This window comes from Papaver somniferum, chromosome 6, assembly GCF_003573695.1.
Source record: "Papaver somniferum cultivar HN1 chromosome 6, ASM357369v1, whole genome shotgun sequence".
In the NCBI taxonomy this organism is placed as follows: domain Eukaryota; kingdom Viridiplantae; phylum Streptophyta; class Magnoliopsida; order Ranunculales; family Papaveraceae; genus Papaver; species Papaver somniferum.
In genome coordinates this window covers 79,866,739-79,938,827 of record NC_039363.1, presented here as the reverse complement: position 1 = coordinate 79,938,827, position 72,089 = coordinate 79,866,739, and the positions used below count along the sequence as shown (strand labels likewise).

General features: G+C 37.9%; 2 protein-coding genes across 3 annotated transcripts; one reads left to right on the top strand and one right to left on the bottom strand.

The window, feature by feature from the left end:
- The first annotated feature begins 38,661 nt into the window (after nt 1-38,661).
- LOC113288112 (heterogeneous nuclear ribonucleoprotein 1-like) lies at nt 38,662-42,730 on the top strand. Of its 2 annotated transcripts, XR_003330472.1 has the most exons (6): nt 38,662-38,928; nt 39,065-39,164; nt 39,412-39,638; nt 40,047-41,262; nt 41,679-41,832; nt 42,074-42,730. XR_003330472.1 is itself a non-coding variant. In XM_026537064.1 (5 exons), exons 3-5 carry the CDS (start codon nt 39,417-39,419, stop codon nt 42,085-42,087), a joined length of 1,452 nt encoding a protein of 483 aa, XP_026392849.1. In that variant the 5' UTR covers nt 38,663-38,928; nt 39,065-39,164; nt 39,412-39,416; the 3' UTR covers nt 42,088-42,724. The 2 variants fall into 2 exon arrangements, 1 of the variants encoding a protein (XP_026392849.1); XM_026537064.1 differs by lacking the exon at nt 41,679-41,832 and having other exon boundaries at nt 38,663-38,928; nt 42,074-42,724.
- Nucleotides 42,731-54,334: 11,604 nt separating this feature from the next.
- LOC113288111 lies at nt 54,335-56,674 on the bottom strand. Its single transcript, XM_026537063.1, has one exon. It carries the CDS (start codon nt 56,020-56,022, stop codon nt 54,733-54,735), a length of 1,290 nt encoding a protein of 429 aa, XP_026392848.1. The 5' UTR covers nt 56,023-56,674; the 3' UTR covers nt 54,335-54,732.
- Nucleotides 56,675-72,089: the final 15,415 nt, after the last annotated feature.

The window sequence follows — 72,089 nt, the reverse complement described above, 5'->3', positions numbered from 1 at the left end:
ATCATAATCCCAAGGGCTGAATTCATCCCGAAGTTCAATATACTAAATGATAACAAGTTACCGATTATTGTAATGTTGATCCACGAAGTCCATAGATAAACTATATTTCGTAGCTTCATATACTCAAGTTGTAAGAAACAACTAATATATCATTCCTTGATACTTAGATCATAGTATTATGATCAAGTCACCACTACTAGATAAAAATAAATAAACTTTACTTTGTATGTTATGTTTCCAACAAATACTGACTTGAAATAACAAAGATAGGAACTGAACAAGTCAAGTCTGTTGTTACTAACCTCAAATTGAAGGATGATTTGTTCATTGATGCCATAGTCTTCATGTTCTTCATGAGTAACAAGAGATAGTCCCAACATTTCAATGTTCCTAGTCTAACCTAACAAAATTGACTTTAGTAATTAAATCAAGCAGCTTCGAGTTTTGGAACTAAAATATGACAACCAAACTTGACATATAAACGCGTGGTGGGTTGAATCGAGCAATGCTCTAGAAGTTATTAATGCCATAAAGGTATTTCACCCCTTTTAGGATCAATGGAGAAAATTAATTCTAATTTGCTTGTATGTTTCTATATTCTCATTACTATTTTTAAGAAAATTCACTTTTGGGGTTGATGAATGGTTTCTTTGAACGCATCGAAAGAAGTGTTTTATTATTTGATAAAACATATTTGATGATAACAAAGTGAATAATTAAAACAAATATTGGTCATATTTCTTAGAAAGCGAATCTAAACATCTCATTTTTCAAAGGCCAATCGAGAAAATGAATCAATATCGGTTGCATGTTTATCTTAAATCCTAGGAACTAAAGGTGTTATCTTTCTTAACACACCGAAAGAAAACCAATTTTGTTGTCGTAGGATTCTCAAAACCATATGATTCATTAGATATCGCCACTTATCCTTATTTTATAAACAATAAGTAGAAAATAATAACCTTTAATTTTATAGGATTTCTTGTACAAGATGGAAAATCATTGTCAACAACTTTTTTCCAAAACTAGATGAATAATCCAATACCGATAACATGTAACTAATAAAATCCGTGCTTATAAAAATTTACAATACTTTGAAGTACATTTAAAAAAAACGGTTAAACAATAAGTATCATGTAAGTTTTCAAAGATTTTTTTTTCTGAGAGATGCATGAAGGAACTAAAGGAACCAGATTAACCAGTCTTACTATTGACAGAAAATTAGCCAACAAATAAGGGTTTCTCTTTAAGTGATACCATATGTTCGGTATATAATTTCAATTGTCAACATTTGATAATGATGTTGATGTAAAATTAGTGGTACATCGATACAAGTTCTCATGATTAATTACATAATCATATTATGATGTGTCCTTCGTATAGTTTCTCATATAGTTTGTACTAACAAAAGGAAAAACTGAAACTTACATTTTTTTTATCAACAAAGTTTAAAGCTTTATTCAAAAGAAAAAGAAGAAAATAAACAACATAAAGTGAAGTTTTAAGCCCACAAAAATGCCAACACAATAAGCTACATCTACTATTACTTCCCAATTCAAAATTAGGTCCCTGAATGCATGATACTTGAACCAATTACAAATGCTTATCCGTTTGAATATCCATAGTTTGATCTCAATGATTATCTTATGATGCTCTATGCTTCTCATTTCCCCCCCATGACCCTTCTATTTTTTTCATACCATAAAGCCCAAACCACTTCAAATGGTAGTAATGGCCATACCTTCTTGTCTAGAGATCTCCCTTTACTCACCTCCCATAAATAAAAATACTCACCCAGGATAAGCCCATCTTACTTGTAAAGTACTCCAATATCTTCTTTGAGGAAGAACATTCTATCAGGAGATTCTTAGCATCTTTTATACCTCTATTACAAAAGTTACAGTTGACTTTTGTGATGACATATCCTCTTTTGAAGAGGTTATTTACTTTTGATACAACGTTTTGTACAACTAACGAAAAGTTGAGCCTTAGGTGGCACCTTACTCCGCCATACATATGCGTGGTTCAAATGGTAGTTTCTTTGGATTCACTATCGCAACTTGGAGCAGAAATCTTACTCATAGGTTGAGCGATCTTCAAGGCATTATCTTCACGAGACAACCTTGTCTTGGGATCATATTTTGAAATAATAACAATGAGACTATTGACTTTGTAACGCAACCGAAGTAACTTAGATTTTTGAAATTCTATACGCTTGAAAATTCCAGAGCTTTCCTTTGCTGCTTCCCGTTCTACTTGGGTCAAACTCATCTGTACAACAGTGGGAACGACACTTATCAATATTCGATTGTTTTATGGAATCACAGTGTTCGTCTTTAGAAGAGTTTGACATATCAAACTCATTTACAGGATCCATAGAAATAGTTTCGTTTAAAATGGTGCAATGTTTATTAGAGATTTTGTCTCTGTCCATATAATCAGACTGCTTCAGACACAGGCTTATTAGGTCTTAATGTGTTTGCCTGATCTGATACCAACTAAAAACGCCGGGGGTACCAAAATACACCACCAACTTTTTCTTAGGAAATATTTATGGACAAACTCAATCAAGGAAAGTTCCTAGAGTTATATATCTCTCTCTCTTGTTGTTAGAACGTTTACAGAATTGAATCCGTGAACCTAACTACAAGAGGGTTCTTGGACGGTACCAAAGACCAATGTCCAAGGATCAATCAAGTCTTATCCAACTAACAAGGTTGGACCTAACTATTGTGATTGATCAACGCACAACCTGTGATATTTTAATTATAAAGATATAATATATAATGCGGAAAAAGAAATAACACATACACCAGAAATTTTGTTAACGAGAAAATCGGAAATGCAGAAAACCCCGGGACCTAGTCCAGATGGAACACCAAACTGTATTAATCCGCTACAGACACTAGCCTACTACCAATTAACTTCGGTCTGGAATGTAGTTGACCCTGAACTCAGCATCCCACTGATTCAGGTACAGTCGCACTCCTTACGCCTCTTAAATCTGAGTAGGACTCCACGCAATTGATTCCTTTAGACGACCTCACACCAACTAAGAGTTGCTTCAACTCAATTGAAGACTTTAAACCAAATCTTCCTCCCATAGATTAAGCATATTATTAATTTCCTGATTTACGATCTAAACGGATGATCAGATCAAACGATAGATCCAGGTGATGGAAATCGATAGTAACTTAGACAAGAGTCTGGCTATCCTGAAAATCCGGACTTATGCAACCGAAGTGCATCCTAGATTATTATTCACCTCACAAGTATAAAACTTGTGAAATCAACAATGTATGGGACGAAGAGACTTTGTTGATTACTATCTATCTTGATTGATAGAGAAAGGCTCTACAAAAAATCAAGATCATGATACTCAAGTTATCAAGATAAAAGATAATTGAACCTGGTTTCATGAATCCCAATGAAGTCTTTGTAGTCGCTAAACCCTAAAGGGTTTCTAGAGAGGACGACTCTAGATACAACTATGACACACCAAAAAGTAGTGTCAGGATTCAAAGATCCCAGCTGCCAAGAGTTCCCCTTGTATATACTTCAAAGCCTAGGTTGCTTTAGGTTTAAGCTAAGATAGCTTTGGAACCGAACAATCAATATTCACCGACAGATGAGAGCTTTGAATCTTATATAATATATACATTATGGTTAGGTAAACCGTAACCGAACCGTTTATAAAGACTATGTTCAACATGGTTAGCCGAAACTAGCCGATTTGAACTTAAAAGCTTAACCCTCATTTTCATGTTCACAAGACATTAATATTGAGTCACAATTATGTGATCAAATGAGTCTAGTGTAAATTAATTGTAAATTACTTCGAGGAAATAATTTAATTGCAGTTGAATCACAATCGACATAGTTTGTAAATGTACAAAGTACAAGTACTTGAACTGTTCGGGAATCGGATAAGTCATAATACATGGACCAGTTTGCAAACTTATATGCAATGACCGAGTTCCAGAGTAAACAGAACTTCTCAGTTCATAAACCATTTTGCACACTTATGCAATTACCGAGTTCCGGACTCTTACATAACTTTTCACTTCACATACCGGTTTGTAAACTTTAAACTAACTCAAAATTCTGGAATCTAAAAAACTTTTTAGTTCACGTACCGGTTTGCAAACTTTTGACCTTTGGCGGTTCCGGAGTGCACAAAATATTCAGTTTGCGTACCGGTTTGGATACTAAACTGGTTCTAGAACATAGAACTATTTTGGCTCGCATATCGGTTGATTATTTTAGTCTGGTTCCCTTACGACAGTTACACAATGGTGTGTATACGAATATACATACTATTAGAGCATAGCTCGGTTGAACCCACCAAGCGTTGGTATGTCAAGTTTGGTTGTCATATTTTAGTGAATCAAAACTCATTTTAAGAGTCGCTTGATTATGTACTAGAGTCAACTTTGTATAAGTTAGCTTGAAAGTATTAGGATATATGATACATTACAAGTATTGCGAATACTTGAAAAAGTGAAGAAGTAAGAAGCTACAACGATAACATCATACTTCCACTTGAGGTTAGTGATACTTGACTTGAACTGTTTCATTCCCTAACGTATCTTTCAAGTCGTGCATATTGAAAACAAAACTGCGAAGCATGAACACTCTAGATAGACATAGTATTAAGGAATACAAAATGAAGTTTATTGCTTAACCACTAAACTTTGTAGATAAAACATCGACATAATCGTTTAAATTCTATCGTGATTATGTATGGGTATGAGGTGAGGATTTCATCCTAGGAAACAATGTTTTTACATGTGTTTTAAGGAAGTAAGTTCATAAACTTGTTTATGAATCGAAAAAGAAATCTCCAGAAGGTATTGGGATTGTTATTCATTGCATATCTTGTGAACATCTAATATGTGTGATTTAGTATAACCGCTCACGACTTGTTTGTGTTCTTGGTAAAACAATTCACAAAGGCCTGACTTAGGTATTGGTATGACTTTTAGTAGTGAAACCGATCTTAAATAATCATCTGAGATGGTACGATCGAGTTTGTGATTTGTTGAACCGAATCTGGGTAAAGGGGAACCGATCCTATAAAGATGTGCAACACATCACAAAGAGGAATCGATCCTTGTATGAGGTGCAGCAAGTTTGTAGCAGAAAGGGGAACCGATCCTATGGACATGTGCAACACGTTTTTAGGAAAAGGGGAACAGATCCTATGGACATGTGCAACACATATAAGTTAGATACCATATATATGTGGGGAACCGATCCTAGTACCTAGTCAACTGAATTTTGGAAATATAGTGTGACTATGCACAATACTCACATGGAGGTAGAACCGAAACCTGTTTTGGTAGAACCGTTAAACCCATGATTTGTGATTGACTGTTTTTTGATCAATCACATAGTTCTTGAAAGTCAGATGAACCAATTCTAAACTTGTTTTGAAGTGTGGCAAATCGGTTTCAAGGTTGTAAGTATGAAAGAGGATTTACAAAGTAAGGATGTCGACATACTTTGAACACGTACAATAATGTTTATCTTTTATTGTTCAGAGTTATTCCTTAATTGCTACAAGAAGAAAATCCCAGGATCGAAATATAAATAAGTTAAGAATCTTTTAATTAAGGTTGTTAATTTTATTTTAGGAAAATGAGAATTAGTAATGTGCATTTACTAGTTGAGATTTTCCAAAGAGATTTTCGGTCATTATTTTGGACAGAGAATTTTCAGGAATTATGGAAACCGAATTTGGAATATATTGAATATCTTTGAGAATATTTTCGGTTTTGGAAATTCCTTGGTGTCCAAACTTCCTTGTCTATAAATACTTGAAGTTTGCATTTCTAGCAAACTAATCCTTCGTGACAGCAAACTTCCTCGGTTGTTTTATTACTGGTGTAGCCGCCTATTCGGAGAGGAGAGTAACCTAATTAGGCGAAATCTCTTACGGACGCTCAGTTTAAAGTCTTCTTTGGGATTGAGAATCTTTACGAGTACCGTTGTTGGGAAACTAGATAATTGCGGTTTATCTTGTGTTTTAGATTGATTTGATTGACTAACGGTTGTTGAACTTTGATTGCACCTAGATTGTTTATGCTTGAGAATCTTCTCTTCTGATATAAGATTCACTCAAACTAGATCGAAGTTTCGACAGGGATCTTTAGACTGTTGTTAGTGCTAAAGACGATCTTGTGATAATCCATTGTTAACAGACTCCGTTCTGTACGTGATTGATCACAAGAGATTCAAGTTGTTGTGTGCAGGTGTTTATTGAAGATCTAAGAAGATTTGAAGACAAAGAAGATATTAAAGATTTCTGATTTGGGGTTTATAATCTTTGGTGTGCACAGTACTTGTTTCGGTATAAGAGGATCCAACTATAATCGGTTTATCCTCGTGGTAGATTGGATTGATTAGTTGTGTAGATCGGCACCAATACAATTCTTTGTGATTAAAAGTATTGATTGCAAAATCTTAACAATTACTTCGGTGATTGAACATAAGATAGATCCAAGAACCCGACGAAGGAGTTTATGTTAAGATAAACAGAAGAGTCTTTGTCCGACTCATAGCACTTGGTTGAATAGAATTGATACCAAACAGATTGTTGTTCATTTACTGTTTGGAATACGAACCAAAGGAATTGTTCCAAGTAGTGACTATTCATAAGTTGGAGGCGTGGGAATACAGACGGAACTAGGTGAACTATTGGTTTAGTTGCTTGGTCTCAACTATACGAAGTTGGTTTAATTTTGTGTAGCGGCTTAATCCTGAGAGTATTCAATTCTGGACAGGGTCCCGGGGTTTTTATGCATTTGCGGTTTCCTCGTTAACAAAATTTTGTTGTGCCATTTACTTTATATTTCCGCATTATAATTGTTTTATTATAATTAAAGTAAATTACACAAACGTTAATTCATATTTACTTGATAAGCAATCCTATTGTGTTTGGTTAAGTCCGAACCTTTTTATCGAGTAAACATACTTCGTTGTTGTATTGTCTCGATCTTCGTGTGAACCGATTAGTTATTACATTGTCTCGACTCAGTCCATAGACAATCACTTTCGGAGAAAGTACTTATAGGTAGGAAAAGTTTTAGCTTGAGGTATATTTGGGTACCCTCGCCTTTTCAATTGGTATCAGAGCAGGAAAACACGAAAAGATCAAAAAATATGTGTTTGGTGCGATTGAACCTATAAAAATGAACTCGATTTCTCATGAATCGACTTCAATTGACGTACCACCAAGATTTGACGGAACAAACTATCTATGGTGGAAATCTAATATGAGATCTTTTCTTCAAACTGATTTGCAAACTGAAGTCCCTGGATTTTAATTTTAAATGATGGTATGCATACCTGGTATGTGCACCATGAAGGCCAAATATCCCAAACTACTTTTTTTCGTCTACAGACACTAGCCTAGTCCAGCTTTGAACACCATATTTTATTAAGCCGCTACAGACACTAGCCTACTACCAATGAACTTCGGACTGGGATGTAGTTGAGCCCTAATCAATCTCACACTGATTAAGGTACAGTTGCGCTCCTTACGTCTCGGAACCCCAGCAGGATTCTACGCACTTGATTCTCTTCACTGATCTCACCCACAAATAAGATTTGCTACGACCCAAAGTCAAAGACTTGATAAACAAATATGTCTCACACAGAATAGTCTATCAGAATAGTTAAATCTATCTCCCACGGAAATATATATGATTTTTTTCCTCTTTTGATAAATCAAGTTGCACAGGAACCAACTGATAAACCAGACTTATATTCCCGAAGAAAAACCTAGTATTATTAATCACCTAATAATAATATTAATCGTATGGAAGCGAAACAATATATTGTAGAATCACAAACGATGAGACGAAGATGTTTGTGACTACTTTTTATCTTGCCTATCGGAGAATAAATCTCTAGCAAATCTTAGAGAAGATAGTACTCAAACGATAGAATCAAGCAAGATCAGAACACGCAACTACAAAGAAAATAGTTGGGTCTGTCTTCACAATCCCAATGAAGTTTTCAAGTCGTTAACCTACAGGGTTTCGTGAAAAACCTAAGGTTAAAGGAGAATCGACTCTAGCTTATGCAACTAGTATCACACAGGAGGTGTGGGGATTAGGTTTCCCAGTTTCTAGAGTTCTCCTTTATATAGTTTTCAAGTCAGGGTTTGCAATCTAAGTTACCTTGGTAACAAAGCATTCAATATTCACCGTTAGATGAAAACCTGATTAAACCCAAGCTACTATCTTTCAACCGTTAGATCGAACTTAGCTTTTTACATATAAATGAAATGTAACTTCATTTAGGTTTTAGTAATCGTACCTAAACATGTACACCATGTTGGCTCAACAATAGTTAAACGAAGTTACCCATATGAACACTCTCATATCAACCTTGTTCATCTTAACCATAACTAGTTTAAATGACTCAAATGAAACTAGTTAAAGATTTGTTCAGTTGTTATATTCTCATAGAAGTATACAAGAACACAATTGAAGCAAAATCAGTTTGATTCACTCGAATCAATTCATGAAAATTATAGCCACGGTTTGCAAAGATTGCATTCCTTATTATATAAATGTATTATTTCATGTACACAACCGATTTTAGAACTTTAACCTTCAAGTATGCAAACGGGTACGCATACTTGAAATACCCGTAATGCGTTTGGATTTATCCAGTACGCGAATGGGTACGCATACCTCCAATCCCAGCAGAAAATCTCGGATATGAACCTCACGCCAACACGCATATGGGTACGCATACTTAGGTTCCCGGACTTCTCAAACCAACAGGTTTGCATACGGGTATGCATACTATGGTTCCCGGACATGGATTACACATATGCAAGAATGCACAACATGTCACAATCCAATAATGGTTAAGTGTTCTAAACTCTTATTTCAATCGTTGAAACTTTCTTAGAGGATGACAATAGCCGTTTTCACACACTATTAGCATCAAAGCAATTTTCAAGTTATTGAAATAGTCATAACGAAACATTCCAAGTCTACACCAAATGATTGTATCAAACAAACCATGTAAGATGTTACTCGGAAATTTTCACATGATCATCTTTTGAATTTCTTCAAGAATATAAGATGAACTTGGTCGAAGCGAAAGCTTACCAACACATATTTCGAGAAATATGTAAGCGAGTTAAACTCAGCTCGAAATATCAAATGTGCACAGTAGAAAACTATATAACACTACGAATTATGTCTTAATATAGGAGATAAAGTAGAAATAGACTTTCTAAGTGATGGATGAGTTTCTGTCTCCACATACCTTTTGTTGATGAAGTTCCACAAGCTCTCCTTAGTAGTTCCTCTTCTTCAAATGATGAACGCCGTGAAGTCTAATGCTCAACTACAAAATCTATCCTAGTCAGAGACATCTATAAGTAGACTAGAAATCAAGACATATAGTTTTGATTACTAACATTGAAAAACAAGCTTGAGATAGCAACGCCTGCGAGTTCGACCGAGCAATGCTCTAACAATCTCCCCATTTGTCAATTTTAGTGACAAAACTATCAATACACATGGATTACAAAATAAATAACTTTGTAGATTCTCATCCAAATGCTTGATCTCCTTGGCTCTTCAACATAACTCGAAATTTTCGTCACTTCCAAGTACTCCAGTGATTCTGAACATGTTCAACTCAGCATCATTGTTGTTGAAGATCCGCAGCAATAACAATGAGAAAACAATTGCTCCCAGTCATTGTTATATAATGTCATAGTATTATTACACATCATCAAAGTTCAATTGTACCACAACTTTGACAACAATACTATGGTGATATGTATCACTCCCCCTTAGTCAATACTTCATCTCACAATGAAAATCATTCCCCCTTATACAATGATCCGTAAACCATATGTATTTGTAGTATGAAACTATACATTAATTCTCCCGCTTTTTATCAATATAAATTGGAAAAGGTACAAAAACTAGTGGGATCCTAATGAAATTTTCATAGAGATACTTCATGACCAAAAGAGAACAACATATCAACTTTTTATATACAATATAGCCGAAGCTAAATGCATCCATCAAGGAGTTTATAAAGATACAATAAAACTCCTACAATATTCCACAGCCGCACTCCCCACAAAGATACGCACAAGTTCAAATAAGAACTCTCCCCCATAAAATTTCATTCCCGAAAGAACAACAAGAGCGACCTTACTATTACGAGAAAAGAAGGATTTCTTTGAACATCATCAAATCACATGAGAACATGAATTTGTATCCAAGAACCTCAATTGAATTAATCATAAAGTAAAATGATTAATTAAATTGGCCATGCTCGACATAAGAAAACTTACGGAGCAACACAGTATATACACAAGGATGTGGATCTGGGAAGGACCAATACTGCGGAATAAACAAAGATTCATTCTATTTTTCATCACTATTTTCACAATGACATATAATAGACTTAATCTTTGCAATCAAAAGTTCATCCTATTTTCCATCAATATTTGCATAAAGACATAATAGGCTTAACTTTTGTTGTCAAACGTTCATTTTATCTGTTATCAATACTTGCATATCAACATATAATAGAGATAACTATTGAACATGTATGGGACAGTCAAGGTTCACGAACGTAAAAAACATTATCCCATAACAAATTGCAATATATGAAACCATAAAGATTAATACTGCAAAAATCATCTTCCAAATAACTTAGAATTTAAACAAATAAATCTAAAAACTTTGCAAGATGAAAATCGTCGGCAATAGCTATGTGTACTCACAATAATGGCTATTCCAAACCCTAGTTATCCTTCTTAAAACACAAGAATAAATTCTCATAAGAAGTTTCCTAGACATTGAGACCTATGAAAAATTCTTTATCGTCCCCGAACTCTTTGTCGTCAACGGCCATGGGAACATATGGTTCATGAAGAAATGAGTTAATTCCAACAAACCTTCTAGGCTGATGATGTCGAACCAGGGCCTTCTGAATTTCAAGATTTTCTCAAAACAATAGCCTTTATGTTGAATCTCCTTCCTTGTTTCCTTCAACTCTTCAAGAACACCAGAAAACTTCTGAGAATTTGAAGGAACAGCTCTTGGCTTCCTCACATTCCTTCTTTTTCTTTTCAAAGTTGGAGGTATCGGAGATCTATCTTTTTCCTTCATGATTTGATGGCTTAACAACATATTACCATCTTTTCCATCAAAAGACATGATACTTGGAGTATCCATATGCGTAAGGGTTTGTGAGAGGAAATCATAATTTAAACTCAACAAGCAGCCTTAAGATAAAAAGAGTTTCATAGAAGGAAAATGAATGTAGGGTTACAGAACCTTTAAACTCAAAAGTTCACGCACGCACAACTCAAAACCCTAAAGAGAGTAGAATTGTAGAGAATAACCCTCTTTTGTTGACTAAACAAGGAAGTCCATTCCAATATCAATTAGATATGAAAGGATGAAAGAATTCCAAACTTGAAAAACACAGCAAAGCTAAGAAGAGAAAAACAAGACAAATTAAAAACATTTCTCTTTTCCTAATGCCTGAGGTGTGCACAATCTTGTCTCTTTTGATCAGGCACATGAGACAAGATGACCAATCAACACAATCAAGTTGTGCTGGGGTGAAAAATAATTTGTCCACCATAACCTTTTTGAAAGGAATTCATAGAACCCTGTTTTACAGAATGTTTAGACCATAATTTTTTCTCCAGTGGTCTTGTCTTTTCTTTGAAACTAACTTCTTCGAAGAAGAGAAGGGTTTACATACCTCTGAGGATTTTTGAACAAGTTTGAGCTTGTTTGCTAATCGATTCGCTCTTCGTTGAAGTATGTTGACATAACTCATTTTGTGTTTGTACTTGAAACAATTTGAAAGTTCATAACCTTTGAGAGAACAATAAAAGCATGTCAACATGGAGGATGATTCAGACGCCAAGGACGTGTAGGATGCTAGATACATAGTGGAACCTGAAAAATCAGACAGAGAGTTTCCAACATAAAGGTCAACATTCTCTTCCAGGCCGATTGAGGTTTCTTCTGAAAGAATATCAAGATTGATGTATGTATTGCTACAATTATCAAAATTAATATTTTCACAAAGAAGTGCAACACTTGACTTTTCGTCCTCATCGGAACCATGGTGATCATACATCTCATCAAGAGTTGCAGTAAGACCTTTGTTCCCAGTGTATTTCCTGCGGTTCGGACACTCATTTGCAAAGTGACCAAAACCTTTACACTAAAGCAATGTGGCATATCCTCGTCATCAGTTTCGTCAACATCGTTTTTTTAGGAGGAACACGATTGTGAGGTTTAACCGATGACTTAGGTTTATCTCTGGAAAAATGTTTACTTCTCTTCAAAAGAAGATCTCTAAACTGTCTTGTGATCAAAAAGACTGACTTGTCAAGATCTTCATCTGATGAATCATCCTCAGAAAGATTATCTTCAGAGATGCTAACACTTTTACTTTTGTCAAGTAATTTAGTGTTTTTTTGTGTTTTGAAAGCAACATCCTTTCCGGATTTGGATGTATGCTCATGATCAAAGATCTTTAACTTCCCAACCAGAGTATTTCTTGAAAGAGTTGTAAGGTTATTTCCTTCAACGTTGGCATGCTTCTTAGAATCGTATCTAGATGGCAGCAATCTGAGAATTTTCATTACAATGTCCTTTTCAGGAATAGTCTTACCCAATGAAAAAGATGCATTAACAATTTCAGACACTTTTTGATTAAACTCATCAAATGAATATTCATCTGCAATACAAAGGTTTTCCCAATCAGAATTTAGGTTTTGAAGCCTAGCTTCCTTTTCACAGGTATTCCCTTGAAATACGGTTTCTAAGATATCCCAAGTATCTTTAGACTTTGTGCAGGTAGTCACTTGATGCTGGAGCTCTGGGGTAATGGCATGAATGATAGCATTTAATCCGTCATAATTTTGCTTCGCAGCAAGAATCTCGACAGCATCATATTTACCAATATCCTTTGGAACTGTTACCTTGCCTTTTGTAACTTCCGGAGGATCATATCCATTAACCACATATACCCATGATTGAAAATCACGCTCTTGAAGAAAGGCACACATATCAATTTTCCACCATAAGTAATTTGAGCCATCGAAGACTGGTGGTGCGTTTATGGAGATAACACTTCTGTCCATATTTTGATCACTACAAACACAGACTTATAAGGTCTTAGCGTGTTTGTCTGCTCTGATACCAATTGAAAAGGCGTGGGTCTAACAACCACACACAACAATTCGTTTGGCAATAGAAGAGGACTTACTCCAATATACTTTCAAGAGAATCAACTAGACAGTCAGACTCAATCTATATAAAAGTATATCAAAGAGCGATATCTCTATTTCTCAATTCAATACGCAATCAAACAAATAAGAGTTTGCGAGCCCGATTAAATAACGAGAAATAACTTGAACGGTACCAAAGACCAATGTTCAAGTATCAATCAATTTATATAAACAACCAAAGGTTGGATTATTTAATTGATTGATCTTAGCGCACAACCGGTGATATTTCTATTATATAACAAAATATAATGCGGAAAAGAAATAACACAGACACCAGAAGTTTTGCTAATGAGGAAACCGCAAATGCAGAAAAACCACGGGACCTAGTCCAGCTTTGAACACCACACTGTATTAAGCCTCTACAGTCACTAGCCTACTACCAATGAACTTCGGACTGGAATGTAGTTGAGCCCTAATCAATCTCACACTGATCAAGGTACAGTTGTGCTCCTTACGTCTCTGAAACCCAGCAGGATTCTACACACTTGATTCCCTTAGCTGATCTCACACACAACTAAGAGTTGCTAAGACCCAAAGTCGAAGACTTGATAAACAAATATGCCTCACACAGAAAAGTCTATTGGAATAGATAAATATGCTCATACAGAAATACCTATAAGTTTTGTTCCGTCTTTTGATAAATCAAGGGGCACATGAACCAACTGATAAACCGTAGTTATATTCCCGAATAACATCTTAGTATTATCAGTAACCTCACAATAATCTTAATCATATGGAAGCGAAACAAGATATTGTAGAATCACAAACGATGAGACGAAGATGTTTGTGACTACTTTTTATCTTGCCTATCGGAGAATAAATCTCGATCAAATCTTAGAGAAGATAGTACTCAAACGATAGAATCAAGCAAGATCAGAACACGCAACTACATAGAAAATAGTTGGGTCTGGCTTCACAATCTCAATTAGGTCTTCATGTCGTTAACCTACAGGGTTTCGTGAAAAACCTAAGGTTAAAGGAGAATCGACTCTAGCTTATGAAACTAGTATCACACAGGAGGTTTGGGAATTAGGTTTCCCAGTTTCTAGAGTTCTCCTTTATATAGTTTTCAAATCAGGGTTTCCAATCTAAGTTACCTTGGTAACAAAGCATTCAATATTCACCGTTAGATGAAAACCTGATTAAACTCAAGCTAATATCTTTCAACTGTTAGATCGAACTTAGCTTTTTACACACAAATGAAATGTACCTTCATTTACGTTTGAGTGACTGTACCTATACGTATACACCATGTTGGCTCAACAATAGTTAACCGAAGTTAGTCATATGAACATTCTCATATCAACCTTGTTCATCTTAACCATAACTAGTTTAAATGACTCAAATGAAACTAGTTAAAGATTTGTTCAATTGTTATATTCTCATTGAAGTATACAAGAACACAATTGAAGCAAAATCGATTTGATTCACTCGAATCAATTCATGAACATTATAGACACGGTTTGCAAAGATTGCATTCCTTATTATACAAATGTATTAGTTCATGTACACAACCGATTTTAGAACTTTAACCTTCAAGTATGCAAATGGGTACGCATACTTGAAATACCCGGATTGAGTTTGGGTTTCGCCAGTATGCGAACGGGTACGCGTACCTCTAATCCCAGCAGAAAATCTCGGACATAAACCTCAAGCCAGTACGCATACGGGTACGCATACTTGGGTTCCCGGACTTCTCAAACCAATAGGTTCGCATACGGGTATGCATACTATGGTTCCCGGACATGGATTACACATATGCAAGTATGCACAACATGTCACAATTCAATAATGGTTAAGTGTTCAAAACTCTTATTTCAATCGTTGAAACTTTCTTAGTGGATGACAATAGCCGTTTTCACACACCATTAGCATCAAAGCAATTTTCAAGTTATTAAAATAATCATAACGAAACATTCCAAGTCTACACAAAATGATAGTATCACACAAACCATGTAAGATCTTACTCGACAATTTTCACATGATCATATTCTGAATTTCATCAAGAATATAAGATGAACTTGGTCGAAGCGAAACCTTACCAATACATATTTCGAGAAATATGTAAGCGAGTTAAACTTAGCACAAGTTCGATTAAGAACTCTCCCCCATAAAATGTCATTACCGGAAAAACAACAAGAGCGACCTTACTTTTACAAGAAAAGAAGGATTTCTTTGGACATTAACAAATTACATGAAACATGAATTTTTATCCAAAAACTCGAATAAATTAATCACAAGAAGACCTTATAGATTAAATTAATTGGAAATGCTTAACATAAGAAAACTTACAGAGCTATACAATACTTTCACATAGAAGTGGATCAGGGAAAGTTTAATACTGCGGAAAATTCAAAATTCATTCTATCTTTTATCAATATTTGCATAAAGATATAATGGACTTAACTTTTGACATATATGAGATAATCATGGTTCACATACGTAAACATACATATCCCATAAAATATTTTTGCAATATATAAAACCAATAAATATTAATATTGCAAAATTATTTTCTAAATAACTTAGAATTTAAATAAATAAACCTAAGACATTGCAAGATGACAAACTTTGGCAATAGATATGTGTAATCACAATATTTGTTATTCCAAACCCTAGTTATCCTTCTGTTGATGGTGGTTTTTAGCTTAGGGTCAAAATCGTAAAATTGTACATCTGACATGACGTCACTATGACCATTAGCACATTTATTGAATCAATCAGCATGCCTACGTAAGAATTACCGGGGTACCCTTTTTTTTACATGGGTCATGTTCCACGGCAGAACCCTTAACATTGACTGACATCATCTATGTCAAACCCTAATTCTCATGCTACCGCGCCAAGGCATGCCAACCATGCCAGCCGCACCACTGTGCCAATGGCAGACCATGCCAGCCACGTCACCGCTCCAAGGCATGCCAACCATTCCAGCCACACCACTGTGCCAATGGCATACCATGCCAGCCACATCTCTGCGTCAAGGCATGCCAACCATGCCAGCCGCACCACTGCGCCAATGGCATGCCATGCCAGCATCACCTCCGCGCCAAGGCATGCCAACAATGCCAGCCGCACCACTGCGCCAATGGCATGCCATGCCAGCCGCGCCTCCACGCCAAGGCATGCCAACAATGCCAGCCACACCACTGCGCCAATGGCATGCCATGCCAGCCTCCCTCCACGCCAAGGCATGCCAACCATGCCAGTCGCACCACTGCGCCAATGGCATGCCATGCCAGCCGCACCTCTGCGCCAAGGCATGCCAACCATGCAAGCCACACCACATGTGCCAATGGCATGCCAACCACCTTGTTGTGCCATACCATGCCGGCCTTCTCTATGCAACTACCAAAACGAAGGCGTGCGATGATCAACGACACCCTTCCATCTTAGATGCAAATCATAGTCGTCCAAGGTCGCCAAACAACGCATGGCAACCTTTGGCCCAAACCCTAGTTTTGTCCACGCCAAACCGCGCCAAGGCATGCCAACCATGCCAGCCACACCACTGTGCCAATGGCATACCATGCAATCCACATCTCCGCGCCAAGGCATGCCAACCATGCCAGTCGCACCACTGCGCCAATGGCATGCCATGCCAGCCCCACCTCCACGCCAAGGCATGCCAACCATGCCATCCGCACCACTGCGCCAATGGCATGCCATGCCAGACGCACCTCCGCGCCAAGGCATGCCAACCATGCTAGCCGCACCACTGCGCCAATGGCATGCCATGCCAGCCGCACCTCCACGCCAAGGCATACCAACCATGCCAGCCGCACCACATGTGCCAATGGCATGCCAACGACCTTGCTGCGCCATACCATGCTGGCCTTCCCTATGCAGCTACCAAAACGAAGGAGTGCGATGATCAACGGACACCCTTCCATCTTATATGCAAATTTTAGCCGTCCAAGGTCGCCAAACAACGCATGGTAACCTTTGTCCCAAGCCTAGTTTTGTCCACGCCAAACCGCGCCAAGGCATGCCAACCATGACAGCCACACCACTGTGCTAATGGCATACCATGCTAGCCACATCTCCGCGCCAAGGCATACCAACCATGCCAGTCGCTCCACTGCGCCAATTGCATGCCATGCCAGCCGCACCACTGCGCCAATGACATGCTATGCTAGTCGCACCTCCATGCCAGCCGCACCACTGCGCCAATGGCATGCCATACCAACCGCACCTCTGCGCCAAGGCATGCCAACCATGCCAGCCGCACCACATGTGCCAATGGCATGCCAACCACCTTGCTTCGCCATACCATGTCGGCCTTCCCTATGCTGCTACCAAAATGAAGGCGTGCGATGATCAACGGCCACCCTTCCATCTTAGATGCAAATCATAGCCGTCCAAGGTCGCCAAACAACGCATGGTAACCTTTGTCCCAAACCCTTGTTTTGGCCACGCAAAACCGCGCCAAGGCATGCCATGCCACATGTGCCAATGGCATGCCAACCACCTTGCCGCGCCATACCATGCCGGCCTCCTTATGCGACTACCAAAACGAAGGTGTGCGATAATCAACGGCCACCCTTCCATCTTATATGCAAATCTTAGCCGTCCAAGGTCTTCAAACAACGCATGGCAACCTTTGTCTTAATGCCAAAACCCTAGTTTGGCCGTGCCTAAACCACGCCAAGGCATGCCAACCATGCCACATGTGCCAATGGCATGCCGCGTCATCCACCTTGTCGCGCTTAAGCCATGCCATGCCGGACTTCCCTTCATGGCTTCCAAAACGAAGGCGTGCGACAATCAACTGCCACCCTTCCATCTTATATGCAAATCTCAGCCATCCAAGGTCACCAACCAACGCATGGTAACCTTTGGCCCAACGCCAAAACCCTAGTTTGGCCGCGCCTAAACCACGCCAAGGCATGCCGACCATGCCACATGTGCCAATGGCATGTTGCGTCATCCACCTTGTCGCGCCTAAGCCATGCCATGCCGGCCTTCCCTTCATGGCTGCCAAAACGAAGACGTATGACAATCAACGGCCACCCTTCCATCTTAAATGCAAATCTCAGCCGTCAAAGGTCACCAACCAACGCATGGTAACCTTTGGCCCAACGCTAAAACCCTAATTTGGTCGTTCCTAAACCACGCCAAGGCATGCCGACCATGCCACATATGCCAATGGCATTCCGTGCCATCCACCTTGACGCGCCTAAGCCATGCCATGCCGGGCTTCCCTTCGCGGCTACCAAAACGAAGGCGTGCGATGAGCAACGGCCACCCTTCCATCTTAGATGCAAATCTTATTCGTCCAAGGTTGCCAAACAACGCATGGTAACCTTTGGCCCAACGCCAAAACCGTAGTTTGGCCACGCCTAAACCACGTTAAGGCATGCTGACCATGCCACATGTGCCATTGGCATGCCGCTCCATCCACCTTTCCGCGCCTAAGCCATGCCATGTCGGCCTTCCATTCACGGCTGCCAAAATGAAGGCGTGCGACAATAAACGGCCACCCTTCCATCTTAGATGCAAATATTAGTCGTCCAAGGTCACCAACCAACGCATGGTAACCTTTGGCCCAACGCCAAAACCCTAGTTTGGCCGCGCCTAAACCACGCCAAGGCATGTCGCTCCATCCACCTTGCCGCGCCTAAGCCATGCCATGCCGGCCTTCCCTTCACGGCTTCCAAAACGAAGGCGTGCGACAATCAACGACCACCCTTCCATCTAAGATGCAAATCTTAGCCGTCCAAGCTCACCAACCAACACCTAGTAACCTTTGGCCCAACGCCAAAACCTTTGTTTTGGCCACGCCCAAACCGCGCCAAGTTTTGCCAGCCATGCCACATGTGCCAATGGCATGCCAGCCACCTTGCCGCGCCATACCATGCCGACCTTCCCTATGCGGCTACCAAAACAAAGGCTTGTGACGATCAACAGCCATCCTTCTATCTAAGATGCCAATCTTATCCGTCCAAGGTCGCCAACCAACGCATGGTAACCTTTGGCCCAAAACCCTAGTTTTGGTCACGCCCAAACCGCGCCAAGGCATGCCGGCCATGCCACATGTGCCAATGGCATGCCATCCACCTTGCCGCACCATACCATGCCGGCCTTCCCTATGTGGTTACCAAAACAAAGGCTGGTGACGATCAACGTCCATCATTCCATCTAAGATGCAAATCTTAGCCATCCAAGGTCGCCAACCAACGCATGGTAACCTTTGGCCCAACGCCAAAACCTTTGTTTTGGCCACGCCCAAACCGCGCCAAGGCATGCCAGCCATGCCACATGTGCCAATGGCATGCCAACCACCTTGTCGCGCCATACCATGCCGGCCTTCCCTATGCGGCTACCAAAACAAAGGATTGCGAAGATCAACGGCCACTTTTCTATCTAAGATGTAGATCTTAGCGGTCCAAGGTTACCAGCTAACGCATGGAAACCTTTGGCCCGACGCCAAGCCCTAGTTTGGTCGCGCCCAAACAAAGCCAAAACCCTAACTTTTGGACGCGCTTGAACTAGGCCATATTAAAGCCGTACCGGCCATGCTTTCATGCCACTGGCTACCAAACGAAGGGTTGCAATAATCAACGGGTACCCTTCCTCTCAAGATGCAAAATCTCGACCGTCGAAGGTCACCACCGAGCCGTAAAGTCTCCCAAGCTCAACTTTCCGAACAAAACATGCTACATGTTTTCCACAAAAACACTCGAGACATCAACACATGTCACAAACTGGGGGATGCTCATTGGGTATTGGTTTGGCGGTTTACAGCATGTGGCGTACACTACGCCCGTTATAAGATAGTGTCATAAGGATGAGGCGGTTAGTAAATACAGGGAGTAATGGTGAAACGCTTTCTTTTATGTAACATCAATTCCAGGCGTTACCGGTTACCACCTCCTCCCATTTACTCATCCGTTTTCCATTTCTTACGAGACCAGAGTACGTTTCACTTCGACTTGTATAAATAGGTCTTACCTATTTCCACCGAACAACAAGTTCAGGTCAGGAGGATAAAACACTCAGAAAATATTTGCTAACTTTCCATCTGTAAGCTTCCTACTTTCTGATACAAGTCGTGAAACAACTACTCTTCCAGAATCAACTATTCTGGTCTCAACACTCTCTTCACTTCCCTCCCCAAAACCAACCCTTCTCCTTAACTTTATGACCAAAGAAAGTCTGGAACAACCATTTCTTGGTTTAGGCCAGATTTGTACAGATTGATCTCTCTAATCTAAAGTACTCCCTTGTAGTATATTGTTTAGGGTTTAAACTCGTTTCTCACCCACACACCCAAAATTACCAAAATCAGCAGAAATCGTTTTCACCCTCAAAATTGGCGACCACAGTGGCAGGTTGATCTTTAGGTCACGATGTCAATTTTCAATCCTCGATCTCATACCTCGACCCGTCAGGACAGTAAAATCAAATGATCCGTTCAGTAATAGAAGACTCGGCTACTAGGCGGATCGATTACCAGTCGTGACACGACAAGGGACGACTGGGGACTTCCGAGGGGTTAGAAGCAAACGATCCGCCCAAGGATCGGCAACACGACAAGGAATGACTGGGGAATTTCCACAGTCACGGCGATGTTTCTCACAAAACTCGGTCTTACATCCGGGAGATTCCTTTTTCACCAAAAGATCCAAAAACCGAGTAAGTCTTTCCTAGACAAAATACGTGGTTTACTACTTCAGGTTTTCACGGGAATGATGAAACCAATATCCATGTTATGTTTCATCTCATGCTCTTTGTCGACAAGTAATGCTCACGATTCAGTGGCTTTCCTGGGATGTTTACACCATTCCAATCGTAACCAAAAAGCATCGTTATTCTAAAAACAGTTCGTTCCAAATAATAATCCAAAACCCTCAAGGTAACATTCGTCTGTTAAACCAAAAATCCAGGAAATCAAAACCGTAAACTAGGCGTTTCATTTGCCTTTCAAAAAAAACCTAAAATAAGAAGTTCAGAAGACAGAAATGCGTTCAAGGAAAGTTTTTCAACAATGGCTTGATCTTCTTGGAAAAAGCCTCTTTCGTGCTTTGGAGAGCCGCCCTCTTCAACTTCAGCCTGGAAAACTTTTCGACTTCCGCTTCCTGCTTCTTCACCATATCCGCAGAAGGACCTTCAACTATTTCGGCCAACAACTTTTCAACCTCAAAGAAACCTTCAACAAACCAAGGAACATTGAACTCGAAGTTTACACACGTGTCACGATGGAACCTCCAGCTCGAGACTACATCCTCAGAAATAGTATTACCAGTCACATTGCACATGTCGTCAATCGAAGACAAAGCTTCCTCCACACGCTTAACCAACGTAAATCGACTAGTAATTTTCTTGGTCGTGGCGATATGTCCGTAGCTTTCCCATATCTTGGTGTATAGCGCCGCGTGTTTGGCTGGCACGCTAAATTCCCCGATCAACACATGATCCGGATGAGGAACCAGATATGGAGGGTTGAAAATGGCGCCCGCAACTTCATCAGCAACCAGCAAGGGATTCCTAACAACAATTGCACTTGCGGCCACTGGAGTGCTCTCCATTGTCTGAGTCACAACGACGTTTTCATCTCGATCAACATCCATTTCAAGGTCGCCCGGTGCGGCTGTCACAGTTGGATACAAAGCTGTATCTCCGCCAGTCTCTGTCTCAGGGCCATCTTCAGAAATGGCTTCCCCCTATGATATCACGGATTAGATATTTTCCAAAGAGAAAGGAAGAGAGGAAAGAAGAAAAAACATGCGGGAGACTCACTGATTCGCTTTCAGACCGACTAGAGGAAGATTCAGCACTGCTGTCGGAAGAACTACTCTCGCCATCACTGGACTCTGAACTTTTATCCTTCTCGGGTTCCCCATCACCATGGATAGGCTCATCACCACCACCTTCCGTCTTGAGAAACGATGTTTTCTGACTACTTGCAAGTTTGGTAAAGGTGTTCACGCTGCTGAGACCCTGGGCAAGATACAAAGACGGATACTCAGAAAAGAAACAAGGATATACGCGATCCAACTAAAATCAAGAGGAAAAGCATACATACCCGCATATTAGACGAACTGAAAGTCGGTAGGGCTATCAAATATGACTGGGAACCATCTGCACGGCTTTTAGACCTTTGCTCCTTCACTTGGGGACCATCTGCATTCGGGCTAACGGATTTTCTCTTGGTCAAAGAAGGATCCCTCAGCAGTGGGTGCTCCGCTAAAACCGCAGGAGAAGGCTTACCGCGATGGTTTTCTACCACATCATTCACGAATCCATGGATAGCGAGAAACTCATCCTGCCAAAATATGTTATATTTGGAGGTCGTTGATGGATTTCTTTCCGCGAGCGGAAAAGGGAGACTTTTACCCGATACAAGAACACTAGCATCGAGAACAGTTGGCAACAAGTATTCTGGAACAACAAGCTGACGAACGAGTGGGACCCCTTGATCAAAACCCATATGCCGAGCCGCTCTATCGATATTGTAAGAAACTGCTTTGCAAGATCCTCGAAAGAAAGACGACACATTACCGGGAGTGCAGCTTAGCATGAACACTATCTCTTCAACACTCATATCCTCTTTATCAGAAGACAAAGACATGCTCGGAGCAGGAACAAAGGTATTGACCTGAGTTATGGATGCATGCACCAGAGCCAATGGACGAAAATTGACCGTGTGTGAGTTGTCAAGGAATCCAACCAGGTTCGAACCAATCTTTGGACGCCTATTCGACCAGCGCAGTATCCTAGAACCACCCCAAGACTCGGGAAGTACGGTCAACGGTTTTGGAGAATACCTTTCAAAGTGCTCCCACATCCACGCTTGGAGAAAGGCGGCATGAATATACGAATCCACTTTCATGTAGCCATTTGAAGCGCACATGTCCGCGACCAGATGATCCAAGTGTGTGTACAGAGAACCAAGAAACAAGCCGCCAATAGGGAGAACGACACCTTTTGCCAATTTTACGGAAAAATTGATAAGTTCCTGTCTTATCTCCTTCTTACCAGAGTCGTCATCGAAAATATCTCCAGATAACCAATGAGCCAAGAACACTGCGACCTGAAGTGTACTATTTTTCTGATTTGGCTCCAACTCATCAGGAAACCATTGAGACACCCACTAGCCATAGAAGCACCTCGTATCGTTTTCTTTCCGAACGAATCTTTTTGATTTCACAACCAGAGCGGCACGCATTTCTTCTTCATCTGCAGACAACTTGACATCGAGGTTTCCTACTACGAGAAGGTTCAGCAAGACGGCCACGCTCTCTAAAGAGATAGTCATTTCACCCCACCTGCATATGACTGTGTGAGTGTCCGGACACCATCTGGAAATAAAAGCAACCAAGCCTGGAATATCTTTCCTAATTTGAAGCACTGCAGAAGCCGCGACAGCATCAATAATCTGCGCCTTGGTCAAACTGGATTTTACACATTCCTGGCTCATCATGAATCACATCCATTTCTCAAAGGGACGCAACGGATTCACACAGATTTTAAAGTCAATGGGAGAAGCAGAATACTCTTTCCTCTGAAGACAAAACCTTATTACACCTCCAGGCCGAACTGACCGGGCCTCTCCTTCACTTTCCGGACCAGTCAGAAGAATCAACACATACTTGGGATGATTTTTCCTAATTGTGGCGGATGTTGTAAAGAACACATCGTTTATGTTTGGCTTGGAATTGCCAACATCTTTCGGTACGGTAGAATTTTTCTCAAATGACATCCTAACGAAATTCTCTCACGCTACTTTCACCTTCGAAATAACTACAATGGAACAATACGAAGAGAAATTATTACGGAAAGTGCATGGAAATTTATTTTATCAGACACAGGAGATCCATCCTGGACGCAAACCAATTTGTTGCAAAGTCATAATGCGCGTGAGCAAAGAAATGGGGACTGACAGACCCTGCATCACCACCTCATGCCAAGGCTGTACCCTGTAACAGGAAATTTGCGCCCGGACGAGGAGGCGCCCCCCACTATGGGAACAATACACACGGCCACACCAGGAAAAGGGAGGAAACCCTAGGATCTAGGTTTTCACAGGAAGGGAATGACAGTTACTAGCTCATGCATGCCTACTTTGCACAGTAATTGAGACGGCCAACATTACTACGATATTCACGCCTAAATGTTACTACAAGTTCACGCAAAGAAAATTTACGGCTAGGATTCATGCCAACACAAAAGAACAATATTTTTACAAGTTCATGAAAAGGTACGCCTACAGCTAGGGTTTGCACTAACACAAGAAAACAAGAAAAACAAGTTAAAGAGGAAGTGCTGGAAGACATACCTGGGATTCGCTCGTCCGCTTCACTGTTACCACACGGCCAGAATAAAAAAAATATATAAAGGTGTGAAATAAAAGGAGAGGTCGGGCCCCTTTTATAGGCGTGGTACTTGGGAGTTTGAATAAGGAAAGGACTTCCTATTTGAGTCAAGTAAAGAAAAGTGGCAACCGGGCCCGCGAAGACAAATCACCATCCCAAGCCGTCTGCGCATGCTTTGCCTCACCAAACCACGCCATTTCCTTGGCCCCACCATGCCAAGTCGTCCGCACCATGCCTTGGCCCCACCACGCCAAGCCATACACATGATTTGCCTCACCAAACCGTGCCTTGCCTTGGCCCCACCATGCCAAGCCGTCTGCGCCATGACTTGCCGTGGCAACACTAACAACTCTCCAAGCCAGCGTCATGATGTTCCCTAACCCATCCAAGGTGATACATGGCAAGACTAAGCCGGCGATCTTCATCTCACCACTTCACGGTCTACACCACAAATAGAATTTATGCAAGGCCTCCAAACATGAGGATCATGAACTCTCCTTACCTCTCGAAAAAGGTTAGTCGGACTTTCCTGACCATCTTTTCACGACATGTCATTTTGATTTTTATCCTCGCCTGTCACCATCTTATGCTTACCTCGCAACAATGCTCCTGTTCCGAGCTAAGCATGAGACTTAATGTTGATGGTGGTTTTTAGCTTAGGGTCAAAATCGTAAAACTGTACATCTGACATGACGTCACTATGACCATTACCACATTTATTGAATCAATCAGCATGCCTACGTAAGAATTACCAGGGTACCCTTCTTTTTTTTACATGGGTCATGTTCCACGGCAGAACCCTTAAAACAAACTAACATCATCTATGCCAAACCCTAATTCTCATGCTACCGCGCCAAGGCATGCCAACCATGCTAGACGCACCATTGTGCCAATGGCAGACCATGCCAGCCACGTCACCGAGCCAAGGCATGCCAACCATGCCAGCCACACCACTGTGCCAATGGCATACCATGCCAGCCATATCTCCGCGCCAAGGCATGCCAACCATGACAGCCGCACCTCCGCGCCAATGGCATGCCATGCCAGCCGCACCACTGCGCCAATGGCATGCCATGCCAGCCGCACCTCCGCGCCAAGGCATGCCAACCATGCCAGCCACACCACTGTGCCAATGGCATGCCATGCTATCCGCACCTCCGCGCCAAGGCATACGAACCATGCCAGCCGCACCACATGTGCCAATGGCATGCCAACCACCTTGCTGCGCCATACCATGCCGGCGTACCCTATGCGGCTACCAAAACGAAGGCGTGTGATGATCAACGACCACCCTTCCATCTTAGATGCAAATCTTAGCCGTCCAAGGTCGCCAAACAACGCATGGTAAAATTTGGCCCAAACCCTAGTTTTGGCCATGCCAAACCACGCCAAGGCATGCGAACCATGCCAGCCACACCACTGTGCCAATGGCATACCATGCCAGCCACATCTCCGCGCCAAGGCATGCCAACCATGCAAGCCGCACCTCCGCGCCAAGGCATGCCAACCATGCCAGCCGCACCACATGTGCCAATGGCATGCCAACCACCTTGCTACGCCATACCATGCCATCCTTCCCTATGCGGCAACCAAAACGAAGGCGTGCGATGATCAATGGCCACCCTTCCATCTAAGATGCAGATCTTAGCCATCCAAGGTTGCCAAACAACGCATGGTAACCTTTGGCCCAAACCCTAGTTTTGGCCACGCCAAACCGCGCCAAGGCATGCCATGCCACATGTGCCAATGGCATGCCAACCACCTTGTCGTGACATACCATACTGGCCTTCCCTATGCGGCTATGAAAACGAAGGCGTGTGATGATCAACGACCACCCTTCCATCTTAGATGCAAATCTTAGCCGTCCAAGGTCGCCAAACAATACATGGTAACCTTTGGCCCAACGCCAAAACCCTAGTTTGGCCGCGCCTAAACCACGCCAAGGCATGCCGACCATGCCACATGTGTCAATGGCATGCCGCGCCATCCACCTTGTCGCACCTAAGCCATGTCATTCCGGCCTTGCCTTCACGGCTGACAAAATGAAGTCGTGCGACATCAACGGCCACCCTTCCATCTTAGATGCAAATCTCAGCCGTCCAAGGTCACCAACCAACGCATGGTAACCTTTGACCCAACGCCAAAACCCTAGTTTGGCCTCGCCTAAACCACGCCAAGGCATGCCGACCATGCCACATGTGCCAATGGCATGACGCGCCATCCACCTTGTCGTGCCTAAGCCATGCCATGCCATCCTTCCCTTCACAGCTGCCAAAATGAAGGCGTGCGACAATCAACGGCCACCCTTCCATTTTAGATGCAAATACAACGCATGGTAACCTTTGGCCCAACGCCAAAACCCTAGTTTGTCCACGCCTAAACCACGCCAAGGCATGTCGACCATGCCACATGTGCTAATGGCATGCCGCGCCTAATCCATGCCATGCCGGCCTTCCCTTCGCGGCTACCAAAATGAAAGCGTGCGATGATCAACGGCCACCCTTCCATCTTAGATGCAAATCTTAGTTGTCCAAGGTCGCCAAACAACGCATGGTAACCTTTGGCCCGACGCCAAAACCGTAGTTTGGCCACGCCTAAACCACGCCAAGGCATGCCGCGCCTAAGCCATGCCATGTCGGCATTCCCTTCACGGCTGCCAAAACGAAGGCGTGCGACAATCAACGGCCACCCTTCCATCTTAGATGCAAATCTCAGCCGTCCAAGGTCACCAACCAACGCATGGTAATCTTTGGCCCAACGCCAAAACCCTAGTTTGGCCGCGCCTAACCCACGCCAAGGCATGCCGACCATGCCACATGTGCCAATGGCATCTGCGCCATCCACCTTGTCGCGCCTAATCCATGCCATGCCGGCCTTCCTTTCACGGCTGCCAAAACGAAGGCGTGCGACAATCAACGGACACCCTTCCATCTAAGATGCAAATATTAGCCGTCCAAGGTCGCCAACCTACGCATGGTAACCTTTGGCTCAACGCCAAAACCTTTGTTTTGGCCATGCCCAAACCGCGCCAAGGCATGCCAGCCATGCCACATGTGCCAATGGCATGCCAGCCACCTTGACGCGCCATACCATGCCGACCTTCCCTATGCGGTTACCAAAACAAAGGCTTGCGACGATCAACGACCATCCTTCCATCTAAGATGCAAATCTTAGCCGTCCAAGGTCGCCAACCAACGCATGGTAACCTTTGGCCCAAAACCCTAGTTTTGGTCACACCCAAACCGCGCCAAGGCATGCCTGCCATGCCACATGTGCCAATGGCATGCCAGCCACCTTGCGGCGCCATACCATCCCGGCCTTTCCTATGCGGTTACCAAAAAAAAGGCTGGCGACGATCAACAGTCATCCTTCCATTTAAGATGAAAATTTACTTGTCCAAGGTCGCCAACCAACGCATGGTAACCTTTGGCCCAACGCCAAAACCTTTGTTTTGGCCACGCCCAAACCGCGCCAAGGCATGCCAGCCATGCCACATGTGCCAATGGCATTCCAACTACCTTGTCGCGCCATACCATGCCGTCCTTCCCTATGCGGCTACCGAAACAAAGGCTTGCGAAGATCAACAACCACTTTTCCATCTAAGATGCAGATCTTAGCCTTCAAAGGTTACCAGCTAACGCATGGCAACCTTTGGCCCGACGCCAAGCCTAGTTTGGTCGCGCCCAAACAAAGCCAAAACCCTAACTTTTGGCCGCGCCTATACTAGGCCATATTAAAGCCGTACCGGCCATGCTTTCATGCCACTGGCTACCAAATGAAGGGTTGCAATAATCAACGGCTACCCTTCCTCTCAAGGTCCAAAATCTCGACAGTCGAAGGTCACCACCAAGCCGCAAAGTCTCCCAAGCTCAACTTGCCGAACAACAACATGCTACATGTTTTGCACGAAAACACTCGAGACATCAACACATGTCACAAACTGGGGGATGCTCATTGGGTATTGGTTTGGCGGTTTACAGCGTGCGGCGTACACTACGCCCGTTATAAGACAGTGTCATAAGGATAAGGCAGTTAGTAAATACAGGGACTAATGGTGAAACGCTTTCTTTTATGGAACATCAATTCCAGGCGTTACCGGTTACCACCTTCTCCCATTTACTCATTCGTTTTCCATTTCTTACGAGACCAGAGTACGTTTCACTTCGACTTGTATAAATAGGTCTTACCTATTTCCACCGAACAAAAAGTTCAGGTCAGGAGGATACAACACTCTGAAAATATTTTCTAACTTTCCATCTGTTAGCTTCCTACTTTCTGATACAAGTCGTGAAACAACTACTTTTCCAGAATCAACTATTCTGGTCTCAACAATCTCTTCGCTTCCCTCCACAAAACCAACCCTTCTCCTTCACTTTGTGACCGAAGAAAGTCTGGAACGGCCATTTCTTGATTTAGGCCGGATTTGTATAGATTGATCTCTCGAATCTAAAGTACTCCCTTGCAGTACATTGTTTAGGTTTAAACTCGTTTCTCACCCACACACCCGAATTATCAAAATCAGCAGAAATCGTTTTCACCCTCAAACACCTTCTTAAACACAAGAATAAATTCTCATAAGAAGTTTCCTGGACAAAATAAATATGAAGAATTAACTCCTAAAATAATACTTAAAGACTTAGACATAATCAGCAACCAGAGATCGGACAACAAAAATATTATCAGTTGCTTTCTTCAGTTCAGTCTTCAGGAAATCAAGATTCTTCGTTGCAATTTTAAGTTGATCACGAACAACCTCAAAATCACGAAGAAGATTCTGTACCAAATCGGATGACATCTGAACATGTTTATTATCTTCAAGATCTCATGCATAGAAGCAGGTATGACAAGAGGATCCTTGTGAAACTCAATAACCTTTTCATCTTCGATTTTGTCTTCCTTTTTGCATCCATCCATCATGCAGTTCATGATATCACAAAAAAAATTCTGGAGGTTACGAACATACATATATCAAAAGAAAGAAAATTTGATATATATGTTCGTTTCATAGGGAAACCCTAGGGACACATATCAATCTTTCCAAACACGCCAGTGTTGGAACCATATGTTCGGTCATGAACCTGGTGCACGGATAGTTCGTGGTCATGAAAAAAATAGGAACCAAGGAACCAATGGACTTTATATTAAAAACATGTTTTGACATATTATCAAAAAACAATTTTTTAACTTTTGACAGAATATCTTAGCTTAAATAAATTTAGGGATAAGAATTTTTGTTGATAAAACAACAAATCAACTGTCATAAGGAAAAGTCCAAAAAGAAGCTTCTCAGAGCAAGCAACAAGGAGTATTATTTCAAGAGGTATTGATCATTTACATTATAAAGTGTAATAATTAACCGGAGCAAGGCTCGATAGTAAGATGATCATTATTTTTAAAAGAAAACAAATACAACAAAGACCACTTTGTCAGGAAGAAGATCTTCTTGAGTATCATGTGCATCCTCACTCAGTCTCACAGAGGATTGACAACTGTAAGCAGTCGCGTTGTAATATGATGAGCATTTGATCATCATGGGTGTTGACACTCTCTCCTTTTCTTTTAAGAAAAACATTAGAGAAGTCAATAGAATTAGTCTCAAGGGAATCAATAAAAGGAGGACAAGAGATACCTAATGCTGCTTCCTTCCTTGTCTTATTAATGCTGCGCTTGAGTCTATTTATACTGGTCTTGAGTTCTGAAACACGATTATTGATATGAACTTATTTGGAAACGGTTGACACTTTTGATCCAAAACGTTTTTCAGCCATGAAAGAGCGTTCGAAGATTTTTCTTTCTCAGAAATTCCTTTCTACTTAATGGATCATCAAAACGGCCATTTGTCCTTATAACATTATTCCTTTCATAAAAAAGTTTTGTGTTATCTTTATATTTATAAGCAAAAATTGGCTCATCACAACACTTTCTTTGCCTGAAAGTTCGATTTTTAAAACCAGTAGTATGAGAAACATGTTTGATTACTTCCTTAGACATCCAGAAAAGAATGTTATGAAGTTTTTCATTCCGCAAACGAAAACGACATTTCCTTTCAAGGTGACCTTTGTTTCCGCAATAATAACACTTGAATGGAATGCAATTACCTGTTCTTATATGGGCTGTCTTTGGAGATTGACTTCCTTTGTTTTTTGAAACTTCTGTCGTTGAAGGTAAACTTTTACTTTTGCCATCAGTGAGATTTCTCTGCTGGAGATTTCTATTAGAACCAACAAAATCAATCATACTACTACTTGGAGCGTTTATTCCTTCATAGCCCAAACCTCGTGTATCACGATGTTTTTTACAAGCTCCCAGCATAGTGGACAATTTTGTTAAACTAACGTTAAACTTATTCAAGTTTTCTTCCATCAATTTGACCTTATTGTGAGCAGCAGAAAGGTCAGCTTCCAATTGGTTTTCTCGAGATAGAAAAGCATTTTCTCTGTTATTAAAACAACTTTATTGAGAGCTATATCTTGCTTCAGATTATGCAAGTTCTTCTTCCAACACAAAGAGATTTCAACAAAGATGCTCACATTCAGAATTCTTTGAACGTACATCTTCTTCACGATATTTATGAAGAGATTGTAAGATATTATATCCACAATCGTAACCCTTAAAGAGTTTTCTCATTTTCTTGTTTTCTTGACAGAGAGGAGTCGGAAACTCACTCAAACAAGATGTTGACTTCTTTTTCTTTATGAGATGGTCAAAAATCTTGATTCTTTCATCTGAAAGATCATCTAACTGTTCGTCTAGGCGTGTTTTCCAGTTAAACACAATTTCAGCCAATGGAAAAGACGTGAGAGATTCCTCAGAATCACGGCTTTGAACCAAGTCAGAACATTTCTGAACTGGTGATGTGATGTTTGAGATAACATATATGTCCATAGAGTCAGATTGCTACAAACACAGACTTATGAGGTCTTTAACGTGTTTGCAAGCTCTGATACTAATTGAAAGCGCAGGGGTGTAACAACCACACCCAATAATTCGTTCGGCAATATGTATGTACTAACTCCAATATAATTCCGAGAGCATGAACTTATAAAGCGAGGTCAATCAAGAAATATACCAAAGAGTTATATCTCAATTTTTCGATATAATATGCAATCAAACAAATAGAAATTTGTGAGCCCGATTGATATGAGAAATAACTTGGACGGTACCAAAGACCAAAGCCAAAGTGCCAATCAATTAGTATCCAATAATCAAGGTCGGATTTACCAATTGGTTGAACTACGCACAACCTGTGATATTTCAATTATATACAAATATAATGCGGAAAAGAAATAACACAGACACCAGAAGTTTTGTTAACGAGGAAACCAAAAATGCAGAAAAACCTTGGGACCTAGTCCAGATTTGAACACCACACTGTATTAAGCCTCTACAGACACTAGGCTACTACAAGTTAACTTCGAACTGGAATGTAGTTGAGCCCTAGCCAAGTATCACGCCGATTAAGGTAGAGTCGTGTTCCTTACGCCTATATAACCACACAGGATTCTGCGCACTTGATTCCCTTATCTGATCTCACCCACAACTAAGAGTTGCTACGACCCAAAGTCGAAGAATTATAAACAAATTTGTCTCCCACAAATAAGTCTATTCTGATAGATAAATCTGTCTCCCAAAGAAGTACCTATGAAATTTTATTCCGTCTTTTGATAAATCAAGGTGAATAGGAACCAATTGATAATCCGGTCTTATACTCCCGAAGAGCAGCCTAGAAATATAAATCACCTCACAATAACTTAACTATATGGTAGTAGAAGAAGTTATTGTGAAATCACAAAGAATGAGACGAAGAGCTTTGTGATTACTTTTTATATCTTACCTATCGGAGATAAATCTTGAGCTAATATTATAGAAGATAGTACTCAATACGATAGAACAAGTAAGATCAGATCACGTAACTATATAGAAAATAGTTGGGTCTGGCTTCATGAATACCAAATGAAGTCTTCAAGTCGTTAACCTATAATGGTTTTGGAAAAACCTAGGATAAAGGAGAATCGACTCTAGTCGCAACTAGGACACAGGAAAGTGCCGGGATTAGGTTTTCCAGTTGCTAGAGTTGTCCCTTATATAGTCCTTCAAATTAGGGTTTGCTTTCAATCAAAGCTAAGATAGCTTAGTAACAAAGCATTCAATATTCACCGTTAGATGAAAACCTGATTTAAGATTCAAGCCAAGTTTGCTTAAAACCAAAGCAATAACTTTCCACCATTAGATGGTCTTAGCTTGTTACACACAAATTAAATATACCATCATTTAGACATGGGTAACCGTACCTAAACGTGTATATTGATTTGGCTCTATAATAGTTAACCGAAGTTATCCATAAGAATACTTTTGTCTTAACCATATTCATCTAACACTTCTAGATAAACTATGATGATCAATCAACCATGAAAGACAATCAATTGAATCTAATTGTGTATCAAATAGAGTTGTTCAATCACAGAAATATATATGAACCAATTGAATCAAAACCGGAATGATTCATAAGAATCAATTCATGAACATTAAGCCACAGTTTGCAAAGATTGCATTCCTTAATTCATGAATGTATTTTTTCATGAGTATGAAAAACATACTTAACCGATTTTAGAACTTTAACCACTAAGTTTGCAAACAGGTACGCGAACTATAGCTTTTGGACTTTGGTCTTGTCCAGCAATTTGCAAACGGGTATGCATAATGTTGTTTCGGACCTTAACTCAGGTAGAACCGTTCGCATACTGGTATGCAAACTTGGTTCCCTGACTTTAACAATTAAAATCGTTCGCATACTAGGTATGCAAACAAGGTTTCTGGACCTGAATTATACCAAAACAGTTTGCATACTAGGTACGCATACTGTGATGTATCCAGACAAAGGTTTTTGTTCTAAACTCCCATTTCAATCATTGAAACATCCTTAGAAGATGACAATAGCTGTCTCACACGAACTATTAGCTTATAAGTAATTTTCAAGTGATCGAATTTTCAATACGAAACATTCCGAGTCGACATCAAATTATTGTCTCACACAAATCATGTAAGATGTTTCAAGGCAATTTTTACATGATCAATTTTTGACTTATTACTTAGTTTCCAACAAATAAATTGTTTCCAACTAAACTCGTCAAGAATATGATGAACGTAGCTAAAGCCAAAAGATTCCAACACATATTTCGAGAAACAGATAACCGAGTTAAACTCAACTCGAAATATCAAATGTGTATAACATAAAAGTCTATATAGCTATATGACTTAGTCTCATTAGGAGATAGAATAGAATAGACTTCTGAGAGATAGATAACTTTTAGTCTCCACATACCTTTTGTTGATGAAGTTCCTCCAAGCTCTCCTCAGTAGATCTTCGTCTTCAATCGATGAACGCCGTGAAGTCAAAATCTCAACTACACATTCTATCCTAATCCGAGACATAGCTATAAGTAGACTAGAGATCAAGACTTATAGTTTTGATCAACTAAACTTGACAAACAAGATTGAGATAGCAACGCTTGCGAGTTCGACCGAGCAATGCTCTAACACAACCTTCAATCTACTAAACCACATCCACCTCACCGGCACCAACCTCTGCCCTCACTGTAATAAACCCCTGGAAACTGCTATACTTATCCTCTTAAATTTTCAAGCGGCAATAACATCTTGGAATACCCTTCTTAATCGACTATTAAATCAACAAAACTCTACCCATATTTCTCCAACTATCATTAGCCTACAATTAACAATCATACATCTATTGCAAAAAAAAGGCATGTATTAATGATTAGCTCTTCCTACTTTCTATTTTTCGTCACTATGGATAGACATGAATGAGTTTATCTATTGTAAAAAATAGCAAAACCCTGAAATCATTATCCAAGTGACTTTTAAGTTACAATATTAATAGAAGTTCACCCGGGTAAGAGACTACATTTTTACTGACCTAATGGGCTTGCAACCCTTTGTCAATCCAACCAAAAACACTCGATCGACAACAACCATCTCAGTACGTTGTGGTCCTCCTAATACGGATTGGATTAAAATCAACATTGGTGGGGCCGCGAGGGGCACCCTGGATTTGCAGGTGCAGGTTTAATAACAAGAACTCTGCAGCAACAACTATCATATTAATGCGCGCATCATTTAGGTATTACCATAATACTCATTGATGAAACATAGACAATGCTTATGACTTCAAGAACGACGATAAAAGGATGATGGAAAATAAGTACAATTCAAAACACACTTGAAAAAATTGCTTCGATCCGTAACCTCTTAGACGGAACCACCGTAGTATTTAGCAGGAATGGTAATCAAAATTGAAAAAAGAATGCTTCAAATTACATAATGCAATATCCATCATAACTACAAGAAAAAAACCAAGAATCAGACGATCCGGAAAATTATGCAGCAGATGGAAGTCAACAAGAAAATCACTCGCCCATAATCTGGATCCAGAAGATTCCAATCTTCATAAATCAAATTGTACTAAATAACTCTATGGGGTTTACATATTCCATGTAGCCACTTGCTAATCGAATTCCTTTCACGTTAAAAAAAATAATAGAAAAAGGAAACCGGGGGTCTTTCTCAGCAGGTCAGCCCTGTTCCTCAAAGGTTTTATTTCCATGCGCTCCAGGAGGTCCCATGTTCAACTCTCCGATGACGCAATATTACAATATTTAACATAAGGTAGAGTTAACTTTTCCCCTTTCGACATAATCATCCCCCTCCCCTTTCTCCACCGTTTCGGCTCCTTTGGCTAATTTCTCACAAGGATCGCTGGTAGCCTAGCACGACAACCTGTTCAACCAATGTAGTAGTACAGTAGAACCTCTCCATATTAATACTCTTAAGCATTCAGTATGCATTTATTGTATTTATAGTTGTACTAGATGATGTACATACATTTTTATGTTCCATAGACAAATACATGTACGTATCTAGGAACTTGTTAGGTTACTAGAGAATTTTTGATGTTTTCGACAACTATAAATAGTACTCTAACGTATAGTAGAAGATAAATCATCAATTTATTTTCTTTCCAACAAATCAAAATATCATACAATGTTAAGAAAATAACTTATATGGATCATAAAATTCATATAACAAGATTTATATTTTTTAATATATTGTCGATTATTGTATTATGGAGGTAAATTCCTTAAAATGGGACTGCAAAAAACTATTAATATTAAGCTGCAGAGGTTATTACTATTTATAATTGGCACAAGTTGAGATTTATTGTAACTAGTTCTTTTATTACAAGAACTAGTTGGAAGTCTAACAAGCTAAGCTTCAACAACGTACTACTACATTGATTATTTTTTTTTGAACATGTTATTGTGCTAGCCCACCAGCGATCCTCATGAGGAACCACGTCAAGGCAGCCGAAACGGATAGGGGACTGTTATTATGTCACAGAGGGCAAGCTAATTCTACCTTTCATGTCAAACTCTGTAATATTGCGCCTTTGGGGATTCGAACCTGGGTCCTCTTGAAACGTATGAAACCTTTTTGTTACAATAATAATATTATTTTTTAAAACAAAAAAGAAAAGGAAATTACATCATAGTAACCATATTTGAAGAAATTCGAACAAATCAAAACTCATAACTATATCTGCCATGGGGAACTAACACGTGAACTCTTGTTTTGTTTTTTTAGTGTCAAAAGATTTTTCCGAACTCTTGATTTTGGGTGATAATATCTCTTTATTGTGTTACTACAGTCACCTAACTTACATAACCGATAATAATTACCGCATAGTAATAATGTCGTTGATTACAGCTGCTTATATCACCCTGATTGATTAACTGGAATAAAGAGGATTGATGGGCATAACTCATGAGATATTAATCAAAAACAAATTAAAATTAAAATCGATGGACCAAAACGAACCTAATTAAATATAATTCATGCACATCATATATCCAGTGGCCGACCATGCAACCCACTAAGCCACAATTCTTTCGAAACAAAATGACATGAAACTCCTCCTTCATCCTTTCTTATTCTTAAACAAAACTAAAATGGGGGAATATTAAGGTGTTGTGACTCTATGACCTTTCATGAACCGATCAAAAATACCCTCTAAAAGTTGGCTGAACCACGTGATGGACAACATCAACTATACACCAAATGTGCTGTTATTTTCCTTGGACCGAATTACCCCTTCATTTCTCAAGCTATGGAACAGCTATTGAAATAATTTTTTCGGAAATTTATGCTAAAAGAAGAAAAGCTCATTAAGTAATCATTATTATATCTCAAACTAAAGATTAAATGTCTGTGTATTTCTATACCTATGAATTCTTAGTTGGAAATTTCTATGACAATAATGCGAAAAAGCAAAGCACCCCCTAAAAATAATATATCAAAAATAAATACGTTAGTTTATGATAGAAAATATAGCTGTTCATAGTAGCCCAATTATATGTTGTCTTTTAATATAGCAACAGAGGAAGTCCATGTCAAGTGTTAACTTTTCTCAACAGTAGTATTGTTTTGGGATGCTTAAGGTAAATCTTGAATTTACATCATATTCAACCAAGTCATCTTTTTTCAGAGTAGAAGTAGATAAATTTTGAATAATATGGTTTTTAGTTTTGATTCGAATACAAACCAGATGCATCACAAGTAATTAAATCACAACAATAGCAGGTTTATTGGCCCTTAGTTTTCAGAAAAGAAATTGACTTTTTCGAAAAATAATTTTTAAAACAAGGACAAATTTAGGTTAAAGAAAAGCGTTGGATAAAATACGAAAAAAATATTAACGAATAGTGAAAACGAGCTCTCCTGAATATACAAGTTGGATATAACTATAAGTTATACTCCTCTCGTCCTGTAAAGATTGATACTTTTTTTTCTTTTTTTTATTCCATAATAGACGATCGTTTTTATTTTCATATGTTATTTTTTAAAAAATTTCTTTACTAATAATTAGTGTTGTTAAGACTTAGTCCGTTACACGTGGTGTAATATATCTTAACTATATTGTTATTTTAAACATGTCAATAGAGCACTATTTTTACTTTGTTGTTTCCAATTGTCCTCAATTCGATATTCCATTTTAAACTTTAGATGCGAGGTTCTACGACAGTCGATTGTTAATAGTTCTGAGTTTCGGTTGAATACCGTACCTATTACCAAGTGAACACTTCATTGTCATCTGAGATATAGATAAGATTAAAAACATATAAAAATTGTCAGTTTTCTTTACGAAATATATGTCAAATCGAGTTCAACAGGATCGTCTTATAGCTTAGGCAGTATAGGAGGCCGCATAGGTCCCCATTTGTTGGGGACCTAAAAAGAAATCTCCTCATATGGTAGTTAATGCGTTACAATTATAATACAGTTATTTTGTGTTACATAAAATTGTAACAGCTGTAATCATTAATTTATGTATAACAGTGATAAGTGTCGTTATTATTTTGAATTTGAATATTGATAACCAGTTTTGGGAAATTCTTGGGAAATTTTACGCTAAATCATAAATCTAGAACCCTAAATATAACAAAAAAAAAAAACTCAAAATATTAGGTAGCCTTCGACCGTGAAATGCAAGTTATTGCCTTCGGTATGTGGATTAATCTCCCATAAACTAAAACGCTAACTAAAACTGTGACATAATAACATATAAAAAAGTCCTATATCTTATATTTGCCTAGACCACCCAAAAAAGTTAAGACCGCCCTGGAACACGACATAGTAAACAAATTGAAGATCTAAATCTCATTAAAATCTAAACAACAAAATAAGGCGATTTTGTTGTATTTTTCCTATCCTTGGTTGAGACTTGTGATCCGATCCAAATAAATTTGTGCTATCTATTAGTGGACATTTTGACAGTGTGTTTACAAGTGTTACACCTGACTTATTACAAAACTGACTGACCATGTTTGAGTAAACGTTAAGGTAAAAGTAAAAACGAATTATATCGTCACTGGTCATCATCTTTATTTCGTAAAATTCGGCAAACTTGATATCATCTCTCTCTCTCTTTATATAAGGTTGGGCTCTCAGATTCGAAACCCATTTCTCTCTTTTCTCTCTCTATTACACAACACACATCCAATCTCTCACAGACTCTCTCTTCATCTTCATTTTGGTATAGAATTTCTTCTTATAAATATTGTAAATTGAGTTAAAACGTTTTTTTTAATCAAAGAAGAAAGTAAAATAGGGGGGCTTTTGGGGAGGATGAACAAGCCCTCTGTTCTTCTTATGCCTCCTCTTTATTAATCTCAGATCTTACATAAGAAATTCACTCGATTTCTAATCTGGGTTTCTCTTTATTTTGTAAGTTTTGTGTTCTACTATCCCTTTATCGATCTCCAATTCATAATTCTCTTCGCAATTCTGATTTAGCTCGATTTACATTCATTGCTTTTGAAAAAAACCATAAATTTTTGATTTTTTTTTTGGTTTGTTCCAGGAATTCTGGATTTGTTTTGAAGGATCCGATGTTTTAGGATTAGCCCCATTTCGTATCTGACAAGTTATCTGTCTTTTGTTTGGGTAAATTCTTGGATAAGGTATGTTCTTTGCTTGTTTCATTGGATTCTTATCTGTTGCATTTTGATCCATTGGATTGCTTTTATCTATTCAGTTGGGAGAGTTTGTTTTGTCTCATGTCTGTCAGAATTCTATTTTTTTGTCTCCAGATTTGAAATTATGAAAGCTGTCCTGAATTTTGCTTTTGCTTTTTCATTCTCAATTTAGATACACTTAATTTCTATTTAGAATTTGGGTTGGTGATATAATTCAATGTGTGGATTACAGTTAGGATGGAATCGGATCATGGAAAACTTTTTATTGGTGGAATTTCGTGGGATACTAATGAAGATCGGTTGAAGGAGTATTTCAAAAGTTATGGTGAAGTGGTGGAGGCAGTCATTATGAAGGATCGGACAACCGGTCGTGCTCGTGGATTTGGTTTTGTAGTGTTTGCAGACCCAGCAGTTGCAGAAAGAGTAGTTATGGATAAGCACATGATAGATGGTAGAACGGTACGCATTTGTGTTTCAACTCTTAGAAACCAATTTTCATATCTTAATTTTTAGTGTGTGAATTATAGTAGACTATATGATCAATTGTCTACTTATGAAAGATTTCGTTAATTTCTTTCTCTATGTATGTTTGAAAATCAAAATTTCGTAACTCCAGAGTCGATCTGTTCAAATGCATATCGAATTCAAATAGTTCTTGTGTCTATAGAAAGCTTGAACTCGATTTTCTTTGTTCTCCTTGTTGATGCATACAAAAACATGTTAGTAATTTTTGCTTCTATTTTGTCATTGGATTTAGAGAATTCTCTAAGATCTAGTTATTTTGTGGGGAATCATAAACAATTGCAGTGCTTAGGGATGATCAACAGAGTATGTAAATTTGGTATTTATTCAAATTCTAATTTTCAGGTCGAGGCAAAGAAGGCTGTACCTAGGGATGATCAACAGATTATGAATAGAAGCAGCAGCAGCATCCATGGGTCACCAGGTCCTGTTCGCACTAAAAAGATATTTGTTGGAGGTTTAGCATCAACTGTTACAGAGAGTGATTTCAAACAATACTTTGAACAATTTGGGGATATCACAGATGTTGTGGTGATGTATGACCACAATACCCAAAGACCTAGAGGATTCGGATTCATAACATATGAATTAGAGGATTCTGTTGACACGGTGCTGCTCAAAACATTTCACGAACTAAATGGTAAAATGGTAGAGGTTAAGCGGGCTGTCCCGAAAGAGTTATCTCCAGGACCTAACCGCAGTGTTTTAGGTGGATTTAATTACGGTATGAATAGGGTCAATAACTTCCTTACTGGCTTCAATCAGGGATTTAGCCCGACCTCTATTGGTGGTTATGGTATGAGGATGGATAGGTTTAGTCCAGCTCCTGGTAGTAGAGGTGGGTTTTCTCCATTTGGTCCTTCTGGCTTTGGAATGGGTGTTAATTTTGATCAGGCATTGAGCCCAAGCTATGGAGGAAATGCAAATCTTAGCTCTAATTTCGGATATGGGCGGGGTTTGAACCCTTACTTCAATGGGAACTCAAGTAGATACGGTAACTCCATTGGTTACGGTGGGGGCAATGGAGGAATTGGTTCAGTTTTGAACTCGACAGCTCGAAATGTGTGGGGCAACGGGGGTGGCATGATTACAAACTCATCTAATTCGGGTGATGCTTACTTGGGTTCTGGAAGTGGGACTATTGGAGGAAATGCATTCGGCGGTAACACTGCTGCTGCAAATTGGGGTTCCTCTCCTATTTCTTCTGCTCAAGCCGGAGGGAGTGGTTCTAGCTACAATGTTGGCAATCTGAGCTATGGAAATGGTGATAGCAATTATGGTTTGGGAGGGGGAGGATATGGTAGAAACAGCGGGGCTAATGTCAATACACCATCGTATGGTACATTGAATGGTATTCCTGATGGGGCATTCGAAGACTTTTATGGTGGTGGTGGTGGTGGTGGTTCTATATACGGGGACTCCACTTGGCGGTCAAATTCTGAGCTAGATATTTCTGATTCATTTGGCTATGGGCTTGGTGGTACAGCTTCTGATGTTGCATCTAAAAGTTCTGCTGGTTTTGTTGGTGGTTATAGTGTTACAAATAGACAAGCAAATAGAGGTGAGTTCCTTAATTTATCTCACATATTAACTACCTGTGCATCCAATACATGTTTCCTCATATGAATATTAGTACAGTCATTTCTAGAACCGTTGCCTCTGGTTGATTTTGTTTGGACCTATCATCATATGTTTGTTGACATTGTTGTTTGATTCAGAATATCAATGTTTTAGATTTCCTATGTGACCTCCACCCAATCCCCCCTAAAATAGCTTCCTGTATAGGTAAAACTAAAGAATCCTCAAATTTTAGTATGAAGGTACGTACAACCTAAAATGTTGCAAATTTGAGTATAAAACACATTGGCAGCTGGCATGCATGAACTTATAAATACACAACAGACAAATAGAGTTATAATTAGGTTTTTTTTTTTTGCATTTTTAGTGATCTTGGAAATATTCTTTTTACTGAAACAGATTAATCCAATCAACTTGATGAACTCTCTTGCGTGTTTGGTGGGCTTGCCTTTGTTTAATCATCTCTTGTTGCAATGGATTAGTCCAATCAACTTAGTGAACTACTGTACTCTCTCGCTTAATCGGTGATGGATTTTCCTTTGTTTTGTTTAAGGTACTAGATGGTCCACATAACCATAACTTCTTTTCATGAATACAGTCCCATGTTTGACATTGGTAGTCAGATATGCATCTTCATTTGGCAGTTAGGTTTCATAATGTGTCTGTTTGTAAACTAAATTCTAGTATACAGAAGCTAAGCTTCAAACATTTCATCGATCCTACAATTTTGCTATGTATTGATAACTATTTTTTAGCCTTGTTATTGACAAGTTGTTTGTCATTTCTTGCTTCAGGAATTGCTGCCTAGAGGATCATTATTTTGGATCAGGAAATTACTGTAGGTGAAGGAAAAATCGGTTGAATCAGATGACTGGTGAAATCTAGACATATCCCCTCATCATACATAGAAAAATTGATTATCATCTAGAGAGCTAGCTAACATGAGTACCTATCTTTAGGATCTCAAATTCAGGGGGAAGAAGCAGTTACAGGGATTTTGTGTTTAAGGTTTGATATTTGTTTTTAAAGCTTAGGTTTTTTTCTTTCTCAGTGTTTGATTGAGTTGTAAAATCAGATTGCGGGATGTATTCAGAAAAGAAGAGTCGTAATATATGTATCGTGCATCTCTTGCGAGACGATACTTAAGAGAAGAAAAGAAAAAAAAAAGGAAAAGGAAAAACAACGAACTAGTTTATTATTATTATTTTATTTTTTTTCTTTTAAATTTGATGTAATGTCACTAGCGAAGTGCTAGTTCATGTCAGTCAGGTAATGTTCTTCTTCTTTATCTTCATCTTGTGATTTTTTTCTCAGGTTGTATACCAGAGAGTGTTCTGGTTGATTTTACTAGTGTGGAACATTTTAAGGGATTCCAATATGTGGTACCTAGAATAAGACCAAATATTCTCATTCATTTTCTTATGGAAACTTTGTTTTCTGTTTTCTTTGAATCTTTTTTCTTTTCCCACATGTTATCTGTTTATAATGAGGCTGTGATTATTTGGTCCTTGCTGCATATTGTTAGGATGGGATTTTTTTGAATCGTAACCTTTGTTTGTGTGGGACCAGGTTTCTGTTTTTGGGTAGTATGGATAGTGTGAGCTTGGCTATTAGTTGAGGAGATACGGGTAACAAAGAGATGCGATCAGGTCACGTTCAACCTACATAAGTTGACTGTAATCATCCAAAGGGACTCTTATCTTTTGGTTTCTCGGCTCTTTTGACCATCCTTCCAAAAATGTAAAATGATCATGTGGTTTAACTAACATTCATTACAAATGCGGTAAGGTTTTAGTAGGACCCTCAATACATATTGATCATGGGATCACACTTGTGACTTGACCTTCCATTATACTCACTCCGTTGTTTTTCGATATGCTGGTTTATATAAATAAATGTTTCAAAAAAATAGGCGGGTTTTTTAATTGAGAAAGTTAAATGTTACTTTAATTTTCTGGGACCATTTTTTTTCTTTAACTTCTTTTGATGACAAGTGTCATGTGGATCATTTTACTTTATTTCTTTTGCTGACAAGTGTCATGGGGACCATTTCAGTTCACTTCTTTTATTAATAAGTGTCATGAGGACCACTTTCAATGATTAGTTCTCTTAATTTCCTTAAATTTCTCTAAAAACAAAATCAGCCTATTAAAAAAGAACGGAGTGAGTACTAAATTGCTCTATCTTCATATAACAGAATCCTAGTTTGGAACCTTCGGATTATGGGGATGAAACTGCACAGTTCTAGCGTGATATATAATTTTATCCGGGCTGGAATCTCAAGAACAAAACACTAAAGTAAAAATAATCCACACCAACGGTCTCAATTTGAACTACTGATAAAAATTCAAGTCCCCTGAAGCTATCACCCATTCACCATATTAGCCGTTAAATTCAACATTTTAGTGTTTGACTCCGCCTATAAATACGGTTGAATCTTGATATCTCTAATTATACTTTCCAAATAACCTATAACAATAGTCTCAACATTTCAGAGTTTGCCCCTGTGGAAATGGTTCAAAGGCATTCTGTGATGATTGCCAGATTCTCAACATGGTTTTCGCGAGTAATTTTAGGTGTTATTGGGTTTTAAGTTTAGAATGACCAATTAGTTCTGAATGCAAAATGCACAACGACAACTTCACAGAAACCATCTCCACTCTCTATAGTACACTTGGTCCGCACTAGGTTGAGAGTATGCCTGTGAAAGGGGATATATCTTATGAAAACCAAAGACCTTCATGTTAAATCATGGCCCTAGTTTGTATTGGTAGTAGCATGAACTCTGATTTTTGCACAACACCGGTATTAATTTACGTCTTAATTTCAAACCATTCATTTTTAGCGGTTCATTTTCAAAATAGTAGATGACAGTGTTATATGTCTTGGAATACGCCCATTATCGGTAGGAATGTAAAGCTTTGTAAGAAGAACATACTCCCAAAATATTAACTCCAAACCGGTTACATTTTGGTTTTTATTCTCAAAAATCACGGACGTGTGAGATAATGTGAGAATAAAAGTGTAAATGGATCCTTTCTCTTATATATAATAATGATGTAAATACGAGGGAGGATCCCTTCACACTATCTCACATATTCAACGTTATCTTTGTGAATAAAATTTAAACCGTTGTGAATTTGAAGCCAATATTTTGGGGGTATGTTCCTCCTACGAAGTTATATATTCTCATCAAAAAAATGAGAGTATTTCGAAACATATAACATCACCATATACTACTTTGAAAATGAGCCGTTGAAAATCGAAGGATTTGTAACCATTGAAATCAAGATCGATAGATGATGATGTTATGCATTTCAGAATGCGCTCATTTTCTGTAAGTATGTAGAGCTTTACAAGTCGAACATATCCTAAAAATTTTAATTTCAAATTCGGTACCATTTGATTTTTATTCACAAAATAGAGTCCCAAAATATGAGATAGCATGAGAATAAAAGTCTGAACCGATCTTCCTCTTTGAATATTGTTAGAAAAATATAATAATTCAAAAATATACATTGTGCATAAGAACATGGGGAAAACTATAATGTGCCACCCCCTTTAGATTGTGGCGGATATCATGGATCCTCTAACTGGATACATGATAAGGTAAGGCAGCTCCCCCACTTAGCATCCTAGCTAATCGTAATAGAAATCTCTCCAATGATAGCACCCCAGATGAGCTTATCTTGCCCTTGAATATTTCATCTGGCCACTTAAAAAAACCGGAAGATACATCACAACCACAGGATACAAATTCTTACGGAAACACCGGATCAGTTACATCACAACTCTTTACCAACCGCCAGTTTCTTACCGATTCTACCATGTCCCCATAAAAATTTATTCTTTTTTTGTGAAAAGCTATCAGCGAAGGTCTACCAACCTTTGTTATTCTAAATCATATCCAACCCACCAATTCCAACCTCCGCACACAATGTAGAAATGATCTAGAAATTGTTGTACACATTCTTCTACATTGTCAAGTCGCTGCAACTTCTTGGGGCATCCTTCGCACCCGCCTCTCAAACCAATCAATTTGTACGCATATTTCTCTATAAACAACACCGCCACCCCCATAGACAACAAAGCCACAACTTCTACAAACAAAAGCCTGTTCTTATTTCATTACCTTTTTTTGCTTTTTTTTTTTTTTTGGTCCTTCTGGTTAGTCAGAAATGAATTAACTTATAAAAAAAAAGTTGCCAAATTTAGAGAACATTATATAAATGACCCTAAAACTACAACAAGATTAACTTGGGAAAAGATGATCCTACTTCCCGTGTTACCTAGGTTCCACCTACAATAAATCTATAGAACAACACAAGGTCAAGAACTATCATATCGTGGTTGGGTCCACCCTAATAATACAAATGGGACGGCTAAAGCACGTGTGGGAGCTGCCGACGCAAGATTTATATGGAGGAACTCTGATGAAAGAAATTTAGTTGCAGTGACATAACCTTTGGGTATCATTACCGCTCTAACAACTGAAATGCGGACAATGATGATAGTATCAAGAACAAAAACACAGTGGGATTTTCCCAAAGTACAATTCGAAACGAGCTTAGAAAATCTGTTGAGATTCCTAAAATCTAACTTGGAACCACCTTGGTATTTAACATGTATGATTTGTGAAATCAAACAGAGAATGCACCAAATTCGCAGTGTATTGTCCAACACAACTACAGGGAAGATGATGAGAAACGATTTGTTTCTTATTCAACGGCTAGCAACATAAAACGTGGTCTTATCAGACGAACACAAGGTAGCAGATTGTCTGGCAAACTTTACGGCGGATGGCAGTCATGCAAAAAATCCTCTCACCTTTCAGGACCATACAATCTCTTCTTTTATCAATCGACTTGTAATAAATGACTCCTTGGGAATAACATATCCTCCTGTAATCATTTTATAGTTTAATACATTTCCATGCTTTAAAAAATAATAATAACAATAATAATAAAAACTATGAAAGTAGGTAATAGTTCAAATTCCGTATGAAAACTCCACTTTTATTACATGGTGTTATATTTGGACCATAAATGAAAATCTAAATATGTTAGTTTTTCACTGATTTTGTTAGTGAGTTCCGCCAACGAACAAGACCAAACATGTAAATTTTTGCAACCTTATTTTGATTTTGGTTATACCAGTCGAAATCAAATAATCCTTGACCTATTTTCTTCTCTGGTTCCGTGATATAGTTTAGTCTGTTTCTTCCAAATCCCAACACCTTCACTATAAGTCAATGATCTCATATGATAATGGCTTCATATGTACACAGGATTTTAGGAGATTCTCTTGGTTTACGATTATTATTTTTTATTTTGATACGGTAAGTTGGGTTAAGGGCACCCAAACCAAAAAAAAAGCATGAGATCCTAAATTGTTTTACATATCCTTACAACAACAATTATGTAGTTGTTTAATAGCTAGCCACTACACCCAAGTAGAAATAAACATATTTCCAAGCTAAAATACAAGTAAAAAGATATAAAAGAGAATATCTATAGACTTCCTAAAGATACACCCTTTAGGATATAATGTTACGCTAGACATTATCTATGGACACCTCTTGTAATCGGAGTCCTTACCAGTATAATTACCAATTCTCAATTCTATAGGTTTGGATAACTAAATGCCTAGTCTAGGTATTTCGTATCCACAACATTGATTCTTGTCATCAGAAAGAGTCTCCTTAAATTCAAGATATAATTATTAATCTTGGCATTCTCCTATAGGCTCAACGTCAACCAACCTGTCAAAAACTATGCTGCTCAATTAGTTTTCTTTTAACCGTGGGAAACTTTCTACTTATGAAATCTTCCTTTAAGCACCTTAATCCTTTTCCAAATATGAAGAACATTCCAAGGGGATTATATATTTAAATGAGAGAACAATCTAAATCCAACCATGAAATCAAAGGCAACATGAACTCAAACAAATTTCTCCTAATATCTAACTTCAATTTTTGTTTCATTCCCTGCCATTCATGGGACAAAACAGATAGGATTGTTACCTTCATAAGCAACAACAATCACCTCACCTATAGGATTTCTAATTATTGCACCCAAAACCCCTATCTTCTCCTTTGAAAATTCCATCTAAGTTTATAGTCACTTTGTCATCATCGGGATCCAGCCAAGTATAATCTATTATTGCACCAGTTTGTAACAGATACCCCACTTTCCATTTGTTCATAATATATGAGTATTTTCCACCTTGTGAACCCCAACTACTATCTGTTCTAACATGTTGAAAAATGATAAAACTAAAAAGATCCACAAATTCAAACTGGTCTCAAATATATTATATTGATATTTCTCTTCCTCCAAATATGATAAATAGAACCAGAAAAATCCATCTTGCTAACAATGGTAATGCATGAAGTGGCTTTTAAGTTAGTCTACCACCACTTTATTTCTTCATCCAAAGTCAATTTCATCTTTTTAATGAACCCAGGCTTCATAAGAATGCATTTACAGATAGACTTGCAGAAGCTACAATCATCAAACTATTGATCTCCATCTTTAATATGAGCACACATAATATGCAAGTAGTATCCTGAATAATCCCACATCTAAGAAATTTCCTTATAGTGAAGGAATGCATATGAATGTGGCCATCAAACCAATCTTATGGAATATTAGTCCATCTTATAGGATTATGAGAAGATAAAGCTCCATAAATACCCCTCATTGAAAACTTACTAGAGGAAGAAGAAGTCCGAAAAATAAGATCTCTCTCATAATCATTATATTTAACAACAAAAATTTGAGCAATAGTCGTCATAGCATCCTGTCCATCATCTCAAAAAAGTTTTAGCAGCTATCAGAAATAAAATCAATAACATCAAAGGAGTTAGAGGCACCAATGACATCAGAAAAATAAATATTTACCCAATCTACCAGTCTTCCTTTTGGGTGCAATCTATTATACAAGCAATTACTAGTAGAAGCATCTCATAATACCACAACCAAGAACTGATTTGTTAAGTCTCTATGTTCAAGATTCTTTCACCAACACCAAGAAGAGTATTGTGAAACTATCAAACTCCAAAAGTTTCGACCCTTTATCAGATTAACTTTAACTCAAAAAATCAATATAATATCCTTCCCAATAACCAACTCCCATATGTACCTTAAATTAGCACTAGTGTTTGTCAATTTTAAGTCACTGACATTTTGACCACCTTCAGATAAAGAGTGACATAAACTATCTCAGCCAACATGACATTGACTAAACTTCCTTCCCATATCATCTTTATACCATAAAAATCTTTTAAATTAAAAGTTTAGTTCTTTAAGAACTCTGTTAGGAAGCACAAAGCAAGACAACCAGAAGTAAACCACACCAATAATGACGGACTTTACATGAAATAATCTACCGGTAAATACAAGGAATTTAGTTTCCAAGAGAGGATTCTATTCATAACCTTATCAGTAAAAGGGATGCAATCTCTAGAAGATAACCTAGTAGATAACAGAGGGATTAATACCTGCAATTCACCAATTGAGCAATCCAACACATGCATAACCAGATTCACAATAACTTCATCAACAACAGAGTGGAAAAGAGCAACCTTATGATTGTTCATTTAAAGGCCCAAGCACTTGCTGAAACAATCCAGAGAGCAGTTATGACTAGCAGCTGTTGTAACATCTCCTTTAAAGAACACAAGCTCATCATTAGCAAAACAAAGGGGAGTCAGACCAATGAGCTTAACCTAGGATGAAACCAAATTTTCCTAATATATATGAACTTTTTGCACAAAAGTAGAACTAAGAATTTCCATGACCAAAACAATTAAGTAATGAGAAATTGGGCAGCTTTGACTCAAACCTCTCTTACCATCAAAATATCTATAAAAAGGCCATTAATGATAATGGAAAACTTAGCAGTAGTAATACATTAGGCGAACAAATTGATAAACATAATAGGAAAACTTATCTTCTTCAACACAAATATAACAACCTCAAAACAAACTGGATCTTAAGCTTTCTTAAAATCAATCATCAGGGCACATCTTGCAGTATCACAAGTTCTATGATAATTCCTAACACTCTTATGATCCGCCATGATGATATCTTGGATAACTTTACCTAAAGTAAAAGGCAGACTGGTTAGTACTAATAAGACCCTGAAGTACCCTTTATCCAGATAGAACAGATCTTGATCAATACACTTGCACACCACATTGAAAAAAGATATAGGTCTAAAATCATCCACATAAGATGGATTCTTCTTGTTGTTGTTAACCTCATTCCGTAGCTTAGAACTACAAAAAGATTATGCACATGAACAACAAAACTATCACCAACCACCTCCCAGAAGGGCTTGAAAAAATGACTTGAGACCTAATGAAAGCTAAAGCAATGACCACCTCTTCTCTCTTAACTGGCTTAATCAAATCAGTAATACTACGATCCATCTGAAAATTATTCCAAGTGTAAAATCACCTAGTGTAATAAATGTCAAATTAATGATCAATCTGAGAATAATTCAAGAAATCCACACAATGATGTGCCATACTCTCAACACCACCCACTTTATCATAAGGATGAAGAATATAATTAAAATCTCCAATCACTATCCAAGGTCTAGTATTGAAATCATAAAGAATTCTATATATTAGTTATTGTGATATAATTATTATCACCATAAACAAATGTCACAGAAAAAAATCATCTGTATAAATGTAGATACATCTAAGAAAATATCATGAGATGAAAGATGTAGTAAAGAGACATATAGTCTCACCCAACCAAATTTCTACCACCATTAAAAACACTATCATCATCTAAAAACTTCAAAAAAGGATTTATATTAGATTTTTGTTAAAGTGAAAGCTATAGTGACTCAGGGGAAAGCTGAATTTTGGTCAAAAAGAGTTGAAATGGACTCAAGAAGGATGGAAATATAAAGCTAACTGCACTCATCCCTACCATATTACCCCTAACCAATTTCACATTTCATCTTCTTTTTTTCCCAATGGAAAACTCTTTTAAATAGATTGTATAAAACCAGCAAGCATGCAAACACAAGCAACGTCCAAACTAACAATACTGAAATCATAAGAAATCATAAGAACTGAAAGAATCAAATGAACAATATTACTCCTTAAACTGAACAAAAATGGAGTTCCTTTCTCCTTCTAAATAGAATACGACAAGTTTGTCAACGGCCCTTTTGCCCCCCACAAGAATCGGTACCCTTGGGCTTTCCCCAACTCTGTGGAATCGATCACCGTGGGGCCTCTTGAAATTCTTGATTCTATTCTTAATAATCTTCTTGGTAAGGATAGGAATAGTCATGGCTTTAGTTTGAGGTTTAATGATTCCACATTCAGTCAGAAAAATAAATAAATTACGTTTCATGCGTTTTTTCCTCTAACTTCTAAACCAATGTTCTCTAGCTTGATATATAAGCAAGAAAATTATAAATTCCACAATAATATTATTTCATCTTAGGTAGCTCTTATGATCGGTTTTAGTTTGATTCCTTTTCCTCTTGATTTGATAAAGAGGTATTGAAGGTTCAAACTTTTACTAAAGCAACTCATCGAGAATTTCAAGAAGTATAATATTTTGTTTTTCTTTATTCGAAGTCACTATTGTCGTCGATCATTATTGTAAATTACAGTTGGTGATTATGATGGTTACAATAGGTGATAATGATCATATTTTGACATGACTTTCTTAATATTGGTGATTTGGGTATTATCATGCAAAATTGTCTTATGATATCATGCCACAATTTCCTTTTAACATGATCTCTCTTTACAAAAAAACAACAACTGATATATTGGAATAAAATATTCTTAACAATAAAAAACATCTTCACATCTACAGGAAAATAACAATAGTGAGCTAATGTTAACAGATTTAATTCTTTAAAATCTTGGAACTGAAAACAATTCAAGGAAAACAATGGGTCGAAATCGTAGGTAAGGAGATCAGTAGTAGGTCCCCTAAGTTATTTTACTTTGGATCAAGTCAGCTTTCTCCAAAGCGAAATTAGTTTTAACTTTATTAATTATCTAATATAGTTCCTCATCCTAACTTCATTAACTTAATCAACACGAGTTTCGAAAATACCAATCGTAGACAGGGAACAGTTCGTAATCAAATTTTTTGTTTCAAATTATTTAAGGGGATCACTAAGTCCGCTTATGTTCCAACTACCTATTTTAAATATTATTTAAAGTCAAGGAAAGAACAATATCTTTAGCTGAGTTTTTAAACTCGACTTTTGGAAGAAGGTTTGAAGCAAGAGAACTATCCAGAAAACCATTCTTGTGAACATGGCTTTTATCACTAGCCTTTACTCCACTCCTTTAAAAACTAGCAGAAGCAATATTCAAATTCTTTTTATTCTTTTTATTCACTATTATATGACCCATATCAACCAATCTATCCAACAAAATAAATTTGTTATTCATCAGATATGTTTAATTTTTTTTCCATCATCTGGACAACAGAAATTTCATTAAGCACATGACACTCCAAATTCACATGAATTTTATTTGCATCATTCTTCGTCAAATCATGTCTGACATCAGCCTTATTCTTAGAACTTATATCCTCTTCTGAAGTATAAAAAAAGTTTATATTGGATCCCTTCTCCTCTTATTAATTAGATTTTAAGGTCCAACCATTAACATCCACACTAAAAAAATTCTTCTTGATGACCACTTCTCTACCACTTTAAATGGTGGATTAGTTTTGTTTATATTTTAGCAAGAGAAGTGACCAAAAGTTTGACATTGAATACACGTGGCTATATTCAATCTTTACTTCAACATCATCCTTACCATCAACCATCAAGAAAATTGAAGAAATAATATCATAATCAATACTTACTTCAACACAAACCCTATCAAAACTCATTTAGGTCATATTTAGAGTATGCTTATCCATCACTAAATGAGATCCAACATTTCTAGAAATCATGCTAAAACCAGTAGCATTCACAACATATAAAGAGGAACTTGCCTAATTCAACCACATAGGTTCTCAGCAGTATCTTGCTCTACATTCTTATACTAAGGAAGAACAAAGAACAACTGGTTTGCAATAAAGATAACTATGTGTTCCATATCAGTAATACGATCTTCAACATCATCAAATTTAATAAAAAACATGCTTTTGTCATTGACTGTAAGTTGAAAATTACCTTTAATTTTCCAAGTCCTAAGGACAACATTCCTCACAAATGACAATTTCTTACCAAAAAAAAAAACCATCACTAGACCTACTAATCTCCTTAGCAAAAACAACTGTTGAAACCTGACTAATAAGTAAAAATTCTCTTACAATCTCTAAATTTATTAGGAAAAGCCTTCTTATCAACTTTAAGGGACATATGCTTTTGTGTACCAAAAAATCAACGACCAATTTAGATCCAACTCTAAGAGGAGTTATTTGCTTAGGACTTGGGAGAAATTCAGATCCAAAGATCTTGATCCTCCATTATCAGAAGGGGGTCCAAAATCCTCCTCTGACAACCCCTCTATCTCTTGGAAAAAGAAGATTGAGGCAAATGAAAGTGGAAACCCGTCAAAACCGAAAATTACACGTCTAATTAACCAAAAACCTTCGGAATTGAAGAGTATATCAACAAAATAGAAAAGATAAACAGAAAAATAAATTGCTTGATTTTTGGTCAAAATAGCACAACAAAGGTCAAGCTCACCTTGGTTTACGACTACCATCAACTCATTGTTGATCATCGGCAAACTAATTGTTGATCATCCGCAAATTAGACTGAAATTTGAGAACAAAAAGGAGAGATAACATCATAAAAAGGATATTACTGCCGTACCCAAAGTAACCTACATCAGGGACACTTCCCACGAGTGGCACTATTTTGGACTACTGGTATTACTCAACATAAATTATTGTTAGAATATGGGCATCCAACTCAAAACCAATTGACAGTGTGTGGAGAGGTCCTTAAGGATTATAAACCGCAAGATCTTAGATTGCCCAGACAATGTGGGACTAATAGTCTCAACACGCCCCCTCACGTGTAGCCTCATTGGGTCTAACACGTGGACAATAAATCGGGTGACGCGGAGTAAAGGCGCGGTCAAATGACTCGTCGCAAATAGCATGCTCTGATACCATATTAAAGTATGGGAATCCAACTCAAAACCGATTGGCAATGAGTGGAGAGGCCCTAAGAGATTATAAACCGCAGGATCTTAGATGCCCAGACAATGTAGGACTAATAATCTCAACACGCCCCTCACGTGTAGCCTCGTTGGGTCTAACACGTGGACAATTAAATCGGGTGACGCGGAGTAAAGGCGCGGTCAATGACTCAACGCAAATAGCCTGCTCTGATACTATCTTAGAATATTGGACATCCAACTCAAAATCAATTGGCATTGAGTGGAGAGGCCCAAAAGATTATAAACCGCGGGATACATATGTGGGACTAATAGTCTCAACAATTAGAGTAACCCAAGCCCACCAAACTATGAGCTTACAAGAGGGAACGACCAGATTTACATACTTTTACGGTTTTACCACCCTCTAGGGAAAGACCAGATTTACATACTTTTTACGGTTATACCACCCTCTGTCGAAGACTCTGAAAAGGTCGACACTCCTGCAAGGGAGGAGATCTAAAACTGACAGCCCAAAATTTCTGTTTATAATCTTTCAAAATGATTCCGAAACATCAAAGAGTATCCAAAATCTTGAACGGCCAAAAAGTTGCAAAAAAAAAAGTTTCTATTCATGAACACTCCGGTGTTGGGCAACGACCAATCCTTCACTACGACAGTGCATCTGCCGCTCAGCAACTTTCACCTTTCAATTTTAAAGCTTTCTTAATTTAATCAAATTTAAAATGAGCGAGCAGAAAGCAATCTTTATTCAGTATTTCAGTGTGCACTGCTGTTTCAAAAATATAAATAGAGTTAGAGAATCTATCAAAAGTAACAAATAGAGTTTGAGAATCCGAGGTCGCAACTAGGGTCTTTTGCAGATGTTTTTTTTGGATCAGACCTTCTATAGTTTTGTACAATAAAACTTCAGATAAAATGAGAACAAAAATCTTTAAAGCTGTTCATAATTAACTGGCTTAAAATAGATAATGGCAACAACATGGTCCAGATGTAACATACAAAAGCATGTAAATACTTATCCGATAACATACTAAAGCCTAGAATACATGTAAAAACACTCTGGTTAGAGGAAAATGTTCATAGAACAATCACCACCGGACTAAACTTCAGTTCTAACAGAACAAAGACAAGATAACATACAAGTCGATGTTCTTTGCATCATCTAATCCACAACATACATAAACAAACATTCTACTACAATACTACTCATAAAAAGCTTACCGTTACTACTACTTACTGCATACCATTACTACCAGGAATTGATTCTAATGGCTACAAGTCACCTGTGAATCCTCTAACCAGTCAAACAAAGGCTCAGAAGAAAGCCCTACTCCCATAAAACACTCTGGATCCTGGTCCCTTCGCCGCAGGTATTTTCTGATCAGAATTTGAACTGTCATTTCCTGAAGTAGCTCCATTTCCATTTTCACCCTCCAGAGGAAGTTTCATCTTTGCTAATGAGTCAGTAAATTGTTGCATGCTTTTCATGTACATATCAACTATGTCCTGTTGCACGACTTGTTGCTCTGGTTCGATGTTTACCTTGAAAACAGACTGCGCAAATGCTTTACTTTTGCTCTCAGCACCATTTGACGATTCAGATTCAGCCTCAGCCTCGGTTTCTGAGGCATCAGTAGTATTTTTCTTTTTAAAAGGTGACACCAGTTCTGAAGTGGAAGACTTTGAAGCTCCTGGAGTGTCACAGTTGGATTGAGAACTGGCTGTAACTGAAGCCGAAGGAGACCCGCCGTTTGTCGAAACACTGCTCTGGGGTGTATCAGTATTTGGAGCTTCAATTCTTGCAAGATTATTGAAGGCCAACGGTTTCTCCACGACATGAGCAGATACATCTGTATTAGCATGATTCTCGATTTCTGAATTGCCCAAGCTCTCAGAGCTTTGAGATTCCACAGTGTTGCATTGCATATCAAAATAATCTGATACCATCTGATCATTTTCATTCACAATTTGAGGATCAGGGAACTCGATCTTAACATAGTCACATGGAATTGAATCGCCTACTTCTGAACCCTGTAAAGCTTTGTTAGCAGAAAGAGACTGGCTCGGATCAGGAATTGCCAAAACATCTGGTGAAGCTCCACTGTATGACAATGATAACTGGACCATCCCAGCTGGGGAATGGAACATATCGCTTGACGAGAGTGAAAATTCTTGAGCTAGCATTCCATTCCCAACTAGAATTTCAGACAATGGTACCAATGCAAACCCCAACAATTGGTCTTCAAGATAATTCTTTACCCTACTGAGCATCCAAATTTCACACTTGAGCGACGACTCAATAGTTCCAACATCAAGTTTAAGACACTCATCAAACACTGGATTCCTCCCCCCACCATTAATAATCCGAGTAGAAACAGTAACCTCAGGATTACTAGTTAAACATATCTTTGCATAAACATCTTGTTTCTGATATATGCAGATATTGTGAATTTCCTTAGCTTCATGTATATAAACCTCAAGAACACCTATGCATCCATCTGAATCTTTAGCCATGACTTCATTCCTGCTACTAACCCCAAGTTCCCTCAATTGATTAGCCGACGAGTTCTTGAATGGTGAAACAACAGTTTGACGAGCATCCATGATCACAAATTACCCAAACTAAAACCCTAATTGAAAAATTGAGAACTTTTAACTGAGACTAAAACAGGATTCTCTTAAACACAAGGAAACTACAAAGCAAAGAAAAACCCAGATCCCAACTTATGAAACAAACAAACCCTTTTAAAGGAATTAACAAAGACAATTAACAGAACAAGATAACTATATCATTCTTCTAAAACAAACAAGCTGAGAATCCAGAGGAGGTTAAAAAACAAAATTGCTGCACAGTAATCTGGGTCGGCTCACAGATATCTATAAAACTTAAACTAAGGAATTTGAAAACAACTTTGATCAAAAGACTAAACTAAAAGTAGAAGGAAAACAAGAAAGTGAACTACGAACTTGTTTATATATATTTTTCTTGCCTTTGCCGAAAGTCAAAAAATAAGGATTCCAGCGGAAATTGTGGCAGAAAATCTAGATCTGTCGATGACCTTAGCTGATATTAAATTCAGAGACCCTTTTGCAGATGAGGAGATGCAGTAATTAAGTAAAACACTGCAAAAATGAAGAATAAAATCTAATCTTGTTGAAAAAAAGACCGACTCTAGCCTGAAAAACTTTCTATTATACGTGTGAGGAGGATTTTAATTTATTTTTATATTTATGTTCTGGATAATTAGAACTGTTGGAATACTAGTATAACTTTTCTTTTTCTTTCTTTTTCCGTATGACTAAAATTTTCTGTTTTATTATTTTTTTATTTATCCAAGATAATGCAACTTCCTTTTTCTATTTTTTTCTTTAATTCTAGCTTCTTCTAGATGATGATGTCAATATCTGTACTTTGAATGGTTATTTTGTTTGTTTCATGACATTGTTTTTGTTGGTAAAAATTTGCGCTGTGTTATCAGTGTCGAATGACTGACAATTTCACTCATTCGGACTTCTCCGTATTAAGGTCGGTTTAGTATGGCGTTGGTATGAGTTTTATAAAAGTAAGGGGATTTCCTAATGACTCAATGAATCTTGGATTGTTCATTTTATCCGCATTATGGATTTAACAAATATGAAAAACGAATGAACAAACAACAAATTCATCGGTTTGTTAAGTGTGGACGATGAAGAGACGCGTGTTTGATGTAAAAGCGCGTGGATGATGTTGAGCCGCCGACGGGTACAGAAGAACCTCGTGGTTTTACTTTACCCGCAAGCGGCTAAAGAAAATCCGTCAGCGAGTTTATATCAAACGCCAAACGCTATATCTCAATGGCTACAAACTCTGATCACCCAACGGCTAAAATTTTCAACTCTATAAATACTCCTCACTTCAACTCCATAATCACATATTCTACACCCTCTAGTCTCTTTACTCTCTCATTTGAGCTTTAAAAAAAACTTTACTTCAATAAGTAGTCGAAAAATGTCTCGACCCTTGTTAGTTCGGCGAGCTCCGTAAACTGCAAAATAAAATGAAGCGACTTGTAGAAACTATGTTTCCTTATTAACTCAGCTTGCTTCAACACACTATCCATGGGTGAATTTATGGGCAGTTATTCACGAGGGGTTCTCTAGCGATACTCGTAACCCGAGTCGTCGTGCTATACGCAACATAGAAAATCATTTTTAGTCGATTAAGAAAGAAGTAGATGAATTTGTAATTTTAACCATGCAAGTCAATCGTTTTAGACTCTGGGACGAAATAGATGACGAGTTGGTAACAAGATCAAAAGAGGAATGGCGAAGATGGAAAAGAATGATTTTTCTTTTCGAAATCCTTAAGGCATTGAACAATTTCAACCCTTCTTTGTTGTTCCACCTAATACTTCTCAGTAATGTTAATGTAATGCTTAATTTTAAATATATATGTATTTTGTTTTCAACAAAAAGTCGTAATTTTAATTGATTAAAATTATAATTACATATGTAGCAGAATTAAAAGTTACAATTTCTCTAACGTCACCCATTATTATCTTCTTGGCCTGGAGTCCATTCTCCAAGATGCGGGATGTCCCCACCTGCCAACAAATTTGCAAAATTTGAATAAGGAGAAGGAGATGCTTGAACACCACTAGGCGATTGGAAAGTACCGGTCCTCCAAATGTATAACCAGTTTGTTGTTGTGTTGGTGGTGTAACAATGTAGTAAGGGTCATTTGGGTTGAAGGGCGAGAATGATGATGAAATGCGCCTAGCATCTGAGTGATATACTTGAGGTCGAGATATAGGCACAGTTTGTAGTGAAGTATTTTGCGGTACTTGTGTTTCTCCCACCATTGTATCATTTTCGTTCCATGATATATTGCTCCTGGTAGAATCGGAAGACTGTGAACGCCCATCATCATTTACAGTTGGACTCAATTCAAATATTGTGTTTGTTTGCCATTTCCGACACACATTCAAGTGTATAGCCCCATTTTCCAAGCCAGCCAACACATATCGTTAAGTTGTCTCTTCAACTCATCCTTACTGATATCCACATTGTAATAAGGATAATCACGTTCCATAGCTTGGGAAACAATGCGGATTGTGGTTGGATCACCTTGTGAAGTAATACTTGACATCTCCCAACGGATTTCGGGCAAATTAAACGAAGATGATGAAGAACTTACACTCGTAGTGGGGTAAGTCATAAAGCATGGATCTTCCGGAGGCGGCTGGCTATGAACGGTGTTTGTATCAAGACCCAGGCGTGATAACCTTGAGAAATCAAACCCATAGATGTGCATGTTGTGTGTACCAATTACAGTATTTGCAATCGACTTGTACCGGTTCACATATTGCGCTTCATTAATATCCACATGTATGTTTAGTTCATACCTCACCCACGACGTCTGTCTTAACCGGTCAAAATCTGATGCGGAAGTTTGCATCTATCGTGGCGGGTTAATTGCAATTGCAAACATCCCACGTAACTGGTACAAAAGTCTTTCTCCCATGTACCAAACTCCTCTTTCCATTTCAAAAGTTTAAATAACAACTCTTCGGAAAGAAAAATCAAGAATAACTTGTACATTTTGATTTACAAACTCAGGAAAATTTTCGTAAGGGTGAACAACAACATTGTTGTGGCTCCGAGTCATATGTTGATACCTCTGAACAAAACTGGAAACTGACCCGTCGCCACCAGTGTCCTTCACCCAGTTACTCGTATAGTACATGTCCAGGATTGGAAGTTTATGAGTATTGTCTTTAAGAATTGGTTTACCGACATGGAAGTAGGTATACCACAAGTACTGCAAATTACTCCATAATATAGTATTTTGACTTTATCTACATTTGTTCATAAAAATCCTTTAAATTTAAAAATAGTGATTTAGATACTTACCTCTATGATGTCCCGGAAACCAATGAAGTTAGGTATACATATGGACGTTTGATCTAGTTCACAATACATTTCAGCTAAAATTGTAGACCGCCAATTATATTGTGGCGCTTTTTCAAGATCTTCTAACGCTTCAAGCCAACCAATATGAGCCACAGTAATTTAGTTTAGAAAGAACGTCTGACCCAATAACCATAAAATAAACACTCTTTCGATTTCAGGATATTCAGCTACATTTGTTGAGTTTGCCTTATGTCAGAGAAATTTCTTCAATGCTGAATAATGTATTCCACCTCCTTTTAAATTTTTACGATCTACACGTAGTACTTCTGATTCTAAAAACAAGGGAAGAAGCATGTGTCATTTATTATTCGACACCTATCCATTTTGGTTGAATGGTACATGCTCTCCCACTCCACTTGGAATCCTACAAATGAAATACAAATCGAGGGGAGTAATTCCTATTTACAAGAATAATATCAACTACAATTAATTATTTGGATTATTTAATAATTTATTAAAAATAAATTTTAATTTTAGTTAAACAGACTTATCAATTTCAAAATCCATGAAATGGAACGTGTGCGTCGTTCCCCACCACCATTCTACCAATACTCTCGTAATTTTGTTGTTCTGTTTTCTGGGCTTCATAGAATAAAACACCTCCCAGGTATACTGTCAACTCTTTCTCGGACGGCAGGGGTAGATCAATATAAACATCATTTAAGTCTTTAAATACACCTCTCATTCCATAAATAACTATCAGACCGCTCATGATGTCTCGACACACGACCTTCAACTAATGATGGAGCAGCAACGACATTCGACGAAGCAAAATCTGCTTCACGATTCTGAGTACAATCTATATTTGTGGGAGGCCTCGGTATAGTATCATGTTTGCGATCTCTTTTTTGCCTTAAACTGTTTTCGACTTTTCTTACCAGATTGCTCATTTTATAGCAAGATTTTGTTTTAGAAGAACGAGGAAGAAGAGAGTAGAGTGGTATGAGTGAAAAAGAGTTTCAAAATCAGGAATTTATAGGTTTCAAAGATGTATCCGTTGAGAATATGACCGTTAGCTTTTTAACCGTTGGAGAATTATCATCGCCCTCCCGCAGATTCTCAGCACCCGTCCGCGGTTTTTGATCGCCTGCGCGTTTGATCACCCCCCGTCCACTGCCTTCTCATAGTGCAAACTCACGTTTGATTATCCACCTGACTCGACAAATGAATTTTTTTGTTGATTGTCATAGGAATTGCCCTAAGCTTGGGCTTTTGGTTGTTTTGTTGCGTAAAAATAAAACTGTTGGACTTTTGGTAAAATATAAACCGAAAATTAAAACCGGATAAAAAGATGATTAAATTATGTTCGGTAAATGATAAAAACTGACAATTTCTAATATTTCGATCAATTTGTGTTCACTATGCATTAATTTTTGGTTTAACTAAACAACAATTATATAGTTAGTACTTTGATTTCAAATACAGGTTATGGCCTAGCTCCAAACAATTTGCTACTTCTTTTCTGCCATATATTCTAAATAGCGTATAATTTTCGGCATTTCCCAGCATCTTCTACTAAAATACTATTATCCAAACTCCAAAGAGATTTATGACGTTTCCTAAGAACAACTAAGATATATGACATAACGCCCGTATTTTTGGTGCGTCACTGATCGAGATGAAATTTCATTTTAGGCACGTACTACATACTCAGGGATGCGCCATTTGAGCATCTCTTGATCTTTTGATGCACACTTGGTAAAGTGACGCATCTTGTTTCGAAGTTCGCCATTTGCACTATTGTAAACCTTATGATGCACTGCTATGAGAAATATATCAACTTGAACTTGTGATGCATAGTGTGCATCATTATTATGCTTGTCCCTTTTTAAGAAGTGCAATACGTATTTCTCCGTGTTGCTTACTCAGGCTGCATCATGGTGTAAATGGTGAACAGTTCGTTGAATATTACACTCAAACGAAATTGAGTAGTCATGGGTAATAAACAAGTCCCACATTTTACAAATGTGGAACTGTAATAGACTTTTATAAGGAAGGGATGTTTCATAAGAGCTAAAATCCGTCACTACGGTACATTTAGCAAGTTGGGCATTAACCTAAATTGTATATTTATCATAAAGTCGAATGGTGCATCCTCTCGTAATTCGTTGTCGCAAAACCAGATGGGACTCGGTACATAACCATCTACTCAGCAAAAAAAAAAAAATTGTGAAAATGTCAATAAGACATATATAAGGAAGGGGTGTTGGTTAAATGTGCGTAGGGATGAATGCATCTCTAAGGTACAAAACTTAACCATTATAGCATATTTGATGCCTGAACATCAGTATGTCGTGTTACTACTTGAGGAAAGCTTCATGATGCGTGGGCATCATTGTTGTTGCGTTGCTATATTAAGAATGCATCATTTTGATGCATTTCAAAGGAAAGGTCAGTGTTGTACCAATTTGCATATCCTGAACAAGAGAATTCGTGTTTACGAACTAAGTGGCATCAATGATGCACAATCTTGTGCATCAGCTGTGAAAGTCCATTGGCCTACATGGATGAAACTTTGGTTGGCCTTTGACATTGCAACATGAGTTGGTTTTATTTGCTAGTACTACGTTGATGAACTACGGTCCATGTCTGATCCTTTCATAATACGGGTTAGGTACGTAGAAAGCCGCAATGCACCATATTTGTCATCCAGCACCTTGTTGATCATACATCTAATTGCAAGATGATAACAATATTTCGGTAATTCATATCATTTGGCTCGATGTACGAGACAATGGATGGTTGTTACTCTACTCGGTGAGATAGTTACAGTCCGTTCACTGGATCCTCATACTTGCCATCAAGATACACGATATAGGCATGCACCAATTGCGAATTGGGCATTGCTAAGAAAGAAAACTAACTGATATAGGGAGCTTGCATAAGCCACTTGCATCACGAGGATTATGCAAGGCGAGGATTTCATCGGCCTGGGTGATGCGCCCTTGGCACGAGCACGGAAGCTGGAAAAAGGTCTGTAATTCCCGATGTGCAAGTCCAAGGAAATGACTTATGGCTAGATAATAATCGGAGGTCAGTGATGTATGCAAATACATCACGGTAGCCTTATGGCCTTACACCCTTCATAGAAGAAGGGTAATTTGGAACACTGTGGAGCTACGTATGGAAACTACATTTAAAATATCATGCTTTCTCAACATGTTTCATAAAGAAAATCGCAATTATCTGGTAAGCCTCTGATGACTGCATCATAATAGTGTATCAAGGAGTTTCGGTCTGCGCAGCGCTGCATGTGGGATATTTCCGGCCCCTCGCGTGTTTAAAGACTTTATAAAATAATCTCAAATTTGGAATATATAACTGAAAAAGCGGAGTCTAACAACCACTCCCAATATTTCGTTTAGGAAATTTGTATGGACTAACTCCAATATATATCCAAGAGAATCAACTAGACAGTCAGACTCAATCAAGGAAAATACACCAGAGAGCTATATCTTTGTTTCTCAATGTAATTAGCAAATCAAATAGATAGAAATCCGCGAGCCTGATTACTATGAGAAACAAGTTGAACGGTACCAAAGACCAATGTTCAAGTTCCAATCAATTTATATCAACAACCAAAGGTTGGATTATCTAATTGATTGAACTACGTACAACCTATTATATTTCAATTATATAGAAAATATAATGCGGAAAAGAAATAACACAAACACCAGAAATTTTGTTAACGAGGAAACCGCAAATGCAGAAAAACCCCGGGTCCTAATCCAGATTTGAACACCACACTATATTAAGCCGCTACAAACTCTAGCCTACTACAAGTTAACTTCGAACTGGAATGTAGTTGAGCCCTAACCAATCTCACACTGATTAAGGTACAGTCGCGTTCTTTACGCCTCTGAATCCCAGCGGGACTCTACGCACTTGATTCCCTTAGTTGATCTCACCCACAACTAAGAGTTGCTACGACCCAAAGTCGAAGACTTGATAAACAAATATGTCTCACACATAAAAGTCTATTGAATAGATAAATCTTTCTCCCACAGAAATACCTAAGAGTTTTTGTTCCGTCTTTTGATAAATCAAGGTGAACAGGAACCAATTGATACACCGGACTTATATTCTCGAAGAACAACCTAGTAATATCAATCACCTCACAATAATCTTAATCGTATGGTAGTGAAACAAGATATTGTGGAATCACAAACGATGAGACGAAGATGTTTGTGACTACTTTTTATCTTACCTATCAAAGATTGAATCTCGAGAAAATCTTAGAGAAGATAATACTCAATACGATAGGACAAATTAAGATCAGAATACGCAACTACAGAGAAAATAGTTGGGTCTGGCTTCAGAATCCCTATGAAGTCGTTAAGTCGTTAACCTATAATGGTTTTATAAAAACCTAGGTTAAAGGAGAACCGACTCTAGTCGCAACTAGTATCACACAGCAGGTGTGGGGATTAGGTTTCCAAGTTGCTGGAGTTCTCCCTGATATAGTCTTCAAATCAGGGTTTGTACTCAATGCTACCTTGGTAACAAATCATTCAATATTCACTGTTAGATGAAAACCTAATTAGATTCAAGATAATATCTTTCAACCATTGGATCAAACTTAGCTTGTTATACACAAATGAAATGTGACTTCATTTAGATGGGTAGCCGTACCTAAACGTGTACACCTAGTTGGCTCAACAATAGTTAACCGAAGTTAGCCATATGAACACTTTCGTATCAACCTTGTTCATCTCAATCACAACTAGTTCAAATGACTCAAATGAAACTAGTTCTAGAGTTGTTCAATTGTTTATATTCTCATAGAAGTATACAAGACACAATTGAAGCAAAATCGATTTTGAGTCACTTGAATCAATTCATGGACATTATAGCCACGGTTTGCAAAAGATTGCATTCCTTATTATATAAATGTATTTGTTCATGAACAAACCGATTTTAGAACTTAACCCACTCAAGTATGCAAACAGGTACGCATACCTAAGTAGTCGGACTTGGTCTGGGTTCGCAAGTATGCGAACGGGTACGCATATTATCGCACACAACCAAACTCAGTTGAATTCCCGGACTTGAACTGTTAAGCCGGTACACATGAAGGTATGCATACTAAGTTCCCGGACTTCAGCTATCAAATAGTACGCATACGGATATGCATACTATGGTTCCCGGACTTGGAATAACTTGCAACAGTTAGCATACGAGTACGCATACTATGTTATATCCAATCAATGGTTAATTGTTCTAAACTCCATTTTAGTCGTTGAAACATTCTTAGAAAACGGAAATAGCTGTCTCACACAAACTATTAGCTTCAAAGCAATTATCAAGTGATCGATAGATCAATAGAAAATATTCTGAGTCTACATCAAATGACTGTCTCACACAAATCATGTAAGATGTTACCGGGCGATTTTCACATGATTATCTTTTGACTTTCGTCAAGAATAAAAGATGAACTTGGTTAAAGCGAAAGGTTACCAACACATATTTCGAGAAATATGTAAGCGAGTTAAAATCAACTCGAAATATCAAATGTGTATAATATAAAGTCTATATAGCTATACGGCTTTTCTCTCAATAGGAGATAGAATAGAAATAGACTTCTGAGTGATAGATGAGTTCAAGTCTCCACATACCTTTTGTTGATGAAGTTCCACAAGCTCCCCTTAGTAGTTCTTCATCTTCAATCGATGAACGCCGTTAAATCTAAAGCTCAACTAAACATTCTATCCTAATCCGAGACATAGCTATAAGTAGACTAGAAATCAAAACTTATAGTTTTGGCAACTAAACGTGACAAACAAGCTTGAGATAGCAACACTTGCGAGTTCGGCTGAGCAGTGCTCTAACAATAACTACAATGAAAGAGCAGATGATCTGCTATTTTCGTCTCAATATTTTATAGGATACATTCTTCCATGTCATGATTGATGATTTTGTGCCTAAGCGTGGATCTAGCTAAAAACAATTGTTAAAAACTGTTCATATCACAAAGCTTATCTTAGATAGAATAAATTTTCTCCAAGGATATTCGTCAAAATTGCATTTTTTGTTGTTATCTACGAGAATCTCATGCAACTTCCTAGTACTGAGATTGTCCGTGGTAACAATCTCATCTTCTCCATCAGCTAAAACGAGAATTAACCTCAAATCTCTTCTTAACAGGTCACATTCCATTTTGTTCATTTAAATCATATATAGAAGCCTCACTAGTTTTAAAATATAAATATGTTTGTGTCTAGAATTTGAAAACTTAACCCTATATCATACTGCACAAGATAAGAACCAATCATTGCATTGGAAATGTGGAAAACAATTAAAATATGAGAGGGATATTGTTAACTTATATGGATCACGAGATAACAAAATTTCAGTCCATTCGTCCTAGTTTAGTTACTATATTAGGGATTTTCACAAACATTAAACAAAGCGTAATTTCCCCCTACAAATATCCTAGGCTAGTATTTAAGTTCCTAATTTCTAGAAGTTCTAGTTTTTGTTCTTTAACTTCAACAACTCAAAACAACAACAAAAAAAAAAGTCCTAGTTAAAGTTCCTATAGCAAGCAATGAATAGGAAGTTGAACATGCATACTTTTCTACACTCACTGAAACCCCACATCGTGATTTCTCCCGAAAAAACCGAACGGACATAAATGTGCGTTCCGTGTATTCGGATAAGAAAGGACAGGAATGGGCCCCACCATTCCTCTCACATGGTGTGGATCATGGTTCTTTATTTCGATGAGTTAATCATTTTTGTTGTAAATTAGGGATAAATTAAGGGGGAAAAATAGAAAAATACTATGAAGTACAACAACTAACGGAGTGGTGATGAGTACAGTATATAGTAAGTGACGGAGTGCCATTTTTTTTTTCTAAAAGGGAAAACACAGTACTCTTGTAACTCTACGATTAAATAGAGCAGTGTAATTTGAACATTTTATGTTCTCGCTTCTTTTTTCCTTTACTATGTTTGAATGGAAATCTAGTGATCTAGTCCATTCCACTTGATAGAATCTGATTGGTTTTCAAGATAATTTCACGAGTCTCGAAACTGTTTGTTTATTCAGATTTATTTAGTGTGGTGTGACCACTCAAAGTTGACGCTTGCCGGGTTATTCAAGTGCGTTGGCGCTTCCCAATAAATGAGCTTACATCGTCCATCAATTATCATCCGATGGCAACAAACTTGCCTCTAATATTTATATTTACATTTACATTTACATCCTTCTTTTTACATTCGATTTTACGGAACCACACTGATGATTTCATTTCTGCTAGAAACGGAAAAAGTGTTTTTTTTCTTTCTTACGGATCCTAAAGGAAAATGATGAAACTGAAAAAAAAAGCCGATGGATTTGATTATTTTGACACAAAATGATTAAAGTGTCAACCCACACGATGAACTTTAAATCGATATCACGTATCATACAATAATTTACTGATCATTTCTTGGAGATTAAAAGAAATCAAAGAAACGCATTATTACTGCTTTCAAAATCTCTTTTGCAAGTTTCAAATTATTTCTTCTCAAATTCTTTTCTTTCTTAAATTCTAAATTTTCCAAAGGTCGGAAGATTTTTCTTCTATGTGATCTTCTGATGTGGAAAAGTACCCAACTTGCAATAGATTATCAAAAAGTAATACTCACACCAACGGCTAGAACCCACGCCCGACATCATTGTAGCAGGCGGTATATTCTTCTTCTTCTTTAATTCTCACCGTATTATTGTTTGGGTACGTTGTTTTGTTTGTTTACTTTATACCAACATTATACATGTACTATAGGTTTGATGTTTTAAAATGAAATATTTTTTTTAAAGGTTTTTTCTTTTTTTTTTTGTTTTTTTGGAGCCTTTAAAATGAGGTTTATAGGGAACAAGTAGTGTCAATTTTCCCTCACCTATGTCAGGAAAGGAATGAGAATCCGTTTTGGATCCATGCTAGTGCATCACTGTTTAGAGGCGCATCATTCATCTGAGGTTGCTGTCCCCTATCTTCGGCCTCTCATGCATGTGCTGGTATCAGAGGCTCATTATGTCTATGACAATTTAGAGCCCATCTTATCTTTGTGCACAACGGATAACAAGTAACAACACTCTCGATGGCTCTCTATCTCTCTGTAGTCTGTTACTGATGTGTGTTACAAAAAGTCCAAACAGACCAAGAATCCAAACATACCAAGGATTTAGACTCAACGAAAACGACAGAGACGCATTAAAGGGAAGCTGTTAGGGAGACCCCGGGTTAATACCCCGAGTTTTATACCCCTATGTGTCATCCATCTCGACCATAGATTTATCCTCACCCTGACCCACCAGAAAAAAATAGGGGTCCGTTTTAAAAGGGAGTCAATAAAAGCTTCATACATAGTGGTGTAAATTTTGTGGGATATAAAACGGATGTCTCTTTAGCATTTTCGGCATTAAAGGGACCCCTGCTGGTCTCGAGGGCCTACAAACTGAACTGTAAGAGCCGATTTCTGTTTAAGTTCTCGATTTGTCAAGAGCGATTGTTGTTAATAATCTTTTGCTCATCCAACTTATTTAATATTACTCCCTTCCCTAGAAAGACGGATTTTTCTTGGTCACTAAAGGCAAATGCTATTCTACACTGTGTTGCGGATAGCTATTCCGCTCAAACGGGCTTCGTTACCGTTAGATGATCAAACCAACAGTTAGATTCGAATTCAGGAAAATACCCACCACTTTCAGAAAAGGACCCATCATTTTCACTAAAGGGTTCAAGGTTATTAGATTTGGATTTTAGCGTGATCAACGGTGAAGGAGCCGTTTGAGCGGAATAGCTACCCGCAAAATGATACGGAACAGCATTGCTCGTCACTAAATAGGCGGAATTGATCAATTCCAAAATGTCTTTTGACATATATTTACTAAAACAAAGAGTAAAAACAGAAAAAGACATAAACATTTATAAAAACCAAATAATTTCTTAAACCAGAAGCTTTTGCCTTCTCCATATATATATATATATGAAGGATAGAGGGAGTAGTTTAAAAATTAAGATTCGATGGATCTATATTTTTTTACGTTTTAATACACCCGACATGAGTGGAAAATTACAAGCATAAAATGTCAGTGACCCATAATACTAATGTAGAGAATTAGAAAACTGTATACCTTGAACCTCCATAATTTATTGTGAGACTTTTTGCTTTTTGGGTCACACTAACATGTTATCTTTGTTATTTTCCCACTTCTTTGCCTCTTTCTCGCTCTTTGGATAGTACAATTCTTTTGTATTCTCTTTTGATTAATGAGCTTCTTTCTTTATAGATCAAAAAAAGAAAAATGTTATGTTAGAGCGACTGCAATGGTACGACTAAACTCAAAGATCAAAGACGGAAAAAAAAAGACTAAATATGAGTTTAATCTGTATTGTGACGTTATGGGGAGAAGACCAAATTTGGTCGCGCGTAAAACAATTTTACGCATGAAGACGGGCGGAAGTATTAGTTACATTTCATTTCTGCGCGGAATTATAAATTATGTTTCAAACGGGCGTAAATATAAATCACGTTTGTTATCGAGCGTAAATATAAATTACGTTTGGTAAGGGGCGGAATCTTAAATTCCGCCCGTTGATCAGACGGATTCCAAATGACCGCTCGAAGAAACGTAAAACTAAATTCCGCCCGAGTTAAACACGGTCACACAGCACGTGTGAGATCAGACGGGCGAACATTTGGTGTCCGCGTGATGAATTGTACGGACGGACATCTGTTGTCCGCGTGATGAATTTGTCAGGCGTAAAATATTATTACGCCTGAGACGGGCGTAACCAAAATTTCCGCCCAGTAGGTTTTCATTAGGGTTCAGGGTTAGGGCGTACTCTTCCTGTCCGTCTGATGAAATCGGGCGTAATCTTAAGCAACCGCCCCTTCCACCAATACCGCCTCTCCTTCCCAACCACAATCCATCTCTTCTACACGAGCCTTCTTCTTCTCAGTTCATATTCTTCCACAGTTCATATTCTTCTTCGCTTCACCGCCCCTCTTCAGTTCATATTCTTCTTCTCCATTCCCATCTACCAACCGTACAAATACCCTAAAAACTCCACAAAAACCCTAAAAACTCCATTATAAGGTATGTATTTTCTACTTTCTTTATTCAATTTGTGTAATAATAATATCATGTATTGTATTTTTTGTTCGAATTTATTTCAATTTGTGTAATAATAATATCATGTATTGTATTTTTTGTTCGAATTTATTTAGGGTTTTTACGTTGAAAATTGAATCAGACTTTATTACTAATTGGATATTCATATTGGGTTAATCAAATCTTATTAAAATTGGGTTAATCACATCTTAATCCAATAGTATGTTAATGTTAATGTTATTACTTTTGTTACTGTTTCGTAATTTAATTTAATTTTTTGTTTTATTTAATAGTTATAAATATTAATAATTGGATAATTATTTTTTGTTAATTTAGTTACGTGATTTAATTTAATATACTTTTTTGTTAATTTAATTTCGTAATTTAATTTATTTTTTTGTTAATTATAAATAGTTATAAATATAGTTAATTGGATAATTATTTTTTGTTAATTTAGTTACGTGATTTAATTTAATTTATCTTTTTGTTAATTTAGTTTCGTATTTTAATTGAATTTTTTGTTAATTATAAATAGTTATAAATATAGTTAATTGGATAATTATTTTTTTGGTTAAATTTATGTTTATGGAATTTTATGATGTTGAAATTTTGTTCGGTTAAATTTATGTCTATTATGGTTCGTGGATTGGTCTTTTAATTATGAAATTGTATTTAACATGTTTGTGCGTAGAATGAACAAGTTTATATCGAGGTTTAGTGGTCGCCAAAAGACCAACAAGAGACAAAAATCTACCGAAGCTGATTACAATTTAATCTCTACCGGTCAAATTGAGGAGGTCGACGTTCCCGGGTTAGGGAGGTTTCCTATAGTGGAAGATGATAAGCCGCACGCTACTGAAGACATTACATTTTCAGACGCACCAACATTTAAGTTTAAACATCGTGGATGTCTGGCATCGGTAATTCATTATTATAAATTTATTTCAATACATTGTCCTAGAGTTAAATATTTGATTGAAAAAGCGGGGTGGGAAAAATTGTTGAACATAGAGTGTAGCGCTACCCAACATGCCGTTGTTGATTATATTGTTGAGAGGTTTTGGGATACAACCAACACGTTCCATTTTCCATTTGGTGAGATGGGGTTCACGCCATTAGATTGGGTCATGTTAACTGGACTGAGTATCGGTGATGGTTATGTAGTTCCGTATGATTCGAGCCTATACCAATTTGACTATGTCCGTGAGAAGATTTTTCCGGATATCACACAGGGAACAAGAGGCGCGTCGTGGGTATCAAACTCAATTACAATTACATATTTAAGCTCATACTTCAAAGAAGATAAGTTGGTGGCGGCTAATGAAGATTCTCTCCTCGCCCATAGAATAGCAATTGCCTTTTTTATGTATGTTTTGGGTCAATTTTTCTTTCCTAATGCAAGGAACTATATTGATGCTGGATGGTTAGCTGCTTTCGAAGAAATTGATAAAATACAAGACCTTGACTGGGGCGGTAGTGCCTTTTCGAGATTGTATGCAGGTCTCCGACAAGCTTGTAGGAAACAACAGAAGGCACTAAGCGGGCCCTTCCAAATATTAGAGGTATTTTGGTAATTGATTTTATTTTAATTTTCAACGTAAAGTATATTTTCATTTAAGTTTATTTCCTTGGATATATTAATTTGATTCATTAATTTTATGGACTAGTTTTGGGGGTATGAATACCTAGGCATATGTCGACCAGACATCTCAATGACCGGTAATGAACAGAAATGGCCTGTAATTTCCAGATGGAATGGAAGGAGGTGTCAGAATGATATTATTCGTTGTAGGATTTTACTGAATCAGCTGACGATTGACCAAGTGACATGGCACCCATGGGAATCATACACCGACGTCCTCAGTTCTGAGATGGGAAAGTCTGCTAGGAAGCTGTCGGACTCGAGATGGATATTTTCTTGGAATGGCGTTGTGAGTTAGACATGATTTTTTATATTATATCATTAATATTAATCGTCAATAACATAGTTTTTTATTTTTCGTTATTTATCTAATTAATAACGTACTCACTACAATTATATTCCCTTTTTGGTTATACAGCATAATGTTTATTTAGGAGAAAGATGTTGGAGGCAAAACCATCCCTCGTTTGCTGTTCCCATGAAACTACATGTAATTATTGGGCATTTGGGTGATGACCAAGCAAAACTCCTGCTAGCGGACGGTTTTTTGATGCAACCGAGGTGGTGCAAGTTGTGCAGTATGAAGTTTAGAGTATTGGAAAAAGGTTACTAATTTCAGAAAATATGTGACACATCCTGATTGGGAGGTCCAAACATTTGGGTACAGCGGTGACTTCTATTCTACCGAACTTGGAAAACCAGATGAACATGTTCTTATTCCACCGCAACAACAATTATCGCCCGTAAGTGTTCGTTCAACTTTACATTGCTAATTCCAAAAAAAAAAAATCTCATCTATCTCATTTTTTCATGACAGGGCGATAGTTATGCATTATTCCAAGAATATGCTGATTTTACTAAACAATTTCGAGATTTTACATTACGAGAAACGAAAGATAGGATGGAGTGTCTATTAGCGAAAGATGAACTTATAGGAAACCAGAATAATAAGATCACGGAATTGGAGTATCAACT

Coding starts and splice junctions, on each gene's coding strand:
- LOC113288112 (XM_026537064.1), top strand. CDS start 39,417: ATGGAATCGGATCATGGAAAACTTTTTATTGGTGGAATTTCGTGGGAT. Junction 39,639..40,046: donor ACATGATAGATGGTAGAACG/GTACGCATTTGT, acceptor TCTAATTTTCAG/GTCGAGGCAAAGAAGGCTGT.
- LOC113288111 (XM_026537063.1), bottom strand. CDS start 56,022: ATGGATGCTCGTCAAACTGTTGTTTCACCATTCAAGAACTCGTCGGCT.